General features: G+C 42.0%; 1 long non-coding RNA gene across 1 annotated transcript; it reads right to left on the minus strand.

The window, feature by feature from the left end:
• Positions 1-1,051: 1,051 nt before the first annotated feature.
• LOC135413078 (uncharacterized) lies at positions 1,052-33,092 on the minus strand. The gene is made up of 3 exons (XR_010430087.1): positions 32,744-33,092; positions 4,554-6,440; positions 1,052-3,083 (listed from the first exon to the last, which is right to left on the minus strand). It is a non-coding gene; the product is annotated as an uncharacterized LOC135413078 (long non-coding RNA).
• Positions 33,093-72,089: the final 38,997 nt, after the last annotated feature.

The raw sequence follows: 72,089 nt of genomic DNA on the forward strand, positions 1-72,089 counted from the left end.
AGACCCCTGCTTTCTTTTTAACCATCCCCTGCCTAGAGTCACTGAATCCTGAAATTTGCTGAACTGTTCAGCTCATGTCTGCCCTGAAGTAATGAATTGGCAGGCCTATTTCTAACGGTGATTAATGAAGCTTTTCAGAGGCAACCCATTATTTGATCCAAAGTTAAAACAGTGGTTCATCATTAATCACTACAGGACATAGGCTCACAGATTCATAATTCTCAGCAAGCCCATTTCATTAAGGGTCCCTCTCTTTCTTTTGTTAACCCAGGGCTCCCCTGTCTCCCCACCCCTCATGGATGCCTTCCCAGCACTCCATTTCCATGTCTGCTCAAAGAAAAATTCTCATGTTTTTCAGGCTCTGCAGCCTCTCAAAACTACAAAATCTTCTTTTAGATTTCAAAAATTCCCCTTCCCACAGAAAAATGTATCCGATTATCAAATATGAGCCAACATTGGCACCCAGTGGCTGAACAGATTAATCACAGATACATATTCCCCCGAGCCCACCTTTTCTATTCTTCAAAGACAGGTTTTCCTCTGGGGTGTATGTGATACTCTTACACAGCCTTCCAGCTCTAGGCTTTGTAGGCATGGCTGTGAACTAGTTATGCTAAGAGAAGGAAAATGCAGGTTGTGGCTGGTCCTCCCCTCTGCCAGAGTCCATCAAAATCACTCCACAGAAGTCACAAGGTGGGACTAACATCATCAAAGTGCACGTGGTGAGGAGATTGGCTCCCAGAAGGCTACGGCGCACACACGGCATCATTTGGCACCCAGCAGACATACTGGGTCTGCTCCTGAGTTTGTGAGTCCTGCTCCCCTGCAGGGCTGCAAGACATTCAAATTGGTATGAGTGGTCTTAGGAAAAGTCATATTGAGCCTTTTATCTCTAAACCATCTTCCTGAACTTGCCAATTACTTGACCTGGGGGACTGTGGTGGGTTGACTTTGGCTGGATGCCAGGTACCCACTAAGCCACCCTATCACCCCCCTCCTCAGCTGGGCAGGGCAAGGCAGGCAGAAAATAAGATAGAGAAAAACTCTTGGGTCAAGATAAATACAGTTTAATAAAGCAAAAGCAAAGGCTATGCACAGAAGCAAAGGAAAACAAAATATTTATTCTCTACTTCCAATCAGCAGGTGATGCACAGATAGTTCCTGAGAAATAAGGTTTCAGTATATGTAGTAGTTGCTCTGGAAGACAAATATCTTATACATCCCGAAGTTCTGATGAGGTCAGGAATCGGGTCGTCTCTGCTTCCTGTCGGAATTCTCTCATTCCTTCAGGATCAGCTTCTTGAACAAACTTTTCCTCTTCTTTCTCTGCTTCTAACCGATGTGTGGATCCATTGTTTTCTTAGTCAACTTTCTTTTCCACTACGGGGACAGTGACTGTAGTTGTTGTTTGGATCTCTGTCTCAACCACAGTCCTCTGAGAGTACTGAACTGTGGCTCAATGGGCACAGATCAGACACCAGTACAGTGATGGAAACGTTTTCATTGGGGTGAGGAAGGCACTCTTCTGTCAGGTGGCATGTCAATTTATCAGGATTGCTTGCCTGTTCAGGTGTAAAGTTCCAGGCTGTGGGAGGTGACAACCATCCTAGAAACCTGCTCAAATCCTTTCACATGCCCTGCCACCCAGAGATCTCTTGCCTCAGGACACATTTCAGTATCACCTGACCCAAAAATTGTCTTCTCTTACACCAGGATGACACCAGATTCCACAAACCACATACTATGCTACATTGATAATTAGTGGTATTAAAGTGTTCATAAGGATGAACAAGAACCTCAGGTACTCTACCCTTTCCTCTTAGTTTTTATATCTGGAATATCTCTTTGGCCAGTTTGGGTCATCTGGCCTGACTGTGTCCCATCTCAAGATCTTGTCCACTCCCAGCCTACTGATGAGGGTAGAATATTGAAGAGGTAGCCCTGGTGCTGTGTGAGCACTGCTCAGCAGTAGCCAAAACACTGGTGTGTTATCAACACCTTTCTAGCTACCGGTAGGAAGAGCGGTGCTGTGAGAGCTGCTACAGGGAATATTAACTTCTGCTCAGTCAGACCTAATACAGAGAAGCAATGACAGAAAAGCTGGATGGTGGCTGGCATGTAAAGGGACTACTACTGTTGCAGATGGTGCCAGGGAAGCACTGACTGTGCCTAATAGACATTCATTGGCAGTACTTTGCCATAGCCCCCAAAACATACCAAGAGTACCTGATCCTTGGCTCTAGTCACATTGAAAGCAGCAGGAACATCAGAAAAAGGGGATCCAATACCTTCAAAGGTGTTTCAAAATCAGAAGATAAAGGGCAGAAAAGAACTTTCCAATAACTTTGCAAGAGCATTTAGTTCTGACAAAGCTGAAACATTTAATTAACAAATAAAAAACTAGTTCACTGATTTAATGTAAAAAACATTGAGGCATGATATTAAAATGCTTTAATACATACAGGGTATACATCTGATATTCAGCAATTCAATAGAATAATATAGTAAGTTAATTTATATATAAGTGTAACATGAAATTAAAATATATAAATTTCAAATAAATCCTTTTCTATCCTTTAGAAATAGACAACTTGGCTTGATCCCATCAGAGGAACAGATGTGAAATATTCCATTAACCAGAACCAACTTCTCCAGTCACCAGTTTGAAAATGTTTCATCAGCTTTAATCATAATGTCTCTAATCAGATGTAAAAATTAAGGCACAGAGGAGTAAATGTCTTTTTGTTTAAGTCTACACAGAAAGCTATTTGAAAAATCATGAACTGTTTTCCCTACAAGACAGTGCTCCTTCCAGCACTTATTATGACCATGTCCATACAGCTGTAGTGTTAATTAATGAGAAGCTATATTCAGGTTTTCAAACAGTGCTTTACTGTACCTTAATCCATTTGAGAATCCGTCTTTTCATTCCTTCCCTGTTACATTTACCTCCAACCCATTAAGCAATGTTATAGACATGGAAGAGAGCAAGATGCTGGTGCCTTTCACTGGAAATGCAGATGCTGCATGGGCTTGAAAGCAGTACCTAAACACAGATGTTCATTGGCTTACAAAATTGGCACCTGGACATCAAAAGGAAAAAATGTATTTTATTAATATGATCCTAAGATACCAATAAAAACAGTTTAAACACAGATACATCATTCTGAAGAACTTATCACAAATAAAATTAAAGTTCTCTATGATGAAAAGTCACATTAATTTTCCTTTCAGTCTGAGAAACTTGCTTCTCAGCAAGAACCTTTTGTACTGCAACCAAGGCTGTAAGTTACAAGGTAGAACAGCATGAACTAGAAAGATACTTCCTAAACCTGCTCCCTGATCACACTGAGTAAGGATGCTGAGATTATTATCAGTTTTAAAAAGAAAATAACTAGCATAAGATAAAATAATATCCGTTCAGCCTGCCCATGGCCTAGCAGCTTTCCTGGAGCTGTGTTAAGAGCTTGACCTCAGAGAACAGTGGCCCAGTGTCCCACCAGACCAGAAGTGCTCTCACAGGGGGAGGTCCAAGTTGGCAATTGGGGCTGGCCCTGCAGGAATCCCAGGAATGTGCTGGTTATGACCGCTCAGTGGGGTGCTGCTTTCTGTGCATAACCTTCTGCCTCCCTGAGACATCATCCCTTCCAGGACAGCAATGTGTGATGTCGAGCAGTTGGGTGCAAACGATTACTTGCAGTCAGACATCTGCAGGCAGAGCTTAGGCAGGAGGCTCTGTGTGTATGTCTGTCTATGGGCATTCACTTAAGGAAACATTACTGCTCTGCAGAAGTGCTCCAAAAGACCAAAACTTAGCCTTTGAAACAACAAAAGGGGCTGCTATGAGCACAGGCTCCCTTCACCTTATCCCCTCCTGGGTAGGCTGCTTTTTAGCATGCAGCTACATGGTCCTCCACACCTCTTCAGCCCTTGCTTGCTGGCTCAGCCTTTGGGAATCCCATGTTACCAGCAGTCATGGTGGTGTTAATGTGATATTGGCAGCCATTCACCAGGAAATTGCACAGCACTCCAAAACATGGAAAGTTCCCAGACTCTGCCTTTTTTATTGCTGGTGATTTGGCACAGAGTCTGCTCAGCCACTGCAGGCTGACATGTTAGCCACACCTCAAGGACACAGCTCTGTGGCTCAGCATTGCCTGGATATGTGTTTGGAAGAGGTTCCTTCCTTTATGCTTCACAAGCTTACAGAAGACAGAGGGAAGATTTCCTCCCTCTTCCCCTGCCTCCCCTCCCCATCCTGGCCCTGATTCCTCTATTTTCACAAGCTTTGCTCATAAATGAATTGGGAATACTTGGTGGGAATATATTCTCTGTAAATAGTTTCTTCTTCTGCCTGCCTCCTCTCTGCAGCCAGGAATGTGGGATTTATGGAGCCAGAAAAAGCCTGTTCAAAAGAATCCCATCTCTTTAACACTAGGAATTAAGATATTCAGCTGGGCTGAGCAGATCTCAGTCCTGTCCCCTTGACATTTATGCAATCTACACTAGATAATGAAGTAAAATCAGACATGATCTGAAGACCACCTACTCACCTGCCACCCATTCTCCCCATCCACCCATTACTGATGTATGGGCCTGAGCTTTCTTCCTGTTCCCAGCTGGCCCTGCCCTGGAGAATCTGGCAGCAGGAGTGGGAGCGATGCCACATCCTGGTGCCGCAGCCCAGGTGGGGTTTTGCTTCCCAGCAGAGCCTTCCTCAAGCATCACAGGTTTCCCTCAGCACATGACCTGGCTTCACCTAATTTGTGGCCCTGCTATAAGACTCCATAGACACACAAAGTTGTGACAACTTGAGAAGTTACCCCGAGTCCACTGTCAAGTGTGCAACCATCACATTACTGCTCCTGTGGCAGAGACTACATGATGCTGATGGACTTGTCTTGCTTTGCCAGAGAGAGAGCCCTTCGGAAGGCAGCAGGGAGGCAGGCTGCAAAGAGTAAATTAAGCCTCTTTGTTTTAATCAGCTCTGACAGAGTCCAAGGGAGCAGCTTTCCGTGGTTTCCTGCAGGTTTCTTTCCTTTAGGTGGCGGTATGTGTTTGCAGCTCCCCGCAGCACCGCCTGCGCTCCCAGCCCTGCGCCCAGCATCCTCACCCGGCGCTCAACCTGCACTGGGTTAATTTTCCAGAAAATCCTGCACAAGCAATTAAAATGTTAATGTTGTGAGGGAAATGCCTCTGTTGAAGTAAACTCATTCGAGAGTCGGTTGTGCTCAGTGGAAGGGGAACAGTCTATTGATTTTGAACAAGGTCATATCTCATCAGACTTGCCACCTGGATTATTTTTGTTTGCGCTGATCAGCAACCGAGTCCTTGGTTTCCCAGTGAGTTCGAAATCACCTTAATGAAGTAGAAATTTTGGGGGGGAGGGGGAGGGTATGGTTTCCTTCCCAAGAATTTTCTTTATTACAGAAATATGCTCCTCACCTGTTTATCTCTGACCACCTGCTCACCTCTGTGTTTGTTAACCTTATTTCACTAAAGCAGCAATAACTGATGCAAAACTCTCAGTTCTGAAAGCTGCCAAATGAATTCATACCTTACACTGGGATTTGTGCTGCAGCCAGCCAGCAGTGCCTTCCTCAGTAGAATGGGATTGCCTCAAAGTGAAATTATCTTAGAAACCAACAAATTCAGCAGTGACATTTGCATGGACATAGGGTAGTTCTGCATTGTACTTTCTTTATAGAAGAAAGGACTATATAGAAAGAAAGTTGTCCACTTTTTTTACAGCAATTTCTGCTGATGGAGGCTGCCTTAGAATAACTAAACCATTAAGAAAAGGTATGCTCAGTGAGAGCATTCTGGTATTTCATTATGAGCAAGAGACATCTGGGAACAGAGAAGCAGAAGCACCTAAAGTCTCATTTCATTTGCAGATTCCTTGTGGTCTCTGCCCAGAGCTTGTAGTCTCTCCTCCCCAAGCCAAAGGTCTTGCAGTGCTCTCTTTTCATGAATGTGGTCACACTGGAAAAGGTGGACGGGCTTTTTCATTGTATCTAAAATAGGTTATGCTATTCCTAGTGATATGGGCTATGACTCTCTAACCCAAATGCTAGGGTATTTGCATGCTTAATTCACAAGCCTAATTGCCATAATTGCACATGCTCATTAGGCAATTTTGTGTGCAAATGCTGAGTTAGGCACATAACTAGGCATAGTCTTTGCAGTGTGATTTGGTTCAACACTCGTGGAAAATTTGTGAACAAATTAGACATGCAATTGAATGCACATTTTCTACGCTAAGAAGTTGGGCAGGGCCTGGCACCAGGCAGACTGCAGTCTAAATGGATAAGCAGAAGGTACTCCCCTGGTGAATCCTGGTGTAAGATTGAGTCCTTCATCCAGAGAAAAAATCAGATCTGAGATGTCCTTCACATTATCCAAAGATCCACACCTTCCTTTCAGGCTGAGCTGGAATACTGGGAAGCAAAATGAATTTAACATTCATCTAAGAAAAAAACCTAAACCAAAACAAAAAAAAACCAAAAACATCAACAACAATCATGAAGCTCTAATTTTATGATCTGATTGCTGAGGACGAGTAGATACAGAGCCTCCCTGTCAGAAGGGAGACAAAGCCAGCCTGTTTCTTCCTATATTCCCATAGAAGACACAACAGTGAGTAACTAAAGGAGCTCAGTGTTAGCAATAAAGGATACTAGCACAGCTTTAAACCAGCACAGCTGATTTGAGTTAGAGCCTGCTTGTGCAAGCATGACTACAAGAAAGCCCAACTTTCATGGTCTAATGTTTGTAATTTCTCTCTCTCACTAAAGATATATGTTCTTTTAAGAAAAACTACAGAGGAAAATCCCCCAAAAGTAAGAATTCAAGGCACTGAAAGATTGAGTTATGGTTTGTTTAATCCTTCGATTTTATCCTTCCCGAGCCAGTCTGCAAACTCTCTTGCTCTGAATTTATGACAAGCAGGACTAAAGGGACTGTCTATAGATTAACATTGACATTTCCTTTGTGCATTAATCCTTTGAATCTCATTTACCATACATTGCTGCTGAATGACATAAAAAAGATCATTTTTTTATTACTGAGTAGATTATGATGAGGCGCATTTCACCACCATTCAGAAAAATATTGAACAAGAGTCAGAACTGTCTTTTTACCTTTGCCTGTACAGTGGCAATGTGAGGGATTGCCTTCTGGAGGACAACGAGGTGCAGGTCCATCCTGCAAACTCCCATGAGCCAAAAGCACAGGATGCCAAAAGGTCAGGGAAACTACTTGGGCTGTCACACCACTGCAACAATGAGCCCTTCACATGGAGACATTCACAACTGGGACATCCTCGACTTTGCCAGGGCTGCACAGAGGCTGTCCTCCTTGGCCAGGACAGAGGCTGAAGTCCTGTCATCTAACATGGCTCGTTACCAAAATTTTTTTGGTAGAAAGCACATTTGCTAGCTGTAGGTACATACCAACACACTTTCCCACCCACCGTAAGACTTCCTTGCCACCAACAGCATAGCCTGACTCGTGCAGTTTCAGAGGAAAGAAAAGTTGTGATGGTCCTGTGTCTTGTAAACTGCAGATTTGCATTAAATTTCCTTAGTTTTAAAAATATGAAGAAGCTTAAGTTGACATAGTATAAGAATACATACATCACAGATACAGATATAGAATCACAGAATGGTTTGTGTTGGAAGATCATCCAGTTCCATCCCCCCTGCAATGGGCAGGGACACCTTCTACTATACTGGGTCACTCAAAGCCCCATCCAGCCTGGCCTTCCAGGGGTGGGGCACTCACAGCTTCTCTGGGCAACCTGTTCCAGTGCCTCACCACCATCACAGTAAATAACTTCTTCCTAATATCCAATCTAAACCTACCCTCTTTCAGTTTAAAGCCATTGCCCCTCATCCCGTCACTTGTAAAAAGTCCCTCTTCAGCTCTCTTCTAAGGCCCCTTAAGGTACTGGGAGATGCTATAAGGTCTCCCTGGAGCCTTCTCTTCTCTAGGCTGAACAACCCCACCTCTCTCAGCCTGTCTTCACATGAGAGGTGCTCCAGCCCTCTGATCTTCTTCTTTGCCCTCCTCCGGACTTGCTCCAAAAGGTTCATGCCCTTAGGTTCTCGTGTTGGGGGCCCCAGAGCTAGATTCCAGATGAGAGCAGAGTAGAGGGGCAAAATTACCTCCCTTGACCTCCACAATTCTTTTGATGCAGCCCAGGATAAGGTTGGCTTTTTGGAATATTTTCAACCCATACGAGTTCAGAGAAGAGAGATGGAGGGGAGGGGAGGGGAGGGGAGGGGAGGGGAGGGGAGGGGAGGGGAGGGGAGGGGAGGGGAGGGGAGGGGAGGGGAGGGGAGGGGAGGGGAGGGGAGGGGAGGGGAGGGGAGGGGAGGGGAGGGGAGGGGAGGGGAGGGGAGGGGAGGGGAGGGGAGGGGAGGGGAGGGGAGGGGAGGGGAGGGGAGGGGAGGGGAGGGGAGGGGAGGGGAGGGGAGGGGAGGGGAGGGGAGGGGAGGGGAGGGGAGGGGAGGGGAGGGGAGGGGAGGGGAGGGGAGGGGAGGGGAGGGGAGGGGAGGAGAGGGGAGGGGAGGAGAGGAGAGGGGAGGAGAGGAGAGGAGAGGAGAGGAGAGGAGAGGAGAGGAGAGGAGAGGAGAGGAGAGGAGAGGAGAGGAGAGGAGAGGAGAGGAGAGGAGAGGAGAGGAGAGGAGAGGAGAGGAGAGGAGAGGAGAGGAGAGGAGAGGAGAGGAGAGGAGAGGAGAGGAGAGGAGAGGAGAGGAGAGGAGAGGAGAGGAGAGGAGAGGAGAGGAGAGGAGAGGAGAGGAGAGGAGAGGAGAGGAGAGGAGAGGAGAGGAGAGGAGAGGAGAGGAGAGGAGAGGAGAGGAGAGGAGAGGAGAGGAGAGGAGAGGAGAGGAGAGGAGAGGAGAGGAGAGGAGAGGAGAGGAGAGGAGAGGAGAGGAGAGGAGAGGAGAGGAGAGGAGAGGAGAGGAGAGGAGAGGAGAGGAGAGGAGAGGAGAGGAGAGGAGAGGAGAGGAGAGGAGAGGAGAGGAGAGGAGAGGAGAGGAGAGGAGAGGAGAAGAAAATTGTAACTGCCTGGGAGAGGCAGGAAGGAAGGAGGGAGACAAGAAAAGAAGGGTGAGAGAAGGGAGAAAATATTTCTGTATAATATTGCATATGCCTATGATGCTAGCAAACATTGAGATTAAGATTCCATGATTTATTAATATCAAATCCAAAATTAAAAAAAAAAGCCTAAACCACATAACATATATAACTTGATATTGTTCAGTAAATGAATGTGAACAGGAGACAAAAACACCCAAATGAGAATTCAGGAGCTAAATACCCCATCGTGCTTTATAGTGCATACAGCAGAGTAAGCCTAGGAAATATTCCTTAGGCTATAAAATTACACAAAGGACTAGAGTGTCCCATTTTTCTTTTTAATTTAAAGAAAATAGCCAGAGTCATTGAAGAGAGGGAATTGACCTCTTTGGGTCTCTCACTTTCTCAGAGACATTTCTGGTCAATCAAGCCTGCACATCGTTCCTGGAAGAATGACCACAACTTCCATGCTTCTGGCCTCTACCCTGGAAGCCATTGCTTATATTTCCATTGCCCCACTGTATGTTGGACCTGTCCACAGCTTTCATCAATATTGAAAGGTCAGAAGTCTGCCAAACTTAGATATTGGCATATAATTCCCAATAAATTAGACACAAAAATTTCAAAATCTATATTCCTCAGTGATGGGACATGTCACCTCCCTTTTCATCTTCTTTTCAAGGGGTTACATGCACTTTGATCTGTGCAGCTTTACAGTCCATCCATTTTAAAAACAATTAAAATAATATAGCATTGATTTTATCGTTTTTTTTTAAACACCATATCTTGCAGGAGTGCAGAATGTGAACATCCCATATAACATAGTCCCTTCCCTTATAACACAGCATGTAATACTCTTCTGGGGTGGAGACCACAGCCACAGAGCATCCCTGCTTTGTAAGCATGCCCTGCTTTCCTGACACTGGGAATAGGAACAGACAACAGGCTCCTGCTTGGGCACAAAGAAACACTGCAAAACCAAAAGCTGTGCCCAAGCTGCTCAGAGATTCGGCTGTGCCCAAGATGAGTGGGGAGGCATTTCCTTGCGCTGGCTGTGCCTCAGGTTATAAATCATTTCCATTTCCCTTTGCTAAGGGGTTTTTTTTTTTCTCTTTCTCATGGGGAAGATAAGCTCCCCTGCAAGGGTGGCACAGCTCAATAAGAAAAAAGCCTCCCTCCAAATCCTCTGGGATCTGGGCATGCTGAGGGCTGCACTTAGCCTCGACTCTCAGAACAACGAGGGTGCTTCAGAGCCAAGGCTGCGCCTAGCTAGGGGGGAGGCAATTATCCACCAGGAAATATGAGGGGGGAGACACCACACACGCAGTGACAATGCAGGGCCTGATCTCCAGAAGTGCTGAACACTTGTGAGGCAGTGAACACCTCCGGCACTCTATGCTGGGAGTTAAGAGCATTCAGCACTTTAGGAGAGTTGCTAAGCATCCCCAGGAATCCGAAGATGGGGGTTTCTGTGTACGGGTTTTTACCTGTGGTCGGAACCTCAGTTACTGTGAGATCTCTTTACACCTAATTAAGATATATCAGGAAGAAATACACAAAGATGCATAATTTACCCGCTCTTCGACTGATTTAAGTGTATCCCCGTAGGGAACTACACCCATTTAACTAAAATCAAGTTAGAAATCAATTTAGTTACATTAGTGCATTTTTGGTATGGAATAGCCCTTAATTTGAATGGGAATAAAGACCCACTATGGGCCAATTGATTCTGTTAGGTGAAGGAAAAGCTTTTATTCTCAATACAGCTACAAAGAAAATCAGTTTCAGAATGCTACAGAATATTATATATGGGAAACACGAGGATCTGTGCATATAGGCTTGGTTTCTTTCACACAGCTCAGAACATCTTCATTCCTTCTGTGATTTCAGGCATTCCTACACAGAGTTAGTCCAGAAAACCCTGAGAAGGGGGGCAGTTTACCTTCCAAGAACCATGGGAGCTTACTTTCAGTGGCAGAGTATGTGGAAGGTCAGAAAGGTCTTTCCAATTTAATGTATGATCTCAGGAGACATGGGAGAAAGGAAAAGCCTGCCCTCCAGGAGCATGCAGGGGGGAAATGACGTACACTGGCAGGGAAAGAAGTCAGGATAAGAAATCCCACCTCAGCTTGCTGTGTAGCCCCCCAAGCAGGGACAGGGACTGATCATGGTATTGCACAGGGGTGGGAGGGAGAAGATCTCCTGTTTGCATCCAGTGGGACCTGGCAGGGAGCTGGCGCCACGGGTGGAACAGCTTGAGCTGCACATGTTCCCATAAGAAGGATTGAAATGTCCCTTCAGTTGGCTCACTTTCCTCTGAGGCACAGATCATTTTGTGGGGGCTGGTGGGTGCACTGGGGGAGCCTGGAGACACCAACTGTTCCTGAGGGCCCGTTTGCAGCCACCTCTGGCTAACACAACTGTGGCTCCCATCTGCTGTCCAAAGCAGACCCCACAGTGGTTGTGCTCCATGGGATTCCCATTTGACCTCATTACCTTCATACATCTCTGTGTGTGAGGGAGAGATTAGGTGAGGGAGAGGGAACAGAAATTAGGGTTTTTCCAGCAATGATGGGCTGCTCATCCCAGTTACTTAATCTTCACTACTGTAATTTCTTAGACCTCCCAGGACCACTTGCTAATTTTGCCCCCACTATCCAGCTCTTGACCTTCAAACACAGTCCCAGGAACAATGTTATAAAAGATATATGAAGTAAGACTCTAGGTGGCACTTCAGGCTGCATAACTGTGACCTTGTCTGTCAAGACATGAACCATTTAAATCATAGGTTTAATCAGGTAATCCTTTAGGCAATCAGGATGATCAGCAAAAGTGTGTTAGCATTGTGCAGTCTCTACAGCAACTTCCAGTATATCTTTCCAGTGTAGCCAGACCTATAGTTCAGTTCCACTTCACAGGCAGAAATCAAGAGAAATCTCACTCAAGAAAATGAAAATACTCATTGGAATAAATGAGAAACAGGCCCATGGATCTCTTGCAGGACCAAAAGTTTGTCACCTAAGCAGAAGTAAGAAGCCTAAATATATGTGTAAGGCTCAAATACTAGAGATGAGTGCATAGCAAAACCACAGGCAATTCAGCAAAATACTGCACCACTCCAATACCTGCTGAAGGGATACACAGGCTGTATATTTTATTTTTATTGAAAGTATTGCACTGTCTATTTTCTGTACGTTTCATCAGTACAAATCTAGCAATTTTTACTTTTCTCCCCAGTGACTAGTCAGTGAGTACTTTGGACATGTGCTTGCTTGACAGTGTACTAAGAATGAAGCAACAGAGCAGCAGTGAAGCATGCTTCAGCATGCTTTTTGGAATCAGGGCCCAAATACCAATGCGTTTCTCAGTGGACGTCTGAAGGTGCTGTTCCACACCACAATTATCTAATGGCAAAGCTGCCAAAGGAGGATTCTGCCTTTTCTCACCCACAGTTACTTGTTACTCTCCCACCTCCTTCCCATTTATCACTCCTAAGTGTGCTGATACCCTCTAAACTAAATCAGTGAAATGCCTGGTATTAGCAAAATCAGAAAAAAACCCTACTGGTCTGTTTTAGACCACGACACCAGAAATAGCTGCCTTAATGTAACTGTGGCAGGGGACAGGAAACTGCAGTAGGGAAAGAAGCAGAAAGGGAATGCATTGGGAAGGACAAGGATCTTTTCCAACTGTTTTCTTCCTACAGAAACGTTAACAGTGACTAGTACCCAGCTGTCTGTACTAACTAGACCAAAAAAACCCTTGTCTGCTTCTTCCTAACTTTTCTTCATTGGATCTGTGTTAGACTAGTTCACAATTTGGCAACGTGAAATCCCACAGACTGTCTGAAAAAGGGGCACACAAGACATGCAGATCTCCCTGTGCATGAGTTCTTCTCTGCTGCGTCACGGCTTCACACTCTCAAATGCAACACAACCTTTGCCTCTCCACCCTTCCCATGCCTCATGCAAAGCCCCCGGGAGCATTCATGTCCCTGGAGGGGAAAGCCTTTTGCCTCTGGGCAAGCAGCAAAGCTAGAGCAGCTGCTCCAGAAGGATTGTAACACCTCCCACTGGGTCAAGCCTTCCCCACTGGCTGCTGAACAGGCAGCATCCAGTTGGCAGCTGCAGGGGACTGAAGAGACTTGTGGAGGGAGAAAAGCAAAAACAATAAAGAAGGAGAATGTCAGCCAACTTGTTGAGGATTTATTAAATGGAATCAAGTTTTGGCAAATTTTTTTTCTTTCATGGTGAAACTAGTAGACCCAATATAGAGCGGTTCCTACAACAAACTTTTCTATATTGTCTTCTAGAGAGAAGCAGCCTATGGAAAGCTTAGGAAGAAAGCAACCTAGGGAGAAAGCTGACAATGCCATATATTCCCAGCTACACAGGGGTATGAATATACAGAGTGGAGGCAGAACAAAAGGATGCCATATTAATTTTTTCTCCAGTTCTCTCCCTCTCCACCTGAGCCTAGCTTGCCACAGCTGCAAGAGCATTCAATAGTCATGGAATTGGGCAAAGTGAGTTCACCTTTCAGCAAAGAGAACATCAATCAGTTCTGCCCTCCCCACCCTAGCCTCTCTGTTTCAACAGCATCAGAACATTTCACCATTATTTTATTGCTCATTACTCTCAGTTTATTGCCCTCAAAGTTTAACCTCATTATACCCCCAGGGATGAAGTCTTACTTCACCCTTTGAGCAAAGCTATGGACAAACTTCATGGCAGTCTCAATAGGTATTTTGGTCCTTAACTCCCAGTTAGGGTCAGGAAGGCTGGGGCTGAGTAACACTGATGCATGCACCATGTGACCTCCTTGTGGTCCTACAGATTGTGTGCACAGACCAGGTACCTTCTCACAGTGGTGTCCCAACACCTTGGGGTCCCTTGGCCAGGTTCCTTTCAGAGAGGAGGCGCCTGAGGGGATGCACTGGTGACACTGCCCACCTGGGAAGCAAAGCAGACAGAGCAAACAACACTGATGCAGGCTGAAGGAAGAGGGGCAACGGGTTCACAGGAGGGGCCCTGAGGTCACCCTTAGCATCCTAACTACTGCACTGAGGCCACCAAGGGAGTACCAGACCAGTGCCCAGCTGACGATACAGCCTGGCACTGCACAGTATCCCCAACACCAAGAATGGGGAGGTGTCATTCTGGGGAAAAGAGGGAGAAACACAGACTCAACGTGGCAGGTATGAGACACTCTGTGTAGGACTGAATCCTGCTTCACAGTGCTGGACTGGTGCAATACCCACCTGTGAGCTCCTGCTCCTACCTTTGGTATCCACAGAAGCTCTTCCTTTATATCACTTATTGCTACCATCTCTTTGAGCCTGAATGATAAACTCAAATGACATTTTTTTTATGCTTGTTTTTATATATATGGAAGAAGATGTAACCTAAAAAAATTGGGTCTTCTGTCCTCTGGGCCAGCTCTGGACAGTCATGTCATAATGAGGAACACAATAAATGTCAGTTTGTCTTAGAAGACACTCGTCAGGGATTTAGGTTCACCATCTGCAAACAGTATTATCTCCGGTGCCATAATCAGCCTGCAGGAGGAATGGGTTCCTAGGACCTTTGGCATTTTGAGTGAAGTAAAGTTATACAATTAAACTTCAGTTAGGAAATATCCATAACTTACCAACAGGGGAGAGCAGCTAAGAGCATTACCGGCTGTCAGCACCTGGGAAACTAAATTGAATGGCCAGAGCACTGAGATATGAAAACTGGAGGAAAAATCATGTGCCAACTCTCTTTACAGCTGCAATGTCATAGGTCATATGTTGTGCTAACCTGTAAGAAATAATAGGAACTTGGAGATAAAATATAGCTCCAAATGTGAACTGGGGCATGGCATAGAAGAAGTTAGGCAAGGACAAACAGATTACTAGTACTCTGAAGTATAAAATCACTGCTTCTGAAGTATAAAATCACTGCTCTCTCTATTCCTAGCAGCTTTATAAACTAAACCAGCTGTTTTAAATAACACTGTTAGATTTCTAAAGACATCTATTTCCTTGGCTGTAAATAGGAATACAATTTCTTTAAACTAAAGCTACTCTCCCATGTAAATTTGGGTGTTTTAAAAAAAAAATTGAATTAGTAACATATGTAACAACAGCCTTTCAGGGATGTGTGATGCTTATACACAGATTCCTGAAAAAATTGTATCACTCTTACAAATTTATTACTCCCTTCCTGTATACCAAATTATTTGGGCAATGCAATGCAAAACAGAAAACAAAGAAGCAACAACTAAAATTGTTTAGATGCACTTTATGTGTGACAAACCAGGGCCTCACACATAGGAAAGGAGATCCCTTAGTCCAGGTTCATTAAATGGGGACAAGCAGTAGCACCAGGGATGGGCTCAACCTGTATTGGAGGAGGAAGAGGATGAATGCATTGAAGCATCTCCAGACTGAGAGACTGAGGAGCCATAATCACCTCCCACCCCTCCATGCCATGGAGCAACTTGTGTTCCCCAACAGAAGCAGATATAGGACACCCACTATCACATGCATAGTGGGGATATATCATCACTGTGTGGCATCAACAGCCTGATTTGGAGGGTCAGTGCAAGACACTGAGGTTTGGCACCATCCAGAAAGAGGGGCTGGGAAAAATACAGAGGCAGGTTTAGGGAAGGATGGTGGTAAGGGAGAGGAGACTGGTAGGAGCCTAGTGTGGTGTGAATTAAGAGTCTAGCTAAAAGCAGGAAACATTCACACTTTTCAGAAAGCTTTATGAGCAGTGCTAATGAAATAGCAACACCCAAAACACTTTTGTTCCTATACACTTTTCTAAGGCATCCATTTGAACAGCAGTTCCTGTCTCAGGGTCTTCCTGCAGAGCAATGGGCAGAGCATGCTTGTGGCCCAAGAAGAGCATAGTGACACTCTCACAGTGTCACTTGCCAGCAGCAAGTACCAGCCTGTTTAATGAGGCCCTCCATCACTCCCTGCCCTGCTGACTGCACACTGTGGGTGGCACTGGCATGGATGTCTTTCACCAAAACGCTTGCTTCATATCAGGGAGGTGCACCCATTTGTAACTCCACTTGGCTGGCTGTGTAGGTGCCTCCAGCCACATGCTATGTTCAGGAGGAGGAAATGCCAACGGCTGCAATGGAGCCTTCAAGGGAATGCTGACTCACCTCCATCCGGAGGTCGCAAGAAGCACCCAGAAGTCTCCCTCAGTCATTTGCAGCAGATGGGGAAATGTAAGCAGCAGGCACAATACCTCCCCAGCCTGCCATAGCTTCTAAATGCCATGGCCTTGCACAACATTGCTAAAACAAATACAGCAATTAAAAACCTCTGCGTAATGAGTGCGGTTCGGCAAACAGACAAATGGGTGGCAGAGCGGTGGCAATGCCAAGCGTTGCCTGCTAATCCATTTTCTCCAAGCTACGTAATGGTTACATCCATAAAGAAGTAGTAGAGGAAAGGGAGGGAAGTGCAGGAAATCCATTACTACCATAAAGGGAAGGAAACGGAACAGGAGCCTGTACCCAAATCTGGGTCCTGAATTCCTGACCTCCTGCCAGGGTAAGATATTAAAAACCAATACCAGGGGTGGAGCGGCAGTAACCACGTCAATGACTCACTCCCTTGTGAAAAGCAGAGCCACCCAGACAACTGGCACGGTGCCTCATGTGTGCCTGGCCTCGGAGAGCTCACCCTGTCACGTAAGCAGCTGGCACACTTCCTGAGATGAACAAAAAATGCAGATAATTTAGCCTGGCTACCTGAGCCTTACCCCTATTACAGTCTCATAGAAATGGAAATGGAGTCATCCTGATGAGACTTTTGATCCCCAAAAAACATGTAGTACTATGTGAAATATCTAGGAAATGAAAGTCCGGATGGGAAGAAATTAGGAATTTCTCTTTGAGTTGGCTAAAGCCACAGCTGACCTTATTATCTGGTGCTCAAGCAGAAGGAGATAGGGCAACATTCAAGCTTTCTCCTTCCCCCCGCCTATCCTGCTGTCACCCATACCCAGTTCTGGTCATGTGCTGAGTTCTCACAGTTTCCACACAATCCCACCCTTGTGCTCCCAACTTGGGGATGAGGAAGCTGTTTATCACAGCATTTGGTTTGTCACATTCATTTCAGATGATGATAATACCCAGTTGCAAGTAGGACATTTTACATCATCAAATATTGCAGCCATTCTTCTCCAGACAGGGAAATGAAGGCTTAGGGGGTAAAAAGACTTTCCTTTGGCCACCTAGCGAGTCACCGATGTCCCAATTCCAGTGCAGAATTAAACATCACTCCCTAGACTTGCTTTTAGATTTAGCTTGCCAGTATATCCCTCTGAAGTCCATATATGAGAATTGTGCCTAACACCTGCACCTAAAAGTATGTTTTTGTTGCAGGAGAAGGTGGGGAGTGAGGTCAGCTCATGCCTTGGTACTGTAGTCGATCACTCAAAAACTTGTGTACTTTCAGCATTTGGCTAATCAAATTTCAGCAGAGTGCACATAGTAATGTATCCAATCTGTCTGTTTGTAAAACTTGACAAATTTTTGGCATCAGCAATAGAGAAGCCCATGCACCACCATCTTCCCCACACTGGAAATTTCATGGTCTGATTGGTGCAGCTTGCCTTCCTGAGCCTCACATTTCTCAAGGAAAAAGTTTTACCTGTAACTACATCTCGGAACACCAGTGGGGTAAGGTCTTTAGTGTGATGGGCTATATCCTTCCTACACATCTTTTCTTTCTCCTCTGTTCCTCCATCCACTACTGCTAGCCATAGGCAATGCCATAGAGATGCATCTTGACATTGAATGTAATAGGGGCTGATATTAGAGACAGAGTACCCTCAGAGTTCAAGGCTGGCTTGCTATGTGATTTGTTTGCTTCTTGAACCTTCTTAAAGCCACAGGTAGGAATTTTAATAGCTTTCACAACTGTGATGGGGGAAGACCCAATGTGACTGAAGGCCTTGTATGACTGTGCTTCACTCCCAGGTAAAATTAAAAAACCTTCACGAAAGTAGACGGGGATTTTGTATTTGAAACAACACAGCTCCCAAGATGAGCTGTTGTTTAATTTTGGTGGCACACAGTAGTTTTGCGTGTCCTCCGTATAACCCATGTCAGAATGGGGCAGTTTGAGAGGGCTTCTGTAGAAAGTCCCTTCCGACTTTGCTCCAGGCTCATGGAAATAGAGCCCATCCATACCCCATCTCCCAAGTCCCACAAGTGCTCACGAGCCCCAGGTGGCACATTTAGCCTGCGCTTCACAGCTCCTGCGCTTGAACTGCATGTTGACATGCCTTAAGTGTCCCGGGTCTGCTGCAATATTATTACCGTGGATAGGACAATTATTAGTATTTAACTATGACTTTATTTTCTTGGTTCTTCATAGCAAACAAACAAGAGTGTGATCTATGGCAGTTTCCATTTCAGCGTCTCTGCAGCTCTACCGCAGAATGCCATCATCCACACCTCTGATCCCTGTGAGTCCTGTTAGCGCATCTTGTTGGCAGCAGAAGTATTCTTCCACTGCAGGTTTGATCCAAAACAGCATATTCCACCATCTGCAGCTACCTGCTGGTGTCCAAGATGTAGTGAGGTGGTTGCTTTCTTTGTCCAATAGCATTCGCCAATATTTATCTTTGGCATCAAGCGCTGAGGCTATTTTTGCTTCTGCCAAGTTGGGTTAACGTCTTTTGTTATAGGCACTTGGTAATGAGCAGTTTGTTGAACTTTGATGAGGTCGCTCAGGCTTATGCGAGTGAAGCATTTGCTCCTGTAGAGGTTGGCCCCCAGGTCAGCACCCGGCTGGGGGTGCAGAACCTGCAGCGCTGGCACCTTCTCTCTACATGCACTTTAGAGTTTCTGCTTCTCCTTCGCCCTTGGTGCAGTGGTTACACAGGTGCCGTCCTGGCTGAATCACTGTCTCTATTTCAATGTGAAATATGCCTGGAAGACATCCCAGTCCTTTGAAAATACCTCAATAACCTTTCAGCAGTGATAGCTGCAGAAGCAGCACAGAGCAGTGCCTGCTCTGACTCTCCATGGGCCAGATTTTCTGCTTTGTCTATGTGGGTCTCACCACAGCTATTCCACCTCACCTCATCTGCAGGTTATTTGTTATTAATTATTTTTCTTCTACTGCGTATCTTACTCTGGAGATTATTCCGTCTCTTTTTACTTGTCTCCTTGCAAAAATACCAGTGCTTCTTTTTTTTCCCTTCCTTCCACCTCCAAAATACAAGCTGGAGAAGCACTCCATCTACTCTGTGGCTGTGAATTGATGTGTGCTTGCCTCCTACTTAGCCACATCTCTCCCGATACTAGGATGAGCTCTTCAAGCACCTTCACATAAGTTATTGCTTCTTTCAGGCATACCACAAATTCCTTTTTTTAATATATGATCTGTTAACAAAAGAATCAGCCAGTTTCTTTGGGGGCATTATTCTGATCTATGCATGCCTTAGATTCAATTACGCTTACTGAGGAGATTTTTAACTTACGTTTTATTTAGTGAAGAGGAAAGGTTACAGCCTCCTGTGATTTTTTTTCTAGATATTATATGAGTCCTCCTGATGTGCCTGAAAGTCACTGCAGTATGTCCACAACTGCCACTAGAGTGGTTATTATTGGGTTTATTTCACTCCCTTTTTACCTCGTTTTCCTACCAAGATCCAAAAAAAATCCAGTTGATAAATTCATGTCTTTTCATATCTATCTTCCCAAATATCGGAATCTTGGTAATGTTCTTTCTTCCTCCTTCCTACTCCTTTTCCTTGTAAATAAGCATGATCACAGCCTTCACTTCTGATTACACAGGTAGAGAAAGAAGATCACCTCTGAAATCATGCTCTCCATGAAAAGGAGATGAAAAGGCCTAACAAGCAAAAATGACCTGGAAAAAAAGAAAATGGAAGAACCGAGGATTGCCGCCAGCAGCTCTGCTGAGGACCCAGCCTGCTTGCCAGCAATTGAAAAGCTGCTCGCAATTGTAGGTGACTAAACCTGGGGCACTGTTTCAATGTCTGCCAAAATCAACAGTAGGCCAGAAGATGCCACATAACGACCATTGGATTTGTCTTCCAGTACTTCTAACTGGCCAGTTCCCAATCCTGTACCTCAGTTTCCTGTTTCTGGAATGGGAAGAGCTGCTATATTTTGTTGCAAAAAAAGGAACACCCTTTATGTATGCCAGGAAATTAGTAAACACAGCAGTGGGAAGGGATCACTAGAACAGATCGTAATGATGAAATAGCTCAAATAAATGCTTCTTCCTCCAAATGTCTTATGCACAGCCAAGGCTGGGGGTCTGCAAAAACAAAGGAAAAATCCCCTTCCCACAGAAAGTACAAAGCACTCAAACCATTTGCATCTTATCAATAAGTGAAAACAAATGATAGAGAAGCAGGTCCAGTTCCTGTACAGTAACATTTACCTCCTCCCTTTCATTACAGGAGAGTATAAAGGCTCTTGAACAGGAACAGTTTACAGGGATGACCTAGACACTGAACCCCAGACCCTGGCCTGGACTCCATCCTGGAGGCGGGCAACTGCTTCTCCTTTCTTGCTGGTTACCACATCCTGTATTGGACATATACAAGTATATGTAGATCCCTATTTATCAAGCTACTTAAGAACAGCTTTATTTAGGCCTACTTTGATGAATTAATGCATAGGACGTTAAAAACTGTAACTATACAGAAAAGAACATAAACTGAAACATATTTAGCAGTCTAAGCAGATTTAACTGTACAACATGAACTTTTGGGTTTTGCAGAGAGATGTTTGTTTCTGTCTCCAGAGGTTTAAAAACTAACCTTGTTTACTGCATTCAGAATTGTTTCTTTCACTCCCATGCCTGTACATGAGGAGTAGCAGGACCACAGGGCACCCTGCTGCATTCACAATTTACACAAGACCACATCTGACCTTGACCTTAAGACACTCATGACCAGATGTAGCTCCAAATGTGGCTGTGTTGGCTTCACTACACACAGGTGTGGATCTTTGGCCAGATCCAAGGAGAAAAAATCACAGACCAAAGCCTTTCTCGAAGGTACTGTACAAACACTGGAAAGGAAGAGAACCTTGAGCTTAAAGAATAGGTAGGAGACAGAAACCAAGAATACTAAAGAGGATTCAGTAACATTAATATTACTTAGATATTTCCACATACCATTCTATAAATTAAAGCTTTTAACCAGCCTGGAATCAAAAGAGGCACCTAGGGAAGATGAATCAAAAAATAGGCAAGGGGTAGTAAAGAAGAATATGTATTTTATCTTCCAGAGTGGAGATTCTTCTTTTTACCACAGAACAAGATCAAACCGGTTTAATCACAGAATATAAACACTAGGCTGAAAAGCAGATCTAGCCTGCCTAGAAAGAGGGCAGTCATCTAAGTACACCCAGTTACGGTGCTTGTAATAAAGTAGCTTTATTTAAGATGATAAAAGACAGGCAGTGCCCCAAAGACATGGTTCCTCTGAAACTCAACCTATGCTCAGGTTCAAGCTTACAGGTGCAATGAGCCTCTTGCTTCTATATAGTGAATGAAGTTTGGGCAACATTAGCCATCACAGGCTCACTGCTATTGCATTTTCTTGGCATTTTGAAACATTCAGTATTTGGATTAATTTCTTTGTCTTAAGTCTATAAGACCATAATATTTATTTCTTTCATTCGCTATGTGTTTCACTTCAGCTGTTATATTTAGTCATTAAACTTTTCAGTAAACTTCTAAAATCAGTTTCTTACAGTACTTTGGATTGGTTTTCTGGAGCTGGTTCCTCGAATTGTGGTAGATCCTAGCTCAAATCGGGGGTCAGCACAGGCAACCAGGGCTGCCTCCAAAAAAATAAATTTGCAGCATTTTGTGAGCAGGACAGAGCAGAAGAAGACCAAAGATGAAATGTAGACATTTACAATGACATACAGATTCATGAGAGACAAGATTCTAGGAATACCTATCATAATATTTCTTCTTATGAAGAAATTAAAATGTTCTTAATATATTTTTTCTCTCCCATTCTCAGGTATGGTTACTATCACAGATACTTTCTTTAGAAGGTTTATATTTGACAGCACATTTCCAGGACAAAGCCTTTGGCCCCAGTTGCCCAAGCATCTGCACATGTGCATTGGTCACAAGCAACTCAGCAGGATTCCTCACATGCAGAAAGTTATATTTAGGGGGTTTTTTTATGCAGTTTTTCTCAGGTTTTAGTTATTTTCAGCCAGATGGACTTACAACTCTGATGTTTGGATGATGGGAAACTATTTCCTCCCAACGAAAGAAATGCTACTGATGGACATTCTGCCTCCATCATCTTGTGAGAGTATTATCTATCATAGAATCATAAAATCATAGAATCAACTGGGTTGGAAAAGACCTCCAAGATCATTGAGTCCAATCCTTGATCCAACATCACCGTGGTTACTAGACCATGGCACTAAGTGCCACATCCAGTCTCTATGATTCCTCAGACACATATCTTTTGCATAATTGAGATTGACTTAATAGAAAAGATCATAATCTCTCATTAAGTGCTATAGACCATGTATAAAGAAAACATACTTACAGAAAGACAGAAAATAGTGTGTTGCTGCCATTGCCATCTGAGAAAATTATTACCTTTACCCCTTGTCCCATTTTGGATTTAGTTTCTAATCCTTTTAACAGGCTTTCCCAAATCCTGAGTAGTTTAAACTATTATTTAATATATTCTTTACTAGAAAGATTTTCTGCCTGTGTCTGTGTCTTTCTATGTACATTATAATATGTATGCACATACACATAATATTATTATTCCCTTAGTAGCAATTAAGCTGTATAATCCACCTCAAAGATATTTACAACAATTTAAACTACCCTGAATCAAGGAGTTTAGAGGATTAGAGATGAGATTTGAGCAGTTACTGAGAGGATAAATTTTACAGTTCCTGTGCACTGCAACACTGTTTGACTTTAAGGTCAGAGAACGGAGGGTTTGGGAGTGATTGAAGCACAGAAGGAAAAGAATCAAAAGTTGAATATGAATCAAAAGACCAGAATAGTTTGTTTGTTGAGATCTTTTAACTTCCATGTTTAGAGGAGAGTAGACAGCTGGCTCTTTGAGCAAGTTTGTCCAAATTCCTTGCAATCTCCCTCTCTTGGTAGTTTGAGGACAGTCAGTGAGCGTGTGTGTACTCCCGTACTGTCTCCAGTCCTCTGCGCGTCTGTGGTGTGAGCAGGCAGAGAAGGTCTGGCTAAAGCTGAAAGCTCTGCTTCAGTAACACAGGGCATGGTCTGGGACAGTGAGCATAAACTAGCACTGAAAATTCAAGCCACCCTGGATTCATCAAAGGAAAAGAGTATTCAAAGATAAAAAATTGGCTATGCTGAAGAAGGATTGAAATCACAGACCACTGTTGTTTGATTTTTCTGGTGTCTGCATAGCGAACCAGCACACCAGAATTGCTTCATGTTTATGGGTGCACCCTGATGTGTATTTATATCAACACATTTATGCTTTTCATTCTCAGACTTCCCAGCTGAGATAGTGTTTGGCTGAAAGCATCTTTGAAAAAAAACTCACACAATGTGTTCATCTCTTGCACAATCCCTGGGGCCCTTTCCTTCAGTCTACCTTGACAATGGAGCAAAAGTAAACTCTCTCTGAAACTGGCCCTCTTCTGTATGTAACATCTGGGATATTTCCTATTTTCCTCTATCTCTGCCAGTGAGAAGCTACCACTAAAAGCAAAAAATAGAGAAAAATTAGTGTTGCCACCTGGTGAACTAACAGTGTACTTCCTACATAATTCCCCCCAAAATTCCTCTTATTAGTCCCAGAAGGTTTTTTTTCCCCAAAGTTATGTACTCATTAGTAGTATCTTACATACAAAAACGCATCAAACTTCCTGACACACCCCAGGTGTCAGCTCATATTATGCACTGCAAAAGTGAGCAGCAGAGTCAGAGCAGGAAGTGGACCTAACTGAGGGAGGAGACTTTCCAAGCCTCCAGTCTCCCAGGTGTGACTTTGCCCAAGGGCAGCCTTGCCAGCAGTCCATGGAGCAGCCCCAAGAAGCTGCAGTCCTGCTCCCTTCCCCATGCAAGGCTCTGGCAAGCTTGAAAGCAGCAAAAACATACCCTCTGACAGTCAATTTTGCTTTGGTGATGAGAGCATGAGGCAACTCCTTTCTGAATGTACATTTCCTTCCTTTCCTAAGAAACTTCTTCTAAGATATCTGTGTTCGCTGCTTGCTAGTAAGAAGGGAGAAATAGCAAAATGTGTATGGTAGACGTGGATGGACATGCCAAGCACAAGGAAGCCCTGTAGCATGAGTGTCATGTCATATATTTCTATCAGCTTCACTTTCTGGAGATCCACACTTGGTCATGGATGGGACAAGCTCTCTGTGGTTTCCAAATGCAGAGAGGAAATGCTCATTACAATTGCTCTTTGTGAGTCTGTTTACTTTGCTTAATAAAGAGATTTAAGGGGAATTACCTATTTCCAAATATTGTAAAAGTTCTAACTGTGTTTGTGTTGTAAAAATTCTAACTGTGTTTGTGGTGTTTTTTTCTCTTAAAAAACATAAATTATTTCAAACTACTTTTAAGTGCCTGTAGCAGTGCCATGGGACAGTGACCTGCCATATTCACATGCCAGAAAGAGAAACAATCTTTTGGATACAGCAGTGGGTTTCACGACTAAAGTGCTCAGAAGCTTATTGCATTTACTGGGAAGTGGGGACAGAAATTACAAAAATTGTGATAAATAGCTTGTCATAGCCCATCTACAGACTTCACCTGCTGACATGGTTTAGTGGGCGGATCCTAATACCACCCTCGGGAGGAAGAAGGAAACCAGTGCTGGGACAGGAAGGGGTTAGGCAAGATTTAAATGAGTGTACAGGAAGCAATAAAGGTTGTGGAGATTTAGCTCGAGTCTGGTGAGTGTTTGATTGAATCCTTGGTTAGGGAACAAACTTGACAACATTATCTGTTTTTGCTGTAGGAACAACTGTTCACTTGTCTAAATCCTGCCCTCAGCACTGATATATATCAGCCTTCAATTTACCCTCACTTCCATTCGAATCACAGTATGAATCAAGCACATCCCCCCTGCTCCTATGCGCAGAGAAGACTATGCAGTTCGTTTTAAGGATTTTTAATTATTTTTTTTATATATTTTAATTAGATCTGATGTGTTCTTCCATTTCCTGCCTAGGGTAAGTTTAACATAGGTGGTGTCTTCCAGGGAAGGGCAGGCGATTTGGGTGAAACCTCAAAGCTGCCTGAACACGTCGTGCTCATTGCTGCCAAGCTGAGCCTGTGTTTTGCAAGCCCAAGTTTGGCAGGCAGAAATGCCAACAGGACCAGCCCCGGGAAGGGCTCTAGGAGCTCAGCCCCGGCCGCCAGCAGGGGAGCCCGGCCAGCCGCCTCTCAGCACCCGAGCCAGCGTCAGGTGCCAGAGCGGATCAGATCAGAGGTCCAGCTTGCCTGAAATCCTGCCTGTCCTGCTTGCCAGGAACACATGCAGAAGAACTCCCCCTGCAAAGGACAAATGCCCATCCAAAAACATGTTCCGCAGTCCTGTTTCACTGCAAGAGGGAAGTACTCATTGTCACAAGCCCTGAAGCAGAGATCTGAGTTATTAAAATTGTATTACATTAAAATATGAGTTAATAGATTAACTTTTACCCTGGGTAGTTTAACTGCAGATGTAGGCAGTATCGATTGCAATGTCTAACATTTGTTAATCCTGCTGAGCTTTTTACCTCAGTATTTTCTCAAGGCCATGGCAGAGACACTGTGTTAAAAATGCATTTGCTGTTTTAGATTTAAACCTGTTGCTTTTATTTCCAAATATCTCTCTGATATTTATTACAAAAGAGGGTACACAGCAGTGACTACGTGACCCCTTGGTACCATCTGTTATATTATATACTGCAGTGACGACTCTTACTTGCCACCTTCCACTACTGAATTGTCCATATCTTCATCTCATACCTTTTCATCAAAGGTTTTGTTACTCTTCTCTGGACGTAAAAATATGTCAGCCATATAATCTTTTATGAGGTGAAGCTACTCCTACCTAAAAACAGCATTCTAGCTGAGAATATGCCATTGATCTTTCCATAAAAAGGCATTGTAATTCTCGCAGCGCTATCCTTTATGCCTCCCTTAATAGGAGGATAACCTGATTCTGGGAACCTATTCCCAGGGAGCAGCAAGAGGGAAAGAGGTTCAGGTTCTCTGAGTTTTGACCAGAACTTTTTATGATCCAGCAGAGCCCAAAGCTACATCTCTCAGCGAGGTCACCTTTGCTATGCACACACCTAAGATTCAGACCCACTATCTGTACCCTGCTTGATGCGAATTTCAGTTGCCATGCATGGCCTTTGCTTGCCTGTCCAAAATAAAACACATTGTTGGCTGGCCATTGTCCCCTGTGCTGTGTAGGTGGCCGCAGTGCAGGAACAAGCAATAGCAGCAGTTCCAGGGGGGCAGGGGCAAAGGTGGAGGTTATGACCTCTTGTGTATCATTAGGCAATTAGCCGGGGCCCTCTCTAACCTCTCAGAACAGAGGGCCCTGGGCAAACTGTCCTCCCTTTGCCAATCATGCTTGACTGTCCTCTATCCGTAGCCATGCTGAAAATTTTGACACCCTCTTGGATATTCTTCTGTTCTGCATATGTACAACATTATTACATGCTTTTCTATCTTGCATCTTGCTCACTTGCAAGATTATGAGGCACTAGAAGACTGAATGCCAACAATATCATAGATCAGGAGGGAAGAGGCACTCTCAAAGACACCATAGAGACAGGCTGGGTATTCACAGGTTTTGTTCAAGGTACTGTCCCATCTCAGGATCCTGCTATCTGTATCTAAAATGAAATGGTTTTACCCAAAGGGGCTTAGAAAACAGTAGCCAGAGCCATGTGTGAAATGAAAAGATACAGAAGGGAAAGATTTAAGGATTTAGACATAATTGAACCTAGCCAACTCAGCTAAGCAGACCCCATTGAGATAATTCCTGACTCCCTTGAAAATCTACTCAGATTTGGTCATAATAAACCAGGCAAATCTCAAATGCCTTCTCCTATTTTTTCTTCTCTTCATGTTTGCAAACTCAGTGGAAGAAGCTATGTGGCCAGGTATGCCTGGTACGTTTCTGACTGTACAATAAAAGGTTAGATGGTCTGATTACGCTATTTCTGAGACAGTGGGGCTTTCTTTTAGTATAATTGACACCAGTGTCCTTTGCAAGAGACAGTGAAAACAAAGGAAAGGGAGGATAAAAGAAAAGATGAAGGAAGGAAAGAGGAGGCAGTCTGACAGAAGAGGAGAAATCAGAACACCAGATGTATGCTCCATGTATAGCATTTTATTAGATTACCCAATAAGCAATGGTGCAATTTTGTGTATAAGACAGTACAGGCCTTTCCCTCTCAAGGCTATGGCAAGAGAGAGAAAAAATGGTCTTGTTGTTAAGGTAGTGACACAGAATTCAGGAGATCTGGCTCCCATTCCTGGCTGTGACACAAACCTTGTGTAAATCACTTAATCTCTCTGTGCCTCTGTTTCCCATCTGTGAAACAGAGATAACACATCCTTTTTCTCACCCCAGTCTGTCTTGTCTATTTAGATTATCTGCTTTCCTGGGCAGGGAAAGCTTCTTACTCCGTGGGCTTGGGTTTTCAGTTTGTTTGTCCTCAGTGCTTTTTGCTGGATCTTTTAAGACTGGAGGGAACCACAGTGATCATCTGGACATGACCCCTTATACAAGACAAGTCCTGGGAGCTCCCAGAATTAATTCCTGTTTCAGCAGCTGAGACTGACAAAAGAATAGACTTAAGGAGAAACATATATATGTATATATATATATATATACATATATTTCTCCTACTATTTGTAATGTAAAAAAAAAATGTAGTTTTTGATAAACAACTATAAGTGACCTTCACTGATAAAAGCTGGTGTTTTATTTCTTGCTTAATTTTATCACTAATTGTACAACATTTGCTGAACTCAAGAGCTTTCTCTGATCAATATGTATGTACTTATGGTGGAACTTCTTTTTCCTGACTTTTACTATGGATGTAATCTAACCTACTTGCCCAGTGATGGAAGCACCCGAACAGAGGAATTCATCCCAAAGATCTTGGATACCTGTCTTAGGATAGGAAAATTGTCCTCTGAAGAGGTTTGTATTGACTGTGCATGGACCTTGGATAAACTTATTATCCCTATTTGCACCCTTAGGATAATTTTGGAGCAGTCACATGATATTCCCTACTCTTCTTCTTGACATAGCTTTTCTTTGCAGAATTTATACTTGAGGTTCATTTCACTTCATGATGAGAGCACAGTTGTGATTATAACTTGCCTTCAGCGTGATTGTTGCTCCTGTTAATGTGTATTCAGCCCCTTCTTTCTCCATCATCACCATACACCAATAACTGGTGAGATCCAGGGAGATAAGTAGATTTGATACATTTTCAAGAGAGGAAAGAGTTCTACTTTGAGTTTTTCTAACCTGGACAAGCTCTAACCACTGAGTAATTGAATAAAAGACCTTTTACTGTGGTCATGTATTAAAGAAAGGCTGCATCTGCTTTTGCATTTTGTGCACAGACTGATCCTTGAAGTGTGCCACAAGCACATTCCTTGGATCAAGCTCTGTACGGGAAACAGGCAGACAAATGTATAGTTATGACATTGATACTGAACTGCTCAACCCTGTCAGGATTGAGGTGTCTTCTGGGAGTGCACAAAAGCAGAACCTCAGTTGCCTTGGAAACTTCTCCAGCTGAAAACCAAGGAGACTAAGGCAGTTCTGGGCAGTCACCGAGCTGAGCTTTCAGGATTGCCATTTTAGATTCAGATTCCTAAACTCCTCCTAACTTCTCTCTTAAACCACTGTTTGCAGAGCTAGCCTCTATTTGAATAATCAAAATGTCAAGCTGCACAAACATCTCACAGGCTGCTAAATCTATTGCATCAAAACTGTAAATCACTCCATTTGAAAACTGCTTTTAAATTATAGCAAGTTAGTTTCATCAGAATCATCCTGATTGTCTTTAATTATATCACCTTCTTTTAATTCCTTATTACTCAAGCAACCCTATCAGCCATTCCATTATTTTGCCTGGGATCGAAGGCAAGCTGACAGGCCTATAATTACTTGGGTCACTGCATTTACCTTTTTTAAATATTGGTACAACATTAGCTTTCTTGTAGTCCTCTGGAACATCCCCAATGCTCTATGGCTTGTTAAAAATCAAAATTAATGGCTTGTAGTGCTCCTTGACTATCGATCTTAAAATCTTGGATGTAAATTATCCAGATCCACTAATTTTAATGTATCTAACTTTAATATCTGCTGTTTAACACATTCCCTTAGTTACTGCTAGAATGAAAAGCATTCCATCATCATTCTGTCCTGGATCATCTGGCTTTTCCCCAAATACTGAATAGAAGTATTGATTGAACATTTCTGCCCTTTCTTCGTTATTATCGAGAATTCTACCAGTTAATAAATGGATTAATACCATATCTAGGAGAGCTTTTATACCTGAAATCCTGTGAAATACTATAAATTTTCTTTTGTTCTGTTTAGGGATTTCTATGCATATCATCTTCTTCCCTGCTGAATTTTCTACCACTTTTGCTTTCAACTTCTGGTGCTTGCTATATGCTCCCTTTCTCATTTTCCTGTTTACACATTTATTCCCCTGGTTTAGGGACTCATAGCAGTTCTCTGTTATATGAAAGTGACCCTTTGGAAGGCAACATATATGGTTTTGTGTCCATTAAACTGAAAGTAGGATTAAGGACCTGTCTTTACTTTTCTTCATGTAAAGCCTTTGGAAACTTGGCTTCATACACAAGTCCATTGTATCCAAGTACACATTTCCCTGTATTCTTGGAATTAACATTGTCTCACTCATCCACATTGCTGAGACATAGCACTAACTATTTTCATGAAATAAGGCTGATTCTTTGCATAATCAGCTTACTCAATGACTGTGAGTGCTGTATATTTCCACTGAAAGAAACCAGCATTTTGTCCTGCTAGTATCTATAGTTATGACAAAAGGTGTCATTTCTTTCTCATCATTAAAGCTACAAAAGTTGATGTAGAATGTATGAGAGTACACCCCACTAGCGAGGAGGGTGACAGCTGAAGATGACAAGGTTCTAACAACTGCAAAAAAGATGCAAAAGTGAAATTGAAATAGCACGAATTCAGAGTTCAGAGTAAGAGAGAAAGCTCCACCCTTGGCCTATCTAGACATATGAAGAAAGTACAGGGATTTCCAAAGTATGACTGATCTCACCATCTTCCACACTGCAAAAGCAAAACCAGAGCAAGCTTATTGTGGAGATGAAAATGGTCACTGTGTAAGTAGCTGCAACTAATAAATCTGAAACAAGGCAGCATCATTTATAATAAAATAAAATATAAAAACTAATTTACACTTCTAGAATAGCACTATGAATACTAATTAAGCTGCAGAAACTCTCCAGAGGCTCACAACTATACAAACAAAACCTCAACCCCACTGAACTTAAAGGGAGTATTCATCCATACCCTTATACAAAGAGCAAAACAAACTTCTACTGACAATACTTTGTCATTTAAAATGCCAAAAATATACAGGGAAGAACAAGTCTGACATTCCAGAGAGGCATTAAGGCATGCCCACTTGTTTTAAGATGCAAAACTAGGGCCTTATCAGAAAACTCTTCAAGACAGAGAGATTTCTTCCTTAACCACTTTGAAAGATGCCAGCATGTTGAAGTTGCAATCATTTGTGAAAACGAATTAACAATATGTTAAAGCACAGATTAAGCAAATAAAGACTAGGAATCACAGCTTCCTAATGTGTAAGAAACTTCTTTTACAAGCAAGCGCTGGAAGAAAAAGGTTGGTAGCTTCCCTGATTTTACATCTGAGGGACCTACAAGTGCTGACAGTCGTACATCTGTTTTGCTTGCCTTCTGACGGACAGGAATCAACTCCAGTCCAGGAGCTCTGCAGGCACAAGTCCAAGGTAATAATCTCAAAGTGGCACAGCTGTGGTTCTTGATCAGTTCAAGTGTGTTTTGCACTCATGATCAGCAGCAACACCCTACAGCCAAGGGGACTTCCGAGTAATCCAAGTTCCCAGCTGTGGCAATAACCAAATCATCAAAGGTTGATAAAGTGAATATTGCTTGGTTGCCTTGGTAACCAGACAAATGCCCAGACCTGTTCCCTTTAGTGACAGAGTAGGGAGATATGTCATCACTACTTTCCTCCTGTGAAGCGTTCCCAGAGCTCCTGCTCCATGAACTATGTGGAATGTGTCTTGCAAGTTTTGGAGAGATTAACATTTCAGTGTGTGACTTGTGTAATCAGAACTTTGGTTACAAACTTGTAATATAAGAGGCAGGATATAGTCGTTTGGGTTTAGCACCACAATAATGCAGCTGCTCCAGTGCTGGCCCACAAGTGGCCACCTCAGAGTGTGGGTGAAGGAGACGTGATTACCTGCACCCATCAGGGTAGATGAAGCTGAATGACTCAAAAGCAGACGTCAGATTAGAGCCACATATATCTGTCTCACAGACATATCCTTTAACCACCAGCCACTTCCCAGAAAATGTGCCTGGATAAAATACTTAAACTGTATTCTTAGAATTCGGGGGGGGGAGGGGGGGAGGGGAAGAAAAAAAAGATGACTCAGTGTTCAGCTGAAGGACCCTACCAAGGCTCTAAAAAACCCCAGGTTTAAACAACTCTGATCCAGTCTGACCAGCAGCATCAGAATAAAGGCAGACCAATAATCCCATCTCCAGGTTCAAATATTACCTTGCATAAGTGCACTGTCTTGCACTTATTTCTCGTTCATCTGAAAATTACTTCTGTTAAACTACCCAAATCAGAGAAACATGACACATGCACAGAAAGAAAGGGTCCAAAAATTCAGTCCTACAGCTGCTGCAAGCACTTAAACATTTCAACAGTGTTTATAAATGTATGCCAAACTGGAATTATTTCTCTCATAATATTATGATTAGTATAGCAAAGAACTCCAATTTCAAAAATAATTGTGTAGCATTACTCATAAAGGAATATTATGCAAAGAATATTTGCCCTAATGTTTTGGTCCAAAGATTTCTCAGTAATGACAGTAGAAATCCAAATACCGACATTAGTCTAATTTCTCTGATGTTATCTGAGAGACACCGAAACAATTCCTCTGTCACAAATCATCATCAAGACACTTTTCAGAAATTATAGTAATGTGGCTGGCTCTTTCCTTTTTAAATGAAATTTATCACTGACTAGAAGTGTAAGAGGTATAAAACCAGAAGCAATTCTTTAAAATTCCTATTGACACCTAAAATAAGAACATCTTCATAAGACTTCCAGCAATACCTTAACATATGCAATTAAAAAGAAAGGTTAAAACCAACCAACCAACCAAAGAAAACAAAACAACAAAACCCTAGATTAAGTGAAAAGCAAAGGCAAAATAATCTCCTGACAAAAAAAAAATTATATATCAATAATTCCAACAGAGAAAAACAAAAACAGATTTAGGAGGACTGAGAAGAGGAACTTTACTTATATTGCTTGGGGGATATAAGGATGACAAGCAGAATACATACCTCAAGATCTCTGATACCAAAGAGTTTGCTGCCCACTGCTCCAAAAAAGGCAATCTCCAGCTCACTACTCTAGGTATGCTCTGCAGGCTGACATTTCTGATGTTTCAGGAAATATCTTCCAAATATAAAGTAGTAGGTGACAGAAAGTACAAATTATTTGAACTTTCATTTGAAAATCAACAAAAAGCAGACCCAAAAGTTCTGTTGAATTTCTAAATATTTTCTAATCTCACTAATTCCTCATCAGTCTCAAAGACAAAAGATTACCAACACTCGAGCTGAACAAGAATGATCTAAGTGCTATGCAACAGGGATTCAGCATACTCTCTCCTTGAGGTTGATTTATGACTGGTCATCTTTGGTTTAATGCCCTAGAAGTCTCTCCTACATAATATATGTTATCAAGACTGAGTAAATTACAGAAGAAGCATCATGCACAATTCTAATTCTCTTCTCACAACAGGATGTTTATTTCCTGTTTCAAGATAGTAAAAAGGATTTTCAGTTATCATATTACAGCAATTTACAAAAAATGCCTGTAGGCAGGAAGTTCATGAAGAGTGAAACTGGCTCATAACTAGGTTAGCACATGTGAATGGACTATGAAATGTAAATTTATCTGGTAAAAAAAAAAAAAAAAGAAAAGAAAAAAAGGGACATCAGCAGATACACCCAGGTATTAAATGAGCCAAAGGTCACAGTGGCAAGATTAGCACCTAGAACAAGAGGTCCCTGGTTGGGGCTGGAACATCCAGGCACCCATTGTGAAACTAGTTACAATAAAGCTAAGCCAGTCTTTTAAATAAATAACTCTTTGTATCCTAAGGAATAAGAGAGAAACAACCTCATCTTTTAGTCTCTGACTTTTCATCAGCCCCTTTGGGCAGAACTGGATCTTCACTTTGACCTCCTGCAGATGCCCACAGACGTGCCTGACACTGTCTGAGAGCAGGGTTTGGCCTCTGGTGGATTTCAAGCAAAGTTATGTGCTTGCAGATAAAATTCAGACTTGTACAGAGACTGGAAACTTACAGAATACATAAGCCCTAGGGAGAAGGGAATGGTCTGAAAACATTGTATACGCTCTTCAGAAGATGCAACCTGACTACTTGGTCTTTGAAGGTAGGGTGGCATTCGGGGAAATGTTCTTGTGCTTAAATATCCTGTTCCCTTTGGAAGGTCCAATGTGGAGGAGTCGTGGGTGCTCAAAGCATGCCATGACCACTCTATACATAGCAACTGACCCCAGATAGAGGTGCAACAATCCTAAACTCCAGTGTGTGGAAACCCAGAGCCCAGAGTCAACATCACCATCTCTGTAGTCTCTTCTCCCCCCACCTTCATCCCAGGGTGTCTCTGGAGGGAAGGCCTGGGCCTTGCTGACAGTCAGTTTCAGGGGCTGCTGCAGTACCAGGTAGAGTGTTCCTCAGGACTCCAGTCATGTGTGTGGATGGTGTAAGCAGCCATCTGCAGTCCTGCCTCCTCTCTTACCAGGTTCTGCCCTGGGCAAAGCAGCACTTCCTCACTGACAGCACAGATAAAGAAAATTATCACCAGGAAAAGAAATTCCTCAAACTTGAAACCCATATGCAAAAGAATCATTAATCAGTTGTGTGAAGGAAGGATGGATGGTCAGGTAAACTGTAGGCATACATGTAAGTTGAAGGTGCAGTGCAATATCACATATACTGTTAATTAGAAGAGCAGCCATTGTCTGAACTCTGAGATCCTTTTTCATTTAACTTCATGAAACCCACTTGGCATGCAGCTCACTGATCAGGGTACTTGCCATTCTCTTAATTACACCAGGCCCTCAACATTTCCACAGATGTTCTCCAGGAACACATGTTTGGGAAACTACAGGTGAGTGTTTAGCACGTATGGACAAATCCTTAAATCTAATTCACTAGAACTGGGGAGGCATCCATCTTTCAATAGGATGAAATTAAACACAGAGCCAAATGTCACCAAAACAATCTCATCCTCTTCAGAAGTTGATCCTCAGCTGTTAACAACTGAGAGAACTGCACCATTTGGCAAAGAGGCATCTCAGACCCAGATGGGTATCAGACTGAAAGATTGCAACATATTAGGTACAAGTCAGAGAATCAGAGATAAATTCCTCTCACTGCAAGTGGTGTAAACCTGGAGTAATACCACTGATGTCAACTGAGTAGCACAGATTGCGACCACTGTGCTTTAAAGAACTTGGTATTTGATCTCATTCTTTTTCATGAATTCACCTTAGAAGCCCATCAGGCATAGTCAGTTCTTTTGTCTTTGCTATGCTGCTACTGCTGTAATTAATCTTTTTCCAACCACCCTATTGGCAATTTCCCTAATGCACACATCCTCCCTCCCTCTCCCTCACTCCCTCTCTATGTCTCTCTCCTCCAATTCCTCTCTGCTGTGCACTCCCTCCCCAGCCTTTTGGGATCTCATCGTCTTTTCAGTTAGCCTGGGAGCCAGACTGTCTTTAAACTCTTCTTATCTAGACACAAAAGTCTTTTACTCAGATGTATCTGTGCCCTGAATATGGGTTTGGTTATTGAAATGGTAATATAAATTAAACCTAGGCTTCACATTAACATTAGTACTAATATAGCCACTTGACAGTGTGGGTGTAAGTAAAATCTTGTTAACACACGTCAACTTCTGACCAGAGGAGAACATGTCGTTATTTTAAATAATCTGTAATTTTTTTCTGTCTAAAAAAGTCTTACAGAAAATAACTCATTTTGAGCCACATGAATCATCTGATACTACAAATCGTTCCTTAACACATTTTTAACTATCAAATTGAAGCTTATTTCAAAGCAAAATATTTTCAAGCAAATAAAATCAAGGTGAGGGGTTTTTTTTCTAGAAAATACTGAGATGAAAATTCTGACCAGTATAACAAAATCAGCATCTGAAATGTAATTGTAGTCAACACCAACAGGCAGATTCAACTGGAAAAACATCTTCCAAATATTCCCCTCAACAGCTAGGGGCAAAACAGACCTTCAGTTCTGGGTTGCTTTTATCATGTGCTGTAGGTGAAGCAAGGCCTGGATGCTTTTGCCTGGACTGGTGGGTCAGTGAACTCCTGTGAGGGAAGTGAGAGTGGCCAGGCAAACCTTGCTCACCCCTGTCTTGTGCTCTCACAGGTCCTGGAGTGTGGGGGACTTGCCTGCCGCTTGTCCTTGCCCATTGCACCTTTTGCTTCTATTAACATTTGCCTTCCCTGTATAACAATGGCTGGGATGTCTGTGTTTGTACAACACCCAGTTAGACAATCTACCGATTATGTGATTCTTTACAAAAATAAAAAGTCAGGAAGTTTAAACTAAAAATTTTAATAAATTCTCATAATAATAATAGCAAATAGACAGATTGATATGTGTACTACAGCACTTCCCCAAATTGCTTTTTTTCCCTTACAAAGCAACCCTCTTGCTGCCTGACACAGCTTCTGTGATGACAGGTGCACTCTCTGATTGCTTCTATCAGGCCTGTGAACTATCTAACTCCCCCTTTTCCTGGAGGAAGCCCCCCATCCCTTCTTGATCCATGTGTCATGCCATGCACTGTATGTCTCAATAGTACAAATAACATTAGAGACACCGGGGTGGAAGTGCACAGGAGGCACATCTGATCCACACAGGTGCACACTCCCTGGATGCTGAGGTGAGTGCAACCACTTTTTCCCATGTGGTCTTTCATCCATGTCCATCTTTAGAAGCCAACACAAAATATGGTCACTGGGATACTTAAATAGCAGGAAGACAGACACTCCATTGTTATTCATGTTACTGTGAGATGACACTGTTCTTCATGACCAGACAGTTTAACTCAAGAAGATCTTATACTCTACTTTCTGGAATCAATTGATACATCCCATATGGATATTGATGGTTGTCCAAAGACTGGATAATGGCCAAGTAGTATTTCCTTAACTTTCAATTCTCACACACAGGGGCAGACAATGAACATATTCCTGTCACTGATGCTCCCAGCACAATCTGGGTCTTTTATTTCTTCAGTGGTAAACATGATTTCGATGGGAAAAGCAGCAATAATAGACCTCATGCTCTTCTCTTACCATACCACTGACATCTGGTTTGACAATGATAATACAGCCAGCAACAGATTTGGAGTAGTGTGGCATACATTGCAGATGATGATGGAAATCTGCCTCAGGACTTCCTGAGGGTGTCAGGTCTGAAGTGTCCTAGCACTGAATTCTTTACACAGTTTCTTGGAGGTCCTGTCCCTCCCAGATCCATAGAGGACACATGCAAGCAAGCTTAAATGTCCAGACCCAGGTAAATCCTATGGTAAAGGGTCATTGATGCTTTTCCTGCCTTCTATTTGTCTCTTCCCTGCTTTCCATGTTTCATTTACTGGTTGTGCCCCTCTTTTCAAATTAATTTATGCAAAGTGTTAACTTGTTACACTGAATGGATTTTTTTCTGAGCCTTTCAGGGAGATGCAGAGACCGCCTTCATTCAGATTGTTCAACAATCTTATCCACAACCTCTTTCTAACAGGTGTTCAACACATCCCAACAGGATATATTTATCCTGAAGCTTCCTTGCTGCTTCAAACAAAACCTCATATTCCCTCTGCCTTCCCTTTCTCCTTCCTTTGATCCATCCCTTTTTAAGCTTTGTTTGTGCTATTAATAATCGAGAGTTCAGCGCCGTCAGCACATTCAACACAGCAGAGAACAAAGGGCAGAAAACAGCCCCACCCAAAATGAGTTTACAGGCTAATGAAGGCAAACAAAACCCTCCACTTGACAGGCTACACAGGGTGGCAGGTTGAATGGTAACTCTTGCACTGGGAGGGGAGGGGCCGTCCTTCAGAAAACACGTTTTTAAGTGGATGAGAGCCTGCTTATTAGTATTTCACAAAAGAAAAGAGTTTAAGGGAAAAGTTCCTGAAAGTGAAAATGAAAGCCTGATGAAGCAATTTTTGGGCAAAGGGATGCCAGACAGATGGAGATAGGGAGATGGGTGAGGAGAGATATGCGGCTTAAATAGCCAATCAGTAAGAGGGCAAAGGCACCCAGACACCCTGCAAAGACACTCTCATAAAGAACCGGGGACAGATGGAGCCAGAGCTGTGCAGAGCCTTTGAAGGAGCAGATAAACAGGTTGAATTTAATGGGGGAATGTGAGAGGTTGTAATTGAAGAGCTCAGGACACTGAGGATCATTAAGAATTTGCAAGGAGAATTGAGCACTGCATGAGGTGCTTGGAAAATCTCAGTATTTGAAGGTTTTAAGGACAAGTTAGATAAACATCTGTTGGGAATGTTGTAGATGTAGCTGATCCTGCCCTGGGGCAAGCGATGGGCCCGATGACCTCTTGAGCTCCCTTCCCTTTTCTATGTGGGTGTGGTAGGCCAGGAAGATAATTTGCCAGATGGTAAACACATTTTTGCCCAGATTGAAGCTGAATAAGGAGTAGTGATTTGAGAGAGGAGGGTATCCCAAGCTGCACAACTATGCAAGGTATCACATGAAAGCTGGAAAGGAGGAGAAAGAATTAGGTTACCACACAGTCTTTTCTGCTGAGCGTCAGCCAAGTGTATCAACGGGAGAGGAATGAAAGAAAGAGGAGATGAAAAATAGGTCAAAGATTGCAAGTGTAAATTCAGTTCTGTTCAATATGATGAAATTGTTCCTATGAAAACTATTGTATCATTGAATGCCACTGTGTATTCGCTCACAAGGCCATAAGTATGTCTTTCCCAGACTAGCTATAATAGCGATCTTCGTGTCTCTACTCTAAACAGACAATACCAAGGGGGTCAGCAGAAGCAAGGAGAAGCACTCTACTCCAGCTAGTCTGCAGGTGAAGTAGAAAGGAGAGTCAGTGGCAAAACAAAGGAATCAGGTATTGGAACACACACAGAGAAGACACTGAGATGGCAGCAAGAGACGGTTTAAAGTACGGAACAAAAAGATATGCCTTTGTAATAGGAAGACCCTCTATTGGCAAGACCAACTGTACTAAAGTGAGCTGAATGAAATTTTTGGTTTAAAAGACAACCCAGTGGTGCAGAAAAAATATTTTCTAAGGAAGCTCGAAGACTGCATCCAGAGTGAGGAGGGAATTGAGGTGGTGAAAAGACGTGGAGGCTTTATGGCTTTATTAACCTTACCTAGATTCACATGGTTCCTGTATTATTTAGAAAAGATGAGTCAAGTTTCAGACTCTAACAAACGGTGTGTGGGTGTGCATATGGAGAGGTTTTTTTTACCTGCTGCTATCATGTGTCCTTGAAGAAATAAAATATAAACCAGATGAAAACTGATATTCCGTCAGTGGGATACAATGACACATAACAACTACTGAGAAAAACTGGGCAGAGAAAGTTCCAGAGCTTAGAGTATTAGACTGAGGATTCCCTTCTGGTATCAGGTATGAGGTTTGCTTCTGAAATGCAGGGTAGATGCTCAAAGCCAGGAACAGGGTTTAGCCTGTTTTCAGTCATGGGCCTCCAGAGTCTGGGCACTTTCATAGCTATCTGGTGAAAGTCCATTCATGTCACTTTGCCAAGAAGCCCAGGCAACTCATGCTGGTAATGGAGAAGGGGGAAAATAAAAGAAAAAAGAGAATACATTTTGTTTGAGCTGATGAGTTGATAAGCACATCATAGCAATGACAGAGCAATGGAGGAAGACTAGAAAGGGAATGGCCCGAAGTGGATCAAGGACAAGGAGATGGCCATGTGAGCTATCAGGAAGGACAGGGGAATGGGTTGCCAAGGGATTACCAAGGGATGAAAACAAGAACAGGCTGAAGATAGAGCCAAAATAACAAAGAGTCACTGAATGACTGGTCATAAAGGGAAGGCTGAGAAGGTGGGAAGCACACTCAAAGATAGCTGAGGTGAGAATAATCAATGAGAAATTGATTATTTGAGTTATCATCGGTGACTTGGTAGTCACAGACAGACTGGGGAAGATGAAAATAGCAAGAAGCCATGGCAGCAGCCAGAAAAGGTCACGTTGACCTCAACAAACACCTTGTTAGTTGATGAAGGTGCCTCATTTCAGTCCCATAGCAGAGTAATGGATGGAAGACTCAAGGGAAGTCAACTGCTGGCAATAGGAGGCACTTTCACAAAGTTTGAAGTCAAAGGTAGAAGTTGCTGAGAAAACAAAGTCTAGATTAGATCTTAAAAGAGGAGATGAGGGGTAGGTCAGATGACAGAGGGAAAACAAATTTAAGGGTTGGGAAAGTAAAGTGTCTGTGACCTGGAAGATACAGATGAACTCAACACTTTCAGGTCTTTGTTCATGACTGTGTGTGCTATCTTTTAGCATTGCTAAAACTGAAAACATCCTCACTCTACTTTGTGGCAACCTATACAGACTGGTGAACTAATGACAAGACAACTCAGGGCTATCACTACTGAAAAAAGGCTCCTGGCTCAACCAGCCAGCCACAGCAGACCTCTGCTTCTAGAGCACAAGTACCATTTAGGTGCCCAGATTCCACATTCCATCTGTGTAACTTCAAATATCCAAAGTCCATCCAGAGTGGGTTTGAAACTGCATGAAAATTATATCTCTGCTTCTATGTCAGTATCTTTTGTTACACAGGAAGATCACAGCTTTATCACGGTGACTCACCACCTGTACCTTGATGTTATTTCAGCTAGTTTCTCTGCCTCCATTTTGCCCAGCAGTAGGTATAATACAGTGTTAATCTCACTGAAAACCACTAGGAACTCTCATACAGAGCTAAAAATCACAGATCTCACTCTTCCATGCAGCAACAGCAAATTTGCTATCCTCTCTATGTGTGTGTATATATATATGTATATATGTATGCATGAATCATAAATGATCTATCATCATTAATTCATTAGATATTCATTGTAATTACCCTGCTTGTGATGAATTAATTTGGTATTAATTTAGATGTCACATGTACAGTACTTTTGCAAGGATTGCCATATGATTCAACCTTAATTAATCTATCTCTGAAGCAAAATGCTAACAATCAATTCACATTACTGGGATGCTTAGGCTGTCGGCAGGAGCATGTTTATTATGATTATTATTATTTATGGACACAAGGAAGAAGACATTACAATATTTGCAATCATCTATACTTTCCATACAGTAGAGTATTTTAGTCCCAACATAGCTATATATCTGCATGGCCTTGCTTAAATGATTTTTCTAATCGATTTGTGAATGTCCTTATCTTTAAAGATGTCACCTTGTATTTACAATCATTGGCAGGTCATTATCCATAAAGATATCTCAACCAATTTTTTTCTTCAGCAGTGAATCCTATTACTTATCCACTGCATGCCAAATCTCTTTTCACTCTCTTTTTGGGGGTGGAGGAATTTATAAGAATATATCAAAGATTTAAAAACAATTCATGAGACATTTGTATTCCAGAATGGGACTTATGTAAATAATGAAGTGACACTCAATTTAGAGAAGGTTTTATTACTAAAGAAGGAAATCTTATTTTAATCACATCTCAATTCAGTTGAACTCCAGTTCAGTTTTCTCAGTGTTGTAGTAAGAACACCAAGTGCAAACATTGATTACTGTAAGATATACAGAAGCATCAAATAAGAACAAGCAATATTTCTGTTTAAATGCACCTCGTCCTTCACCATAAGAAAGCACAAAAGCTATCAAACTGGAAGCACTTTTAGAATGGGTAAGAACTATGAACTCTATTTAAATTAAATGTAAATAACTAAAACCAAAGTAAAGCTGCAATACATAAGGAATGTACTGCGGAAAACAATGAGATATGGAATTTCTGCCACTTATAGACTTCCATATTATTCTTACAATGATTTTGGATACATCATTATTCCTTGTAGCCCTCTTGGTACTTCAATTTCCAAATCCTGGGAATAGTATATTTATGCCTGCTGAGCTCTTTTTTCCTAAGTTTTGTTTTCATTTTCCTCTGATGCAATGTTGCACTTTGTGTAGAGGCAGTGAATAGCTTATTGCAAAATAGAGGATTAATATTAATGCACACTCTTAACAGCTTTTATCAGGAATATGGTGTGAGCCTCCTTGAAAGATTTTTTTTGTCCTTTTCTTGGGGTATGACAGTATGATGTATATGATCTATCATGCTCATTTCCTTCACGCATTCTTAGCCCTACTGGAGCAGCCTCAGAGTGATGGTAATCTTATGAAAACTCAAAATGATTTGTTTATTACTGAAGGTTTATTTAAGGCTGTCACCATGACCTATATCCATTAGTAACCTCAAGAATTCTTAAAGGGACACCGGTCCCATTACCTGCTATTTTCAGCTGTACTCCATGATAGTAGAAAGCTAAGGCTGTTGCTTCTAAGAGCTTTTGATAAATTATATTGCTATCCTTCCCTCCCCATCAACCTTCTATGTTCAATAGATCTCTTCCCTGGAAAAATGTTTAATCCCTCCCATATCACTCAAGCAGCACATATAAGGGCATTGAAAGAAGGGAAATGAGGTAGCTACATCCGTGTATTCCAGTGTATTGGCTTTCAGCAATTTGACTCTACAGGAAAATTGTTTTGAATAAAAAAGAGCAGAAGCCGAGATTCACTCAGAGGACACAATGACCTAGCTCATCACCAAAGTCCACTACCTACACGGTCTTTGCATTTACAAGTTTACACCCTAACTTCCTTAGAGATAAGTCACCTAAGGTACCCCCTTTCTTCCAAGAGGGCTTCACAGCCACAAGAAAAGCCCCTGTCATGCCTCCCTTAGTTGGTCTGCAAGGCCCAAAGCATGGTCACAAAATGGCTTTGTGCAGCAAAGGCGGAAGATAAAATGGCACAATTCCTCACCATCTCTAGGCTTCACATTTAGTACCCTAATTGTCATACAGAAAAATATAAATATTTTCTCACGCTCTTTTGAAGAATTACATTCCTTTTTCCCAGATGAAGTCTTAAGTTATGATCCCTCACCACTGCAGTCAGTCCTGTCAAAGATATCACACTTTGCATTTCACTTACATTCAGATGGGAGCCAGGGCTACATCCTGACTAGCTGCTACATGATCCTTCTGGGATACCTTTAGGCTGAATGACTGTTTCAGTTCATGACATCTGAGGTGCAAGTAAGGCAACAGCTTAAGTTTTTGGCAGAAAAGGGACAGCACTAATGCCAGAGAGGACCCATGGCCATGAGTTCTGGGTAGTGAGGAGTGGCTGTCCCCTGAGTGAGCGCAGTCAGTAGCTATTTAGGATCTTCTCTAAGGATGGGCTTATCTTATATTACAGCTATATTATATGTAACTGTATTTCAACAAAGTGATATGGCTGCCACTTGCCCTCTGCCGAGTATTTACACCTCTCAGGGTTTGGGCTCTTTTCAGCCTGAGATGCATTAAACCCATGTTCCAAGAAAAAACCCCATCCACCAGACAGAGGATGTCTCTGTGACAAGACAGAGTCTATCTCAAGCCTGCAGCACAGGAACAGCAGGGTTTTCTCCTTGCATTGAGATAGGTGTTATGTTTCCAGAAAGAAACTCCAGTTATATATTCACAGGACCAGAGGATGACTCAGAAGGGGACCTCAGGAAGTGTGTCATCTCAGCTATGAGATCAGAATAGGCTGGTCATGGCCTTGTCCTGTCTGCTTTTGTGACCCTCCAAAGGTGGAGATTACAGCCTCTGGGTGATCTGTTTCACTGCTTAACTCTCATCATGGGGGAAAAGGTTTTCCTTATACCCACCTGACTCTCTTTTGCCTCAAGATACATCCATCATCCCTCACCCTCCTGACTTGTGCCTCTTTGAAGAGCCTGGCTGTGTCTCCTCAAAGACATCCTCATAGTTATTGGCAGGCTTCTAGGAAAGCCAGGGTTTTGCTCCTTATGTCCTAAGTCCACAGCAGCCAGGGTCCTCTGAAGCAACTCCATATCCTTCAGTCTGTCTTGTGAGATAAGAGCTCCAAACCCCAACTATCTTAGTAGCCTTAGTAGCTTGCTCTCTTTGATTGGTTTCTTTCTTGTACTGAGAGGCCCAAAACTGGATGTGGTATGCCAGGTACCACCTAAGGAGCATTGAGCAAAGGGGGATAATCACTCCCAACCCTGTACTGGCCATGCTGTTGCTAATACAGTCCAGATACTGTCAGCCTTCTTTCCTGCTGGAGCCCACTGCAGTCTAAGCCTCACATTTGGCTTGCTGTCTGCCACGGCTCTCGGGTCCTTCTCAGCAGAGCTGCTCCCCAGCTGGAATATCCATAGCTTGTATCACTGCAAGGTGATCCCACAACCTGTATCACTGCAAGGTGATCCAGGTGGAGGATTTGGTGTTTGTCCTTATTGAATTTCATAAGGCTCCTGTTGGTCCGTTCCTCCAGCCTATGTCCCCATGGATGGCGGCCCTTCCCTCAAGCAGATCAGTGGGTCCCTATTCCCACTCCCTCCCCTGCCCTTCTCTTTTGGTGTAATTTGAAAATGTGACAAGAACCTCCTCCGAGTCATTGATAAAGATTTTAGTCAGTGTCCCTGAAAGTGCTCAAAAAACATGTAGATACAGTGCTTAGGGACATGGTTTAGTGATGGACTTTGCTGTATTGGGCTAATGGTTGGACTTGATGATTTTTGAAGCCTTTTTCAACCTTAATGATTCTATGATTCTATAAGTCCCAGTCCGCTGTTGTTCTTCACTTGTTACCAGCCTCCAGGTAATGTACAATCCATTAACCTCCACCTTCAGAGCCTGATCATCCAACCCAGTTGAGTGCTACAACCACTCTGTGGTTTGTGTTCCCACCAGTGTTGCATACACAGCTGCACAGTGACTCAACTTTGAAAGGAAGAATAAAAAACTGGAAAGTGCTGTCACACCAGGTACACCATGGTGTGGTGTCTATTATGCCCTTGTAATCCTCAGTCCCCATAAAAATGATGAGATGCTTTCTTGCCATGCCCTTGCGGTAGGAAATTATGTAAAAGATGGGCACCACCAAAGGTAGTCATAGTCTTAGGCACACCTAGCTTTTCATGATTCTCCATAAATGACTCCTAAATGGAATGCACAGACCCATCTGTCTTAAATCTGTACCAGCCTGAAGCCTCATGCTTCAGGTGATCATCTCCCCTGAATAAACATTTCTGAGCACACGGGGAAATCAGAAAACTTCCAGTCTAAGATTAGGTAAAATCTACTGGCATTTTCCATAGATTCACACCTACAGCTTCCTGTTCAGCATGCTTGCTGTTTTCTGTATTTCCTATTCTAATTCTTCAGCACTAGACAAGGGAATCTGTCATCTAACCTGGATTATGAATTCCCCAAGATGATAGCCTATAAAAGAGCAAAGATTTACTGTATGAGTTTACCTTGTGAATGTAGTTCAAAATGACAGGATTTACCTCCATAATCCAGACTATCTCAATTAGCACACATGCTTTTCCTGCCTGGCTAAATCAACATATTCCCCTCAGTGATCTCATCTCCTGCCACAATGTCTTTTCCATCTGAAATCTCCCAGTTTATTTTACCTTATCCATGGACATGGCTATGTTGAGCTCTGTCTAAAATCTGCTGAGGAATGAAAGAAGTGCTATTACATTATAGTTAACTTCCTACGTTGGGAGAAAACAAAAACCGTCTTCTCTTCTTCTTGTAGAGTGAGAAAAAGATTTGTTGCTCTCTTCGAACCTGATATCACACAGTGTAACTCTTTACCTTTGAGTCCTGGTATAAGGGTTGAGATCACAGGCTTGAATCATCCCTTTCCTTGGTTTGTGAAGTTGTATGTCTCATACAAGACAGGCGTGAACAGGCTGTGACATAAAGTCAAACCCTAGACTCAAGAGGCTGGATCAGTTCAAATCTGTAGGCTGTTAAACTGTACATAAGAAAAATGCCAGGACACCTAAAAATGTGGTGAATAAAACCTCTTCTCAGACCCAGATGAGGACTGAAAGCTACAGATGGGATTCATAGTTCTGTAAATCCACACAGGGTTCAAATTATTTAGAAAGTGTCCTGAATACCTAGGCCTACTGAAATTGGGCAGGGGCAAAGAAGTTCTCTACTACATTCTCTAGTAACAGAATTTGAAAACCTGTTTTACATAAAACAAGACTGGAATAAATTCAGCAGAAAACCTCATGTGCAAGGAGCCTTAACAGCTCTGAACTGAGGACTAAAGGAAACAACCTTAAGCTGAAAGAGGGAAGATTAAGATTAGATATTAGAAAAATTTTTTTCACTGTTAGGGTGGTCAGGCATCGGAATAGGTTGCCCAGAGTGGTGGTGGAGTCACCACCCCAGGAGATGTTCAAGAGGCATCTGTCTCTGGTGCTGGGTGATGTAGTTTAGGGTTTAGGTGTTACAGTGGTAGTGCTGGGTGGATGGTTGGACTTGATGATCCTAAAGGTCTCTTTCAACCTTGATAATTTTATGATTCTATGAATATCACTCACACATGATATTCAAACTCAAAACATGGCTCTGCATCCAAGTTGCAGACCTCACATGGCCAAAGTGTCTCCTAGGAAGATATCCATACCCTAGAATTCACCTGGTCAGCTAGCGAAAAAATACAAAACCCTAAGAGTTAGAAATGCCCACAATGTGAATTAAGGCCCAAGCTTCAAAGCTTTTGTGTTTGTCTATAAAATGGTGCTATTTGCAAAATCCAACGTGATAATTAAAACAATATCATTTAGAGAACATTTTTATTCCAATCTTTTGTTTGTATCGAGACAAAACAATACGGGTTCATGTAATGATTGTGCTCATAAGGTGCATCAATAGTGTATATAACTGAAACTAGTCCCTACAAATGTTTAAATGTGCCAATGATATCAATAAATAATGAGGAGTTACTTTCAAATAAATTATTATTTCAGTCATCTCAAATTCAAGATCCAAGAGTACAAAGACAAAAATGAGGACTCCTCTATGCAGTGTCTTCAAAATCTCCATTCTCTCTGATTATAAGGGTATAATAGTACATATGGTGAAAGATGATTTTTAAAGTTTGTAGATTTCACCCTTCAAGTGTTGGGAAACATGTTTTCTTCAGCAGCAAGTCAAGCTGAGGCATTATTTGAAATTCTTACTGGGTAAGGAAACTCAGACTCACTTTTAGCTATAAGAAAGCGGCCCTTCTTTGGACACTACAATTCTAATCACAGCAAATGGCCCACAAAGGCCATCTGTTGCTCTGTTGAAATGCTTGAATAAGAGGGTGAAAGAAAAGGAGATAGCCGATAAATTAGAGCTCTCCTGAAACATCTATGTGCATAAATGTTACATCTAAAATAGCTTAGTGATGTCAAAGGAGGATAAGCAACTCTTCTGGTATGGCTCAGGGGAGCACGGATGAAACTTCTAATGGAGTGCCAAGTTTCAAAGACAATTTAAAGTCCAGATAGGTTGTTATGAATGCTACATAGAGCTGTGTGCCTTTTGACTATCTCTCTATAAGCTGTGACTTAGCTCAGCTGCAAATTGCTTCCGTAGATGAAGAAATCACAGTGTGAAATCGTATGCCTGGTGTTATGCAGGAGGTCAGACCAGATGAACATAACAGCCCTTCTGGCCTAAGAATCTATGGAGTCTATCAAATCTTGCAGGAGGTAGTGTCTATGCAGACAAGAAACATAAAAATCACCTACATACTTATGGTAAAACTTTATGTCAAATGGGAATCTAAAATTAAATCATGTGAATTAGTCAGAGGTCATTTTTTATTTGCTGAAGCATATATATATATATAAGTAGCTGGCAGAGGTAAATTAAACTGATCTCTAGATTCAATTCACACATCAGATTTGTCCAAACTATAGAGATTATTCTATCCAAACCTGGTATATTTATATATTTTGGAACAAAACTCAAAATAAACAGCAGCGTTGGTGGGTACTTTCACAGAAGGACCTTCCCAAACCACCAGCATCTGCCTCTAAACAACTAACTGGCTTTCTCATAACCGAAATGCACACAAGAAAGATTGGCACCCGCTAATGAAAGTATTGCTTCCTGGCTATGTTGGGTAAACATCAGTTTGATTAAATCATTTGGGGTTTAATAAAGAAGAATGGGTGCTGCAGAAACACCACAGAAGTGGCTGGATTCCCCGTCAGGTGCAAGATATATGAATACACACATATATATATGCGCGCGTATGTGTGTATGTGCATATGGACTCTCTAGTGTATGTTTTTGGCTGCCGTGCGCTCGGCGGAGCCCTCGGCGAGGGGGCAGCGCCGGGGCCGCGCCGGGGGAGGCGGGTCCCTGGCGGCGGTGGCAGCGGGATGCCCGGAGCGGGGACAGGTCGGGTTCCCCGCCGTGTGCCCGTGCCCCAAACCCGTCCGTCCGGGCAGAGAGCGGGTCGGCAGCCGGTAGATGGAGCACAAGGCCAGAAACCGGGCTGGGGAAGGCGCTGGGGGGAAGGGGGGGCTGCAAATCTGCCCGGTATTTCGATTCATAAAACGCATAAATCCTCCGCGATTAATAATAACAGGAAAAAGCAGTGGCTGTGCGCTTCCCACGAGGTGAAAATACTCGAAGACCCAGCACCCACGCGATGACCGCCGGTCTTTAGCCTGGAACACATGTTTGGACGGGACTTCCGTAGCAGGGTCGTGGAGATTCGTGCGCTTTCTGCTTGTTCCTGTCTCGGTTTCACTTCACCTTCGTGGCCCCAGGAAAAGGGTGTTCTCATCGTCGCCCTGCACCTTAACACTACAGCATGCAATGAATGCTGCTTGGTGTTGTAAGACCTACCATGCATTGTCAATGTAGCAGCTTATAAAGTTTGAGAAGCAGAAGAGTTCCCTTTTTTCCCAAGCGCATTAAAAAAAAAAAAAAAAAAAAAAAAAAAAGCGCCATTTTCAGGAACCTTAAAAAAGAAGTTTTTAGATAAATGGCCCACAGGCAGAGATAAAGCCCTGAATTTCAAGGTCCTATAACTCTCGCAGAAGCTTCATCATCATTGTCACAGCTGACGTACAACATTGATTTTTGTGTTATTATCCAGACCAGCCAGGACATAATGTGTGAACATTTACCATCTATTTTTCCACTGGCTTTTATTTCTAATGTGCCCCAGACTCTGAGCAAATGTGAATCCGAGCCCCTTAGTTCAGTCAAATTTATTATCCTTAAGGGATGGGGACCAAAATCACAATTGTAAGTGCTCCCTCCACTCACACACGCATGCACGCACACACACACTAGATGTGCTGTCTGTGCACCACTCCCCTATTGTTTTCACTGTAACTGATTTTGGCACCAGCTCTTTAGCACTTTGGAAGGGCCTTCATTAGCACTGGGACACTGTCCAAAAGGAATCCAGAAAAATCAACACATGGCTGCTCTTGTTCTCATGATAAATGACAGCTTTGGCTGAAAAACAACAACAGTAAGGAAGCAAAACAAAACCCAAAAAGCAACAAGGGTAGCCATAATGTGAATAGGAGAAGTCAGACATGACTAACTCAGCCTGGATGGGGGAACAGGGTTGGCTGGGAGGGGGCAGGGGATTCCTCCCTCGGTACTGTATTAAAAAAGTGGTTTGGCCTTTACACTGACGTGGAGGGTTCATTCCTGGAGGGGAGAGATGCAGGGCAGTGGGAAAAGGCTAGGACCAGACCACACCACTTTGATGAAATGAAGTACATGGCACCAGCACAGTGCATTATGGAAAATAAAATGTCTGCCATCCTCATGAGGATGAAGAGGGATCCACAAAGAGGGATCCATGTCCCTTATAAAAAGCAGAGCTTACAAATGCGGAGAATGTATTAGGCTGCTGTATTAACCCATTTATTCCCCAATGACTATGTTTACACTCAAATCCTGAAGTGCTTACTCAGGCAAAACTCCCAGTTGACCTAGTCCTGAAGGCTTTAATCAGGAAGTATGCCCAATGGCTTCAATGGGAGCTTTGTCTCAATAACTATTCAGGATATGGCCCATAGGGATTTTGAAACTAGAACTAATTGAATTTTTTGCTCGACATGCCTTTTCACTTGAAAAGAACCATTTTTACCCAAAAACAATTCTTCACAAAATGCATCAGTCATTTTTCTTTATTATTGGATACTTTCTATCGTATTGTACCAGAATGTTCTCAAACTTCTTACTCTGCAAAGTTAAAAAAAAAAATCCAAATCCTTATAGACATCTTTACTCTTTTGCCAAGAAAAAATGACAGGCAAATAGTTTTGACACAATGTTGGTGAAAACTGTGGAAAATTTGCTTACTAAGATTTTGTTGTTGCTATAAATTCATTCCTTGCATTTTGATTTCTTTCATTAAGAATTATGATATGAGTGAATACACAAGTTTACATATGCAGTTATCTTAAATCATCACAAACAAATTTTTAACTTATTTTGGAGCCTCTAAAAAATAAACAAATATCAGCTCTGACCTGCAAAGTTTTTTCCATACACTTAAGCATATAAGCTATGGGAAGTCCTTCAAGTTGCAAAAAATTCAGCAAATATTTTAGAACAGGCTGACATTCTGAACGGAAGACAGATGTGAGAAGAGGCACCATAAAGAAATTTTTGAGGTAAACATCCCCAAATCTGTGAAAAGATATACAAACCCATCACAACTGTGACAAAATTCTCCTGGAACTACCTAAAATGTGGGGTTTGTAGCTTTATTTTGAAGTCTGAGAATAGCCTACTTTTCCAGAAATGTATTTCAGGGTCTGGAGTCTTATCCAAGAGAGTTTTAAAATATATTTTGAGCTTATGGTTTCAAATGAGAACAGCTATTGAATTTCATTGGGGAAAAAATCCCCAACATTTATCAAGGTAAAAATCTGCTGTGAATAAACCAAAGCAACATTTTCCAGAGCTCATCCTTGATCTTTGCACACCACATGTCTCATCCAAACTTGGCATATATCAGATGGCTGGTCAACAGTGACCCATGAGAATACACACAAGACCCTCACACATCAGCTGCATTACAACTTGTTCATTACTACACACAGCATCCCACATTGATCATGAATATATATAATTAGAAAACAGGCTGTACACTGATGAGGAGTTTGGAAATTGTCCTGCTTGAAATTCACATGAGAAGTACATTTCTGATAGATGTTTAGGCTGTTGACTTAATATGGTTAAAAGCTAAGTAAGTATTTTATTGGAACTTGCACCTGGATCTCTATCCATTCAAAAATATTTAGAGACAGATCTACAAGCTGATCTTGATTTTGCTACAGGGCCAAAGGCCTGATGAGGTTTGCTGAGAGATCCCCTCTGGTCTCTGAATTTAAATCAAGCTTGCAGGCATTTGTTTGGAAACAACATGAAATAGTACACCTCAGTGTTTTCAGACAAGCTTCAGGTAAAGCTAGATCTTTGCAGAGCTACAATTCAAACAAAAATTCAGGAACACTAGTAGATTAGTTCTTATCCTTTCCTGTATCTCCCTTGTGAAGCTAAATCACTGGGAACAATCAGTTGAGCGACTTCTAAATTCCCCTTCACACCCACCCAATTAAACTTTTATCATATGGGTTGATCCCGTGATATAAAACACAAGCGTGTCTTAATGCAATTTGAAGTCACAGGCAGCCTTCTGGGAGAAGGGCAGATGCCTGATGTACCTTAAGCTGATGTATTGGATGCTGTTTTTCCTGCTTTATGCCATTAGTACACTTGTTCGCCATCTCCCCTACCACATTGCCATCAGGGAGATCTAAGCTTGGCAGCAGGCTGGGATCCCTGCCTCTAAGCTGAAAGAGGTTGAGCTATTTGCAGAAATAATGCTTTCCAGACGTACTAAACAGCACTCATCTTTCCAGATGGAGGGGCATTAGTGTTGCTTCCAGCCATCTCTTCACCTTCTGGTGTACTTGCCACTCCTCCTGTATGCACCATGAGCCTTATGCTTCAGATACCTCTCCTGCATGCTGAGAAACTCTTCGAGCTGCCTGCACCTTGCAGCCCTGGAGCCAGCTGGAGGAGGGATATAGCCCATCCCACTTTAGCCTGGGACTCCTGTCTGATGGGAAATGGGGGGCTCTCAAAGGAGCTAAACCTTCAGGGACCCTTTTCTTCTCCCATGGTCTGTATTTCTACTTAAAGTATTCAAAAAAGAGAGGATTTGGCAGGTAGAAGATCTGATGAAGACGAGTGCTGATAGCAGCTAAGCTAAAGGGGGAGAGAGAAAGAAAGAGAGAGAGAGAGAGAGAGAGAGAGGGAGAAAGTCAGCAATGAAGAGGTAACGGCCCAATTGCTAAACTGGAGCTTCTAATGGTCCCCCAAGACCTGCAGAATGTCTGGTCCAACGACTAAGGGCTAAGAGCCAAGCCTTGAGCATGCAGATCTTGGATCTGTGGCACACCAGGCTGCATCAACCCTGACGAGGTCATCTGGATCACATGAATGCTTCAAGTCAAACAAATGAAAAAAAAATTTATTTTTTCTTTCTTTTTTTTCCTTTTTTTGTTCTGCATGTGAATCCCCAGTGGAAGAAATCCACCGAACAAGCATGTTGATTTTGGCAAAGGCACACACATTCACTCTGTTCTAAAGATGAGCTGACACGTGCAGATTCACAGATTAGCCATTTCTAAAGGTTAATTAAATATTGCCATTGTTTTCCAAGCTATTAATGTATGTTATTTTATTTTTCTCTGTTAAAGAACATCTGGGTTTTGGAGTTAAAAAATATGCGACCCTTCATCCCCTTCGAAAAAGGTCTTAAAAAACACACACGGAGTTTCTCCTTTAAAAATATGTCATGACTGTCTTCAGAGTCACATTACAAAGTTGAGAAAAAAAAACTTTGAGAAAATATTGGGAAAAATGTTCTTTCACAGATCAAAACATTTGATGTGCATTCTTGTCTGCCGAGCGTGTCTCAAAACTAGCTCACACACAGTAAATGAGCTGTAGGAGAGGCTCCTTGTATTAGTCAGCCCTTCGTTATTTGGTGAAGTTACTGAAAGTGATTACATTGAGATATGTTCCTGCTCCATACTTTGGTGCCAGGATGTATGACAGCCAGTTTTGTTTTACCTACAGGGTAAATTTAGTGGATCTGCACAGCTTTCCTTATCCCTGTCCTATGTCCCTCCTCAGCAGTTTGGACTCAGTTTATGAGCAGACTTGAGGTGAAAGAATGAATGAGTAGGATTAAGAGAATAGAGGTGTACAAACTCTGATTTGGTAGAGTTTTCTTGGCAGGGATGTAAATGACTACAAAGGATTCAAGTCAGTCTTACCCAAGTGATCAGGCTTGGCAGCAGGAGCAAAGGAACGCTAAATTTTGCTTGCAGTTTTACTCTGCTGTTCCTGTGATCCCTGAGACAAACCAGCTTCATTCCTTGCACATACCTCCATCATTACATCTCCATGCCCAGGCGCTAAGCAGTCTGAAAAAACAATAAGATAACATTGAGTCCTCTTTGCACAGATAATAACAACTATTTAAGATGCACAGAAAAAAAGGAATCCAATGCAGTATCTCCTGTACCAACATTTACTCTCTGTCAAGCAGTGACTGTCACATACAGGTGACTCTCAAGTGTGTTAGGAAGTTTAAATAATTAATGCAAAATAGTGCTTGGAAATTCTTAGTTGTAAGGAACACAGAAACATAAAGTATTGTTCTAACAATGAGAATGTCAGTTTTCATATTCCATGGCTATTCCTCATCAACAACTTATATAAGCTTCAACTAATGCTATCTGTACTAATCAAAGTCCTATGCAAATCCTGAAGAAAAGATTCACCATCCCTGATGCTGATTCTGGCCTCAACTGCAAACTGCATTTGGGTGCTAGTCATCAGGTAGAGTATAGTTTTGACAACTTAGTGTCAATAAATGAACTAAGCCTGTTAATGATACAAGTCACAGACCAGTGATGGTCTAACTCACATCCTTCTGCATGAGTTTATCATCTTTGCAGCCACACTCCCTTTCTCATCTTCTTTCTAGAATAGCAAGCTGTGGTGGATCTGTATTTCCCTAATTGTACTAGCAAGAGATGAAGGGAGCCCTGTGTTGCCTCCTGCATTCCCCTATAAGGTATGAAGGGCCAGAAAAGAAAGGGCATAGAACTAATGGTGGTAGGTAAGTCTGGCTTGGAGCAAGACCAAACATTTACAGTGTGCCTACAATATCCTATCATGCCATGAATGCAGCTATCTGTACTCTATATCACCTCGTGCAGTTGGTCTCTCTAGCCTACTGCCCAGTGATATTATACCCAGCCCTTCCTGATCCTGCTGGGATCACAACAGTCAGATGAAATAAGAGTAACTCTGTTATTTATTTCTGTCATGTTCTGCTTGGAAGGTTTGACGATTCCTCCTACCAGGCATTTTACTAGTCGACAAAAAAGTTATCCATATTGCAGTGCCTGTTCTGACCTGTGAGTTAGCAAACAATAAATCTTAATTACACTTAAATGCTAGAAATCTGCAATGAATGAGGCCACATTAGTCAGTTGTGAATTGGTCCTGACTCCTGCCTCCGCTTTGGCTGGAGATGCAGCTGCAGGAATACATAAATTAGTTTTTGATTTGTTTGTGCAAGTACAATCAGTTGTAGTTGTTCCTTAAGAGCATTTCTAGTATTAGTGGGCTTACTGGCATTTATCCTATTAGCATCTCTGATGCAGGTGCCATCTGGAAAGTTTTATTTTAAAAGACTTTTAGTATTGTATTAGGTTAATAAGAAAGCATTATTTTTAAATATCACAGAAGTTTTCCAGAGTGCAGCTCAGTCTCATGACATCTGCTCAGTGGATACTTGTTACCTTTGGGTTTATTGAAAGAAACCTTCTGAATAACCTTTTTGTTAGCAATCTGCTTTATAGGCCCTGCAATGGAATAGTTGGAGTGCAAATGGAGTTGCTAGCAGAGGGGATTTTCTATGCTGTAACAAGCTCTTTGGTATTCCAGCACTTACATATCATAACATTCCATAAAATCAGCGAGACCTCCTCCCTATTTCTCTCTTTGTGAGATTCTGCCATCTTTATTCAAGAACTGGAGCTCAGTTGACAGCCAAGCTCAGCGGATGTGGTGCAGTTCCCACTTTGGAAACAGGGGTCTGGGGAAGATTTCCCTGCTGCGGCACATGCAGCTCTATCACGTACTATTTTAAACACTGCAATGAGGCTAATCTTAATTGACTGCTCCTACTGTTCAGGAGCACTGACAAATTACAGTGGCTAAATAATGGCTCATTCGCAATAAATTAAAGAAATCACCCACTCCGTTTCCAAATTTCACCAATTTCAATATTTAGCATTCAACGGGAAAATGATTCTGTGGAAACCCTGTTGGTGAACAAAAGGGTTTCAGTTATATTGAGCAAAGTGGGTCCCATGAAATTTACCTTTAGTAGTAGCTGACAGAGCATAGCTGGTAACCCAAAGTAGCTATTTAGCAACTGCCATCAATTAAACCAGAGCAGAAACTATTTCTACAAAAGGATCAGCTGAAACTCAGGCTCCTGTTTGGTGATAACATACTCACTATATTAAGCCAAATTTTGCAGAATAAAGAAAAAGAAACTTGTAAACATAAATCAAAGTGAAAGAATTAAAATAGTCTTTTCCTGTAAAACAGCAGTGTAAGAACTGTAAGAGTGCCACTCTGAAGACTTAGTCAGGGCCAAAACTTCTGACTGGGTTAATTCTGGTGTGGCTCCACAGATATCAAAACAGTAAAAGTGTAAATAGAGGCTGTGTTGATTCACAATCCTAAACGTTATACAATTCAGTGTACTTTCTATTCTGCCGTAAGGCCTGGATCTCTTTAAATATAGCTGAGTAAAAATAAAGAAATACTATTCTCAGAAGCTGTTGCAGCTCTTCTGTAAGCACCAAGAAAATGCAGTCATTCTAGTTGAATGAGCTGGAAACTCCAGATTTATGAGTGTTTCCAGAATACAAACTGCAGAAATCAGACACAACTTTAGGAGACTACTAAAGGTGCACTACCTTTACTAAAATAGTAAATAACACAGGAGTCATCAGGTTGGAGAGAGCACCAAAATAACCAGGTTCTTCTTCAGCTTCAGTCAAAGAACATAGACTGAAGTAATAAAAATTATGTTTGGGATTGATAATCAATAGTTTTCTGGACAAACTTTGGATTTAGGTTCATTTCTAAAGTAGTTAGACTTGGAAGAAAGAATCTCATCATTCAGCTGACACCAGCCTGATGCGGTCATTTTTTTATGCAGCTCTTTTCTTCTGGTGCCATACCTGACTTTAAAGGAATAGTGTACATGATAGAGTTTACAGAAGAAGCTCCAGAAGAGAGAGTTGAGATTAGCCTTGTGGTTTAGATAATAGCTGCTAAATAGATAGACTTCAAAGTGAGGTAACCAAAAAGTGATATAAGAAGTATTCCAAGAGATATTTTGTAAGTCTTGGGAACATTTATTCTGAATGCAAAGCCAGAATTTTGTCTCTGGCCACTGGGCAAGAGCACTCAGAAAAGATCAAGTATAATTAAATAAGCAGGTGGAATGTGCAAATCAGTTCAAACCAAGATGAACAAAGACAGCTTGTTTTAAATACAGAGAAATACCTTTGGTAGCAAGATCAGATAAGGCAGTTTAGGAGTAGCTATAAATGAAATTTGCTTCACTTGGGCAAATATATTTCCTCCCATGTTTTTCCACACTGTGTCAGGATTCCTACAGATGTAGGAACCTGTGTCTCTAAGTGCTACTCAGCCAAGCAACAGCAGTGTCGTCAGGTGCAGTGACTTTAGGTCTGGACAGAGTATCTGGCTGCAGGGCTATGAGATCAGGTCCAGGCAGTCCAGGAGCTGGATCAGAGGCTGATGACCATCTGTACTAAGTCTGTCAGCCAAAATTGTCTTGGCCAGTACAGAGCTGGAGAATGATCATGTCTTTGTCTCTTTTTGATCTTTCAAATTACCCTGGGATTCAGGGGAGCTACTGGAAAGGCACAATACAAGGCTCAGAAGGGGAAAAACAAATCCAATAACAATCCTGGACCTATGCCTTCTCAGAGCAGAAGCTCTAATTCTTTGGGGCAAGTAAATCTGTTCTCGAGTCTTTCCACTGTTGCCTCCATATACAAAGTCTGTATATACTACTTATGGACTGCCTCCTCAGGAGGATGCTGCATTTTTTTCACGCTCCTGGAAATGAAGAACCATTTGGATTCTCCAGGTGGATGTCATCCAGATCTGACTGTGAAGCCTTCATGGAGATGGTCTCTCTTAACAGAAATCTGTCTCAACTCTGTGAAGAGTCACTCTCCTGAGTTTTGAGATCAGAATGCTTTTCAGTCCACTTCTATATCTCCCACCTCAAAGAAATTTGTGTGCAATTTCATGACACAGTTCCTGAGCCAAAGTTCTCTGACTACAAAGGGGATAAAAAAAATAGTGGCAAAATATTAGTGATAAAGGTGTGATTAAATTCCTTATCAAGGAGAAGCTTTCCTATGTGTTTTTATGTTCAAGCCACCAAGCCAGTTCAACAAGATGTGGCACCAAGAGCTTCCTGTCTATCTGTCTTATATGATAAAACACTGACTTGACTCAGAGCTAATGAGGTTGCAACATAAATCCATAAGGCAAATTCACATATATTAGGCTGGCATGAGATCTGGGTGTTGGAATAATTTTGATACTCACAGGAACAGAAGCACTTGTAATAAAGGAAATCTGCCAACAAGGAACTAAGATTTTACTGATCTGGAGTTAGTCATTAGCCCCATAGGCTGAGAAAGAATTAGTAACAGCTAATAGGATGCAGAGAGAAGTGCATATTTATATGATCTGAATGCCATTCTTGGATGGGTACCTGCCAGTCCTGGGAATTTTATAAAGATATTTTTGTTTATGAGGGGGCCAAATAGCAGGATTTAGTGCATACAATTGTTTGATCTGCCTTCAATCTAATCTGCTCTTTCTTTTTTCCTTTTCTCTCAGTTAAGAATTGACAAATCTGGCACTCAGTACAAACAGCAGATGGGACAATCTCTAGTATTTGTTTCAATGCTGCCAATAGTCATTGAGGGCAAGGAAACTAAGCAAGAGCCACAAACACACCTGCCCTTACTTTATTCTTGACTGGCTACACAGAGAAGTACACAGCCCAGAGGTGCTGCTGTTTTGAATAATCCACCCTTGGGTATAAACACGGTGAGATCCACTCTCCTACAGACCTGAAAAGCAACAGCATCCTTACAGCTGCTCCTCAAGCTTCTTGGGGGAGGAGAGGTGTGAGGAGAGGTGAGAGGGACAAGTTCTGACCTGCTCCAGGAACAGGGGCTGGAGGCAGTTCATAAGAAGATTGACAAGGAAAGGTAGAAAGAGGGGAGGAACAAATGGGTGTATTTCCAAATGCAGAGCAGCTTCTGCTGAAAGCAAATCCATTAGAAAGGTCCTTTGAAGAAAATGTGGAGGTAAGAATCATTAACCACTCCTGGGAGATAAAGAATTGACATTGAATATTTACTCAACATAAAAATTTGTTCCTACATACCTGACTTTGTAAAGCAAGCCTAGGACTCCAGCTCACTTATTATATCCCTCCTTTCTTATGCTCACCCTGCTGTGGAAAAAAAAATGAAAAAACAACCCAAACCACTCTATTAATGGAAAACAACTTTACTCCAGTGGAACAAGGAAATGTGCAGTGTTCCTGAATTTAGCTCCAAGGGACTGAAGAAAGCAGGTAATTCCCATCTGTCTGACACCCATCTAAGTTTCTTTTAGTCTAGGTGTCACAGTGGTGACACCACACTGACCATCACTCTGGCTTCCCTTCTGAGCTGTTCTCTGTGAATTAACAGTGTTATTTGGTACAAGATCAAATGCTAATAACCTCACTTAGTGTGCCAGTACCATCTAACTCTACCAGAACTATGCCCAGTCACAGGCTCTGACTGCAGATCTCAGTGATCCTACTGAGTGCTTTTGGGTGCCAGCTTGAGTCCCCACCATATCTTCAAACTACAAGTCTGTAGGCACGTCTCTGGGCATGGCTGAATGCTGAGATTCAAATATCAGTAGGCACTTGGTCATAGCAGACTGTCCACAAGACGGCTATGAAGATAGCAGGTTGATAGGGTACAGCATGGGCCATGTTTGTGGCACCCCATATATCTGTTTTTCACAGTCCTCTGAAACTAGTCCAAAGGGAGACCATCAGTGTTCATCTCAAAGTGTTTAGTTAGCATTAAGTCTCAGTTTATTTTAGCTCTTCATCTGCAAATCTGCTACAGCACACCACTTAAAACATCTTTTTTTCCTTTGCAGCTTTTTTCCCTAGGCTGACCTCGAGATGTGTAGATAGGGGGAATGGTGGCAGAGGAACAACACTGTGCTTATCCGCTTCCTGCTGCTGACAGGCCTGCATGGGTTTACCTAAGTCTTGACCCCTATCTCTCCTGCACAGCTGCCCCAGCAGATGCTGTGCCCATCGTGGAGATGTGCTACTCATCAAGATAAAAGGAATAAGAAGCTATCTCAAAGCACTTAGGTATGATTAAATAAAGGAGGCCATTTCCTCTGCTGCTAATCTGGTGCCTTTCAAAATCACTAACTTCACTTTTTTTTTAAAGTTACCATCTTTTAATTCTCCTGGGTCTCCTCTATAGTTCTCCTCCTCCTTCCTGGGAAGGGGTGATACACTTCATGATATGACAGTGGCTCACAGGGCTGATTAAACTGAACTCTGTGCAACACAAACAGCAATTTTTCATGTACAAAATGAAAGAATTGTACTGCTCTCTCTTTTGAGTTTTGCCTGGGTCAGGATACCCAATTAACCTGCAGGCTCTTGTACTGGCAGCTACCTGCTCTTCACTTTGAAATCAAGTCACTCTCCTGTTTTGGGAGCTCTGCTGATCTGGAAGTCTTCCTGTCCTTTAATATGATAGAACAAAGCAGAAGCATCTACTGTGAAAAAGTGAAAAAAACCAGACTCATTCAATATGGCCTCTTACTTTTTGTTTGAGTATTACATTCTAAAGTTCAATAACATCTTAACTGCTTGGCCACTAAGAGAGAAGATATTTTAGGACTCTAATATCTGATGAGTATGTACGAAGTCGAGTAAGTCTCTAGGTTGTCTCTAGGTTGTATCTTCCCACTCACAAGAAATCCAAGGTTTAGACTTTGCAACCTTCACACAGGTTTAGGGTTTTTGAAACTCAATCAGATTACATATCTTGTTGGGCTTTCCTCATCAGGTATCAGATGCTACATAAAATTTCCCATGGAAAGCTCTAATGTTTGGTAAGCCTCCTTTTTTTCTTTTTTAATCAAAAATCTCAGAATTTGCATAGTTATCAACATGAGAGCATGTGAGAATGAAGCATTGAGTGTGACTAAGCTGACTGTCACCTGCAATATCTCTGCAAAATGGCCACGGGCCGTGTGAGGACGGATTGTGCATAGGCAGCAAAGCCCAATCTGTTCTAGCCGTAATACAACCCCAAAGCCACAACCATGGGGCTTGACACTTGAAGTGCAAGAGACGTCTGACTACAGTGAAGTCATCCCTTGCCTTTACTTTGTAGTGCTGATCTGTGAATGTGTCCGCTGAGCAAAGCCATAGGCAAAAAAAGCTCTGGATATATCTGACGAAGTGTCAGATGCAGGGAGCACAAGCTGCACAGAGCACAATCCATATCTCCATCTCAGCCTAAATGGGAATGTGACTGCCATAGCTTGTCAGAGTCCATTTTTACTGTGCCCTTCTTAGGGTCACCATTAGTATGTGGGTAATCAAAATCGTCAGAAAACCATATGTAACTGATACTTCTGTGCTACAAAGTTTAGCACAGAACTAAATTATTTACACACTGAGCCTGACTTTCCTTTTCTTATGCCGTCTTTTACATTTGTGTAAAAAGATGGTAAACAGCCACCAAGTCAGCATGGTAATAATAGGTGCAAGAAAATGGAAATTGAGGTTGCTGGTTCACAGAGATCTACGTCTTTCAATATGTTTTTCTTTTCTATAAATACAGACTTTTAGTCAGAGCTAATGTATGATTTGAATCTGGAGATATGAGAAACAATGGAACAGCAAAACCAGTGTTCTTTACTCCTCCTCGGTCAGAATCTATTCAGTGTGATTTCAAAATGCATACACTGCTTTGGAGTGGTCTTTTTTTGCCCCAGCTTTTAAATTCACACATGCGTCACAGATTGTAAGGCTGTGCCATACTTTAAAATGCAGTTGTATATATGAGAATGCCCTGTACTGGCTGCATGGAGGCTGATTGCTAAATCTCCCAAAAACCTTAGCTTTTTTGCAGCCCAGAGCTTCTCATCATTAGAATTCCCCAGGTTTCCACCTCCTTCCTCAACAGCCATCTGGCCTGTCCACACTCCAGCTGCAGTCAGACATCCCTCACCACTTACACCTGATCTTTTGACTCTGTGCACCTGAAACAATTCTCACTCAATCTATCAAGTAATATACATTTAGACAATCAGGGAAGCTCTTCCAAAAGCTATGAACAAATTGACCAGCTTAAAATCACCGCTCTTTTTCCATGATATCCCAGGCAGTGTTAAAATGGAGGGGAAGATTTATTTGAGGAAGGAAATCCAAGTGCATTTCAACACTGCAGTGCATCTTGATGGAATAGTGTTTGTAAAAGCTTGTACTTCTCTGACAATGGTTCTTTTGATACTTGATTCTTGCTGTCAGGATATTTTCATGGAATAGTAGAATCATTCAGGTTAGAAAAGACCTCCAAGATCATCAAGTCTAAGTTTTGACCGAACACCATCATGTCAACTAAACCATAGCACTAAGTGTCACATCCAGTAGTTTCTTGAACACTTCCAGGGATGATGACTCCACCACTTCCGTGGGAAGCCCATTGCAATGCTTAACCATTGTTTTGATGGGCAACTCCATTGTCACCTCCTGCTAGTTAGCAGATCAAAGTTTAGCATGCAAAGGAAGGTGGTGTCTGCTCAGAAGGGCATTGCGGAAAGGGAGAGCAGCAGGAGGAGTGCTCACATGGCCATCACAGAGTGTTGCAGACTGTCACTGAGTAGTGGTGGATGTAAGACTGGGAGAAGCAGCTGCTGTGCTTTGAGGCTACCTTGTCTCAAAGCTTAAGGACCTTACAACACACACCTTTCCCCCCCCCCCCCCCCCGTTTCCTCTTTTATTTTCCATATCGAAAGGTATGCTGGATTATTTTCAGTATTTTGTCCACAAAACATTTGAGAGAAAACCCACCAAACCTCTTTTTTGACACAAGCCTTTTTAAATCCTTCCAAACAGCAGTCTTTTGTTAGTTTATATCTCAGGTTAGAACGAGCTGTTCTATATCAGCAAGAAACCTGTTACAGGACAGACGCCAGCATGATTACAAGAGATGAGTATGCCTTAAAAAGCCTAAGATCTGGTTGGGTTTCCATAAAGCTGAACCTCTGGGGATCATTTCTTCCTGGTCAAGGATCTGGTTTTGGAAACAACAAGAACAGGGAGTATTGTTTTTAATGTTATTTTCTGCTCCTGGTTTTAGGCCAAATTTGAGATTACAGAGGTGCTCAATTACTTTAATGAAAAAATGAAACAGTTTTGCAGCCTAGAAATATATTTGCTTGTGGCTTGTTTCCCATACTCAATTTTTATTTTATTATTAAATATGGTGGCCAACCTCTAGATATCTGTTGCATGGTACACATATCAGAACTTGCCAAATCAAGAAAATCTGACTTTTTATACTACTTTTGTCACTGCCCCAGCAACCACAGAAGTGCATTCTCTGTTAATAATTTTTTTTACTCTCTTGTTTTGCATTTCTCATTAGAGGCTAGAGTCTATTTTTAATTCCTGTTAGACTGTCATTGACTTCTATGGAGCAACTCCAGATTTACAGTGGTCATCATTAAGAGTTGTTATATTACCAACCTTATAGCAATAATTTCATTAAGATTAGTTTTGCTGATGTTAATCCTCAGCTTTTTTTCCAGTCCAGTAAAACAAATCATAAAGGAGATTTCATCACTGGTCAGCTTGGACAGCCTGCATCTGCGTCTCTGATCTTTCCCCTCTCCACCTTCCTGTGCCCGGTCTCCCCTCAGCAGCACCCTCTCACACACACACTGTTTTATAGAGACTGAGTCAGTAGAAAACATAGAGTTCAGCACTATAGAAGTGGAAACAGAAAGCAGCCATGGGCAATTAACCAGGGCTGTGACTGCTTATGTTTGGTTCCTGCTTCCATTTCTGTTTCCATGGAAATGGACATCAGATCATTGGAAAGAAAGTAAATTTTCTACTTCTCCTCACCTTCATATCAGCCAGGCTATACAATCCAAATAAATCTAAACTTATCTAATTAAATGTGAATTTAGAAATCTCTTCATTTCATTGAAATAAATTGACAAAAACAACATTGCTTTTGAAGTACTCAGATGCTGTTGGCTGTCCTTTGGGAAAGGAGTAGGTAAGTTTGCCCACCCCTTTTTGTTTTGTAAGGTATGGAAACATGCAAACATCCATCTTACCCCTTCCTCTATGCTCTTGCCTGCCCATTAATATTGTTGTGCTGAACAGTACTCATCACTTGCCCATTAGGGGTCATTTAAGCATAAATGACCCCCCTTACAGAGACTGTGTGGGTTAAAGACCTCTTCTTTGTCTGGCTGCTAAAGCTTTGAGGTTCATTTGTATTGCAGAGCAGCTGCATAAAAAAAGGTTCAAGCCCACCTTTAAAGGTCACACGGTCTCAGAGGAGGAGCTTTGACCTAGAAGGGTTTCCCAGGTGAAAAGCTCAGGGTTTGGGAACAAAAGAAAAAAAAAAAAGTGTTTTTTAAGCTTTCACATTCCTGTGATCTACTCAGAAAGAAAAGACTTGTGTCTTTTATAAACAAACATATTAGAGACTGAGCACTTAATTTCTCCTCTAGAGATGAAGATGATCTGCAAGTCTGCCAGACCTGTAGAGGAGTAACAATAATTTTCAGTTTGGCTTCTGACACAACAGATCAATCACACAAAATCTTGAGGGCCAGCTTCAACAGAAATGTCCCAGGTCATGAGTCCATATTCTTCCAGAAGTAGCAATTGCCTTTACTGGTCAGACAATGAAGGCACAACTTGGAATAACCAGCTAGTCTACCAATGTGTATTACCCACCATAAGATGCTTTGTACTTTTTTTCTCAAAGAAGCCCTCTAATTTTGTTAAACCCAAGGAACTAATAAAAACTTTCTGACAAAATAGAACACAATAGTAACTCTGCTTGAATTGGCATCGTGCTTTGCAATGTGTAGTGGTTGAAAGTATAAATATCATTACTGTATTAATGCAAACTCAATATCAGTGAATGGCTTGAGTTCTAATGAGGTTCATTTTACACCAGGAACTGGGGAAAGCTAGCTTTTCCAGCGTCTACCGAAGTGTTAATTTCTGGAGTCCAGTAACAAGAACAGTAAGAAAGCAAGCAATCAAAGTGGATCTATACTGGATGGTAGATTTAAACCGTTTAATTACTGTAGCTGTAGCTGGTTATTGCTAATGCATGGATCACAAAAGCTTCGCTCCTGCAGAAATCAGTCATGCGAGGGAGATCAGGAATTACAGATACTTCACCAATGTGAGGGATTTACTCTGGTTCTTTTAAGTGATTTCCTCCAGTGACAAAAGCCTCGTGCCTGATACTAATGCACAATATGTAACAAATTTACTTTAAAGAAAAGTGGGTTGTAACCTAATCACAGTCAGTCCTAAAATATACTTCTTTAAATAGCTCATATCAAACCACTCAGTCATGATGTAGATTTTTTTTTTTAATTTAAATCCATCTCTGTCAGATGGATAAAGTGTAGATGCAATTTTGTCAGATACTAGCCTGTCTTGGGGAAGGGGAGAAAGCTAGATGATGGGTAACTACATGCAGTCGATGGTATAAAGTCTGATTTTTCCTCTCTAACCAAAAGGCGAGCTTCAAACTCTTTTTCTGCTATAATCCCAATCATTGCGGTCGCTATCACAAGCACAAACACAATCTTCAAGACCAAGATTTCTGTACGAGTTTCTTTCCCCAAAAGGCATTGCACACACATTTAAAACTTAAAGCAAAGACTCAAGCCATTAAAACTGTTATGATCACCCACAGAGGAACATGGATCGGGATCTAACTTCACAGCACTGGAGCCACTCATAAACTACCGGAAAATTAGAACATTACAGAGTGTATGGAGAAGCCTGTTATGTATTAGTTGAGTTCGCACAGAAATACATGCAAAGGGCAGGGAGCAGAGGGCAAAATATTTGAGGGGCAAATTAAAAGAAAAAAAAGCTGGAATTGTGGATTGAGGTCCAGTTTACAGTAGTGGGTTTGCACTGACAGGACTTCCTAGGGGTAATGTAACATATGCTGATTAATAAGTAGGTGCAGGCCATATTTATTCAACAAGTCTAATAAAGCTATGCAAGGCAAATCATACTTTTCTGACAAAACTGCATCTGTAGTTTAGCTTTTATTTCAATAGTTAAAGAAAGGATAATACCTTTAATTGCTGTTACAGTCAAGCCCCTAGTTTAGATCCTGTCTGTCATTTTGTAGAATAGATCCCCAGAGACCCTTCTGCTATTGGCTTTGTTCATATCTTAGGAGACTTTTTTTCAAGTAATAAGAAAAATTTAAAGTGGATGTCTTTTAAAGGATAATAAATACCTGGAGAAGAATGAGGAAATACATTAAAGCTGAATCACTGTTGTGTCACACCAATTTTCCCCTTTTACTCCTGAGATTCCACTGAAATCAATGAAGTTACAGTTACTTAAAGCTGTAGGATTATATTAGTAAACCAGGTACCTCGCGTTGCAATAACCAACTAGAATTTGCTGGCAGACTTGCTTGGAATCAAATATGTCCCCTTAAATTTCACACTATTTTCACAATCTTGTAGCAGCAAAGCAAAACAAGAAGTTCACTGTGCAGTCAGAACAAAATCTTTTTTCTCTGGTCTAAGTATTTAGCCAATACAGTATCACAGAAACATTGATTTCTGTGCCCAGCCTAGGAATCCTCCTGATAGTTTCATACAGAACCAAAGACCCAACACAATCTCTTCTTTTATGGCTAAGAAAATGCTGGGAGAATCGTTATCCCTGGGAAAGATTTCTCTGATGGACGAGGAAGGACTGTTCATTAGTGTCATGAATGATGCTGCCTCTTTTTTATGCAACTTGCATTCACTGATGCTGGCACTGTCAGAGCCTCCAACTGTGTGCACAATTCAGTTCATCGAACAAGGCAGCATCCTTTCCAGATACACTCAACGTGCGGTATTATGGTTGGGAAATTCATTCCACAGAAGAGAAACATGAATTATTTCAATTCTTAAAAAAAAAAAAAAAAAAAAGGCACAATCTGTGCCTTCTTTTTCCATGCTATTAGAGAGAGTATCAGGAAAAAATAAACACAGCAGTTGCTCAAGGTCCCATATAAACAAAACATGGGCTGCAGGCCACTCCATACACAGTGCTGAGCCATTGCTCTTATTTACTTGTAAGATGTAAAATAACACATTTTTCAATAATTTTTTTAACAATTATTCAGTGCTGAAAGAGCAATTTTGCAAAATTTTAAGCACAAAAAGCAGCCCCAAATGTTCTCAGTTCTAAGTACACTCTGTTTTCAGCTCCTCCAGCTCAGCCATTTCCTTTCAATGTATTTAGTGTGGCAGCGAAACGTCAATTTGTCTGCAGGGAATGGCTGCCTCTCACTGACACTGAACGTAGGTAGAGGCCAGTCCCACGCTCCTGAGTCACCTGCAGAGCTCAAGGTGCATGAACAAATTACATCTGGTCCCTAAGCATCAAGGACCAGATCCAAAAAACCGAGCTACAACACGTGTCTCTGTATGTGCATTGGTGCTTGCCATACGAGAGAGCCTGGAGCTAACGGCAGGGAAGCAGATACATCTACTCTGAGAAGCAGAGAGCCCTGCAGAGATAATAGCTCACATCCCAGGAGCTGGGTAGGTGCTTTACATCAGTAATGCTGACACAGGGCAAAAAGCCCAGTCTTCTCCCCAGGGCTGAGGTGGTGCCCTCCCAGCATAGTGCCCGGCTCCCGTTCAGCCAAAAAGCCACTGTTCACAACAGGCAGGGTTTGGGGATGTGCTTGTTTCTGTACCCCCTTCAACCTCACCTCCTCCAGCAGACAGGGGAAACACGCAGCTCTGGCTTAGGCTTTTTGAGATAGCAGCATTTGGCCCTGATCCACGGAACTCCATGTCCACACTTTAAAAGCATCAGAGTGAGCAAGGAGCCATTATAGCCCACCTCTAGGAAAACCCTGAGGATGTGGGATAGGAGTACAGTTAAAATCCCTCTCCTCTCCAGAGCTTATTTATTTTACTCTATTTTCTCACTTTGGATGCCTTTTCTGGAAAGATGCTTCTTTTCTGCAGAACTGGGCAGTGTCACAGAGGGTGCTCAGAAAAAGAACCTATGTCACTGAAATCCTCCATCTCTTGCAATAATTGAATAGTGCCACCCAAAGTATTTTGTCCCCTGTGGTACCTGAGGAAATTTGCTTCTCTCTGTGGAGAACTGTTGATAAGCTGTTGAGTCACTCTGTTGATAAGGCATTTGAGGTGGAAAAACCACCCTTCCCTTCTCTTCTCTTTACAAAGCAGCCATGCTTTATAGGAAATATATGTATATATTTGTTGGATAAAGTAGACAAAAATAAGAAAGAAAAAAAAACCTTTGTCCTAATGGCCAAAGAAGGACCAGATCTGGCAGAGCACAGCAGGCGGATTCGAAGTGTCCTTGTGAGACTGAGCCCTGCAACAAGATAAGTGGATGAACACACTGTTCGTGGTTTCTAATCCGACTTAAATGTCAGATAAGTACCCCTCTGTACAGCCCGGCCAAGGCAGAAGCACTGGTTAGGCATGCTCCAAAATGGCATTAGATGGCTCGGGAACTTGAATAGCAAAGATTGAAAGACTTGCACAGTCTCAGTGCCTGTAAGACCAGACGGGATCTGAACATGGCTTTTAGGGAACTTAACACTCAGGTCCCTAATTTCCTTCCAGTTATGTTTATCAGGCCTAATTTTCCATCTTTTTTCTGATGCAAGATGGTGCTACACCTGGGATGCAGAGTTTACAAGGAGCCACATTCCCCAGTCTTTTCTCACAGGTAGTCCTACTGATATGAGGAGGAATCTCTGATAAACCACTCGTGAACCACCTGGTAAGGACTTCTTTGGGTTCTTTGAGACAACTGCCAGCTTTAGAAAAACAAAAAAACAAACAATCCAGTGCACATGCATATAACCCATGGGACACACAGGACCAAAGAGTGGACTGGAATGTGGAGCATTCATTTTTCCATTATCAGCCATCAAAGTAAAGGGAAGGAAGTGAATAAATTTTGTGCCTGAAATATTTGTAAACCTTTCCAAGCTAGATATAAAATGCAATTATTTATTACTTCAGGAAATACTCTAACATCAAGCAGTGACCCCGAGTCGGTGTCAATGCTTACCCAACAGGATTGCCATTCAGAAAGCTTTATGGTTACCACATAAAGTTTAATCAGTGCATTAAAAATAAATTAAAGATTTGCTAATTGTGGTGTAATTAGCTTAATTTAATTACATCGTTCAGTGACTGAGAATTTTATTGTTATTGTGAGATCTTTTCTCATTTGGGGCCTCAAGTTAAGTGGCACAGTATTGACAACCATTTCCTCCCTTAATATTCAGCTTCAGGAATGGGCTGAAATTTTTACCTGAATCTTGCAATTTATCACAATCAGTATCATCACAAATTACAGAAAGCATCCAGTAACATGATAACTTCTAAATGAAGTGTCTGTAACCAGGGCAGTAGCAGCCTCGGCTGTTAATTTGTCATATTTCATAGCCAGCCTGACACCCTGTCCAATTTGCTTGTAAGTTTTATCACAAAGACAGCTATGAGAGCTGCCTCTGACTCTGAACAGGGTGGAGGAGATGGACAGAAATTCAGCAGCAGCAGCTTGGCTCTTCAAGTTCCCTGGTTTTGTATACAATCCAGATGCAAAATAAGGAGATATTTGTTTTCTCTATTAAAATCCCTCCATTTTCTCCCCTCTCTGCTTCCTCATTAAGACAACCAAATTTTTTTCTCTAAGACTCCCTGCTGACCATAATCTGATGGTTAACATAATTTATTAGCAGTTACAGGAGTTAAAATAAATAAGAGGGATAGCAGTACTCAGGGAGCATCATTACCTGTCTTACAATTTCAATACAAAGGATGTCATCCTCTCAAAATGACCTGCAAGTTTTTCCTTTTGGGCAGAAGTTGTGCAGTACTGTAAAAATGACCATGAATATCCCTTCAGGAAATTGGGCTCTCTTCTCCTTTTATCTTCCAGATGCTCTGAGGCCCTCAATCAATTTGCATTGATTTAAGCAACATCATTCAATACATATTATCAATCTAATCTGAGGGGAATTGAGTGAAGAGTAGGTCTTCCTTCCTGTTCCTGACATGTCAAGAACAACAGCACAAGATACTACAAAACCCAAAAAAAGGGTTTTTAATAGTCCAACAGGTGTTAAAAGATGGCTGGACTTACAAAATACAAGAAACCACATTTTAATTTGTCTGACACTTTAAAATCAGGTTGGCCAACTTGGAGTGCAGAGCAAATATTATCTTGGATGGATTTTATTGATAGTACTAGATCTAGGAACATTTTTTAAGACCCCAGTCTGGGTGCACACAGCACCAACCTCTTCGTACAAAATCAGAGTACAACCAATACCTGTCTGACACCCTTGGGTTTTTCAGCATAATGAAAAATAAGACTCTCCTTGAGGTAGGAGTTATTATTCTCCCTTCTACAGTTGCTCCATCAGGTGAGCCTGAATACCTGGTCTTCTCATCCTGTTGATGGCCCATGTCCTGCTGTTGGGCGGTGGACTCCACCACAAGACTTAGAAGACAGGCTTTGCAGAGCTAACGTCTCCAGCCTCTAAGTGGTTTTGCAGATCTGTCCCTTATTACACCAGTAACTAAGAGAGAGAACGAGTAGGAAATTAGGAGAGAGCATTCCAGTCTTTACCGCTGAGCCTCCAGAGGAGCTATAAAACCTCTCACACTATCAGGGAGTCAAGGATAAACAGAGAGCTTGTGGTGCCTGCTGTTCATAGGAGGAATTTGAGAATGGGAACTGTCCAAGCACACTGAGACTAAAGGAGATAGAAGAATGAGAGCACAGAGAAGAATGAAATAAGGTAGAAACCAGTCAAGAAAATCCACAATTGTAGAAATGGCAGAAAGAATACAAAAATGTAGACAAATTTTCTAGTTTGAAGGAGCTTATTCGAACCAAGTGACCATATGTCAGTCTCCTGAGGTTTTGCCTTTCATGTCGAACTCCTAGCCCACTGATTCTGTGGGATGCAGTCTTCAGCACACGGCTACCACTGTGAGTGAGTCATTTGGTACAGTTCCTGTGGCAAGAATCCCAAATGTGTCAGGCCTGGACTAAAAAGCAAGATGGAGAATGAATACACCTGAAGGCACATTTGGCACTTTAATTCTGAGCAGATATCACTTCTAATTATAGCCAGCCTTATGCCAGCTTACTACCGTTCAAGCGCTTGTGGGTTCGCACATTGAGTGCCAGATTTAATCCATTCAAGGTAAAGCGCAAGAGAACCAATTGCATTTTGCATGCCTTCTACCTGAATGATTTGCTTTGTTGTTCCCAATTTGCAGTTTGACTGGAAGATTTGCACCCCTCTGGTTAGTTCTGGTTGGCTTCTCTGCAGCCACAGGGGCATATTTTTCAGCTGAATGAAGCCCAGCTGGCAGGCTCAATTTGCCCCACCAATGAGTCATATCTTTCTCTAATTTCACCTGCATGAGAGAATTGCAGCTTCCTCTCCTAATTCCTCGAGTTTGAAATTCTTCCTGCAAAGAGAATGTTTGAGCCCACCCCAGCACAGGGAGCAGTAACCCTGCTTGCCTGGAAGTCATGGCAAAGCTGAAGAGACGGTCACTAGTGAACATTATTTAAATAGTAAGCTCAGTTAAGGGAAGCCTTTCCCGGTCTGATCCTGCATCAGATTTTGATCTTACATGGTGCCTAGTGCTTCACAAAATCCAGTGCTCAGCACCCCACAAGGACATGTTGTTTTCCAGTGTGATTCAGAGCTTGGAGCGGAGGGAGGGTTTAATACAATCATGCATCAGTTTTCTTTCCAAACAGCACTGTGAAACGGAGAACAGAAGGAGGATTGCCTCTTCACCCCCTAAATCCACTTAAGCTTGGATTATGAGCCATATTCACCCAATTTTTGCTAGGAGCTTAAGGCAGCACCATGCTGCTCTTGGTCTGTGGGATGCTGGGAAGCTGGGGCAGGATTCAGGAAGCTCCAAACTCCCAGAAGTGAAACTGCCACATTCTTCGATGTGTGGAGCTCGAACAGCATAGGTCTGAGTTCAGCCATGCTCTAGGTCTACGTATGGAAATGGATGAAGTGCACACAGAGCAGGCAGGCAGAGTTTCTTTTAATAACTAGTAGCTTTCAGAGCATGTGTTTTTTAGCAGCTCTGCCACACGGAGTTGACAAAGAAATAAAAGGGAACACTTCTCCACACACAAATCTCTATTGATCCAAATATGGATCTTGTTTCAATATAGAGAACAACTAGCACTGATGCTGTCAAACAGAGCCTTCTGGAATTATTTTACAAGGTCTATTTTCTACCCTTATGCCTCTTCCTGATACTACATGGAGAGAGAGAAAGGGAGAAAGGAGTGAAAAGGAACAGAAAAAAGAGGAGAGAAATGAAAAGGAAAAGAAAGAAGAGGAGAGGGTCGGAGAGGAGAGGGTCAGAGAGGAGAGGGTTGGAGAGGAGGGGAGGGGAGGGGAGGGGAGAAGAAAAAGAAAAAGACAAAGAAAAAGACAAAGAAAAAGACAAAGAAAAAGAAAAAGAAAAAGAAAAAGAAAAAGAAAAAGAAAAAGAAAAAGAAAAAGAAAAAGAAAAAGAAAAAGAAAAAGAAAAAGAAAAAGAAAAAGAAAAAGAAAAAGAAAAAAAGAAAAAGAAAAAGAAAAAGAAAAAGAAAAAGAAAAAGAAAAAAAGAAAAAGAAAAAGAAAAAGAAAAAGACAAAGACAAAGAAAAAGAAAAAGAAAAAGAAAAAGAAAAAGAAAAAGAAAAAGAAAAAGAAAAAGAAAAAGAAAAAGAAAAAGAAAAAGAAAAAGAAAAAGAAAAAGAAAAAAAGGAGCATGACCCCTGGTAGATTGTGTGAAACCTCCACACACATCACCTGCTCTGAGCACTGTCCTTCCCGTACCCATCCCTGATGAGCTGGTTCAGTTGTGCAACCTCTGTCCTGGCTTCTCT

This window comes from Pseudopipra pipra, chromosome 1, assembly GCF_036250125.1.
Source record: "Pseudopipra pipra isolate bDixPip1 chromosome 1, bDixPip1.hap1, whole genome shotgun sequence".
Taxonomy (NCBI): domain Eukaryota; kingdom Metazoa; phylum Chordata; class Aves; order Passeriformes; family Pipridae; genus Pseudopipra; species Pseudopipra pipra.